The sequence below is a fragment of the Lithobates pipiens genome, unplaced genomic scaffold (assembly GCF_037356315.1).
Source record: "Lithobates pipiens isolate NorthernLeopardFrog02 unplaced genomic scaffold, aLitPip1_a1.2 Scaffold_13, whole genome shotgun sequence".
NCBI classification, from domain to species: Eukaryota; Metazoa; Chordata; class Amphibia; order Anura; family Ranidae; genus Lithobates; species Lithobates pipiens.
The window spans coordinates 447,109,470-447,181,558 of record NW_027507718.1 but is presented as its reverse complement, the minus strand read 5'-3'; the positions used below and the strand labels follow the sequence as shown (position 1 = coordinate 447,181,558).

Below are 72,089 nucleotides of genomic sequence, written 5' to 3'. Positions count from 1 at the left end.
ATGACATCTCTAGGTACAGCGTCAGGTAAAAACGCGGGCTTTGGTAGCCTGTGTATGCGGTCTATGACAAGTTCAATATTTTTTGCCTCAGGGAGCACAGCTTTAATAAGGCCTTTTGCATAAGCAGGCAATTCAGTGTTTTGGACAGATTCCGGGACTCCTCTGATTTTAAAGTTGTTTCGTCTGGCTCTGTCCTCTAAATCGGCCATTTTGTCCTTTATCCATGTAATATCCTGGGTTTGTGCCTCCTGAGTATCAATAATGTCATTTACTGTTCCTGTAATGTCTCCTACAGTAATTTCCATTTGTGTAATCCTGTCATCCATTGCTCCTATTTTGCTACCAAAACTGTGCATGAGAGAGAATATATCTGACTGCAGCGAGCTCCTTAGAGACATGAGCATGTCCTTTAAGGTGGTGTCCATGACAGCCTGCCCTATGGTAGGGAATGCTGCTATAGCGTCAGGTTGCTGGGTCTGCTGAGGGAAGGCCTGAGGCGTCTCAATAGTATAGTCCCTGCAGTGTGCTGTGCCTGTGTTGTCCAGGCGCATCTTAGCTTTGGCTGGACTTTGGGCTGTGGGTGTCCCTGGTGGCGAGAGGGAAGAGTCTCCCCTGCTTACCGGAGGATGTGTCGGAACATATGGGTCTCCCCCTCCGTTCGCGAGAATCGCGGCCTCTGCCTGTGTGCTCCGCAAGTCCGCGCCGGCGCCATTTTGGATCTTCCGCGCGGACGGCTGGTACATGAACGCCGCAAGTTTTCGGGGAAGCCGATCGTCTTTTCGTTTCAGCGACATCGCTGTGAGGCGGAGCGGGAGTTCTCCCGGGATGTCAGAGGCTGACCAAGCGGAACGGGTGCGCCGAACGTCGCTTTAGATGCCGTCGGTGTGGAGAGCTCTCTCCTCAAGCTGCCATCTTGGTCACGCGCCGGCCACGCCCCCCCACGCCCTATACTCTTTAAAGCACCCGCTGTACAACTACGGCGTTTCGCGCAGGAGTGCCATTCTGCCGCCGTCAATGGAGGATGGGCGGTCGGCAAGTGGTTAAGAAGGGATATGATCAACATGTACAAATTCAGTATCTCATAAAAGTGAGTACACCCCTCACATTTTTGTAAATATTTTATTATATCTTTTCATGTAACAACATTGAAGAAATTACACTTTGCCACAATGTAAAGTAGTGAGTGTACAGCTTGTATAACTGTGTAAATTTGTGTAAATTTGCTGTCCCCTCAAAATAACTCAACACAATGTCTAAACTGCTGGCAACAAAAGTGAGTACACCCCTAAATGAAAATGTCCAAATTGGGCCCAAATAGCCATTTACCCTCCCCGGTGTCATGTGACTTGTTAGTGTTACAAGGTCTCAGGTTTGAATGGGGAGCAGGTTTGTTAAATTTGGTGTTATCGCTCTCACTCTCTAATACTGGTCACTGGAAGTTCAACATGGCACCTCATGGCAATGAACACTCTGAGGATCTGAAAAAAATAATTGTTGCTCTACATAAAGATGGCCTAGTCCAGTGATGGCAAACCTTGGCACCCCAGATGTTTTGGAACTACATTTCCCATGATGCCCATGCAGTGCAGTGCAGTGTAGGAAATGTAGTTCCAAAACATCTGAGGTGCCAAGGTTCGCCATCACTGGCCTAGACTATAAGAAGATTGTTAAGACCACGAAACTGAGCTGCAGCATGGTGGCCAAGACCATACACCAGTTTAACAGGACAGGTTCCACTCAGAACAGGCCTCACCATGGTTGACCAAAGAAGTTGAGTGCACGTACTCATCGTCATATCCAGAGGTTGTCTTTGGGAAATAGACGTATTAATGCCGCCAGCATTGCTGCAGAGTTTGAAGGGGTGGGGGAGTCAGCCTGTCAGTGCTCAGAACATATGCATCAAATTGGTGTGCATGGCTGCTGTCCCAGAAGGAAGCCTCTTCTAAAGATGATGCACAAGAAAGCCTGCAAACAGTTTGCTGAAGACAAGCAAACTAAGGACATGGATTACTGAAACCATGTCCTGTGGTCTGATGAGGCCAAGCTAAACTTATTTGGTTCAGATGATGTCAAGTGCGTGTGGCGGCAACCAGGTAAGGAGTACAAAGACCAGTGTGTCTTGCCTACTGTCAAGCATGGTGGTGGCAGTGTCATGGTCTGGGGCGGCATGAGTGCTGCTGGGACTGGGGAGCTACAGTTCATTGAGGGAACCATGAATGTCAACATGTACTGTGACCTACTGAACCAGAGCATGATCCCCTCCCTTTGGAGACTGGGCAGTATGCCAAAATGATAACGACCCCAAACACACCACCAAAATGACCACTGCCTTGCTAAAAAAGTTGAGGGTAAAGGTGATGGATTAGGTAAAACAAAGAGAAATGGTTGCGCATCCGGAAGTAAAATTCATGAAATATCCATAAAATCAAAGGAACATGACATACATGAGATCCAGTGGTTGTGCGTCCATAAGGGCGCTGCCCCCTCTCTCCAGCCACCCCCTCTATGTAAAATGGATAGATTCATGCATTGCAAGTCCCCTTTTTTGGACGGCGAGCAGCTGAATTCCAGCGACAGGGGGGTGTTTTTGATGCACCTGATTAAAGCCATAGCCTCTAATAGGCTTCAAAAAAGGTGAACTGCAAGCGCAAAGCATTGCGCTTGCAGTTTACCCAGGTGGGTTGGCAAAGCAAATTAATATTTGCTTTGCTAACACTGAACCACTTCTCAGCCAATCAGGTGGCAAGGATCTAATACCCGTTACCTGATTGGCTGAAGGCACAGGCGTCCTGATTGGATGCCTCAGTGCTGTGAACAAGGCTTATCGCCGAAACTAGTCTGCTGCTGACTGTACTCACTGTGAAGGCTTGAAAATAAATACGCTCAATGTTGTGTAGTTTCCGGCTGCTTCTTTTACTCACGAAACAGAAGACCGGGAGGACAGAGAGCCACGGAGGACACAGGAGCTCACCGCCGTCACCTGCTGCATGTCCCACAGCTCGCCTCCGTCACCCGCCACCAGGATGGGGTAAGTGTGTGCCGGGACAGCGAGCGGGGGGGGGGGGTCACAGAGGCTGCATATGATAGGCACACACTCACACAGGCTACATATGATGGGCACACAGGCTACATATGATGGGCACAGAGGCTACATATGATGGGCACACAGGCTATATATGATGGGCACACAGGCTGCATATGATGGGCATAGGCTACATATGATGGGCACAGGCTGCATATGATGGGTACACAGGCTATATATGATGGGCACACAGGCTGCATATGATGGGCACAAGCTACATATAATGGGCACAGGCTACATATGATAGGCATACAGGCTACATATTTGGTCACAGAGGCTACATATGATGGGCACACAGGCTCCATATGATGGGCACGCAGGTTATATATGATGGGCACACAGGCTACATATGATGGGCACACAGGCTGCATATGATGGATCACAGAGGCTGCATATGATGTGCATGCAGACGACATATGATGGGCAAAGTGGCTGCATTTTATGAGCACAGTTAGGCTGCAATTGATGTTTTTTTTTTTTTGTATTTTTCATAATTTTTTTCAGTTTATTTGTGCCCCCCAAAAAATTTTGAGCACCAGCTGCCACTGATGAGATCCAAAGGTGCTCAGTGGACACGTTTTACATGAATGTGCTTATCATCACAGGTGAGTCCTGTGACTGAATGGTGATGAACTGACCAAGCGTGTCTCCAGACCTAAATCCCATTGAGCATCTGTGGGGCATCCTCAAATAGAAGGTGGAGGAGTGCAATTTCTCTAACATCCACCAGCTCCATGATGTCATCATGGAGGAGTGGAAGAGGACTCCAGTGGCAACCTGTGAAGCTCTGGTGAACCTCAAGAGGGTTAAGGTAGTGCTGGAAAATAATGGTGTCCACACAAAATATTGACACTTTGGGCCCAATTTGGACATTTTCACTTAGGGGTGTACTCACTTTTGTTGCCAGCGGTTTAGACATTAATGAATGTGTGTTGAGTTATTTTGAGGGGACTGAAAATTTACACTGTTATACAAGCTGTACACTCACTACTTTACATTGTAGCAAAGTGTAATTTTTTCCAGTGTTGTCATATGAAAACATATAATAAAATATTTACAAAAATGTGAGGGGTGTATTCACTTTTGTGAGATACTGTACATAAGGGGTCCATATCGTGAACTTGGTGCTGAGTTATTCACTTTAAGATCATCACAGAGGACAAGGGGGCACTCTTTATGTCTAGAGGAAAACAGATTTCGTCTCTAAATACGGAAAGGTTTCTTCACAGTAAGAGCTGTGAAAATGTGGAATAGACTCCCTGCAGAGGTGGTTCTGGTCAGCTCAGTGATTGCTTTTAAAAAGGCCTGGATTTCTTCCTAAAGCCACGTACACACGTAGCCGTCTGTCCGACGTACTTAGTCTGGCGGACTTCCCGCCAGACTGTCCGTCGGACTTTCTGAACGGGCTACTTGCCCACACACGGCACTTTTTCAGCGGACGAATACGGCGTACTAAGTCTGCCGTACTATCCGCCCTACTTTTGAAATGAACGGACTCGCCCACACACGCAGAGGAAAGTCCGCTCATTTCGAGCGCATCTCCAGGTAGGCAGGGCCCGCGAAGGATACGTCTCCAGGAGAAGAAGAAGAAGAATGGAAGGCGGAGGCGGCGGCGGCGTCAGAAGACCGGGCCACCGCCTGTAAAAGAGCTATAAGAAGGCGCGGTGGCCCGGCAGAAGAACCGAAGAGGGGGACAAGACCCCCGAAGTCGGAAGAAGAGGCCGCGGCAACGAAGAAGAATGCCGGGCTCCTCCACTAGTAAAAGAGCTACAAGATAGCGGAGTCCGGCGAGAAGACCCCCGAAGACGGAAGACCCCCGGAGCTGTGCAATAAATTATTTTATCTTGTGTGTTGTGTTTTTTTTTGTACTTTATTTTACAGGTGAATGGGTAGGGGAACATTGTACCCCATACTCATTCACATAGGGTGGGGGGCCGGTATCTGGGGGCCCCCTTATTAAAGGGGGCTCCCGGATTCCGATAAGCCCCCCGCCCGCAGACCCCGACAACCAACGGCCAGGGTTGTCGGGAAGAGGCCCTTGTCCTCATCAACATGGGGACAAGGTGCTTTGGGGTGGGGGGCCGCGCGGCCCCCCCCTTCCCCAAGGCACCCCCCATGTTGAGGGCACGCGGCCTGGTACGGCTCAGGAGGGGGGGCGCTCGCTCGCCCCTCCTTTCCTGGCCGGCCGGGTAGCGTGCTCGGACAAGGGTCTGTTGTGGACTTTGGGGGGACCCCCACGCCGATTTTTTTCGGCGTTGGGGTTCCCCTTTAAGTCCATACCAGGCGGCAGGGCCAGCGACGTCTCCCTCGTGGGCCCCGCCTACCTGGTGACCCGCTAGAAATGAGCGGATTTTTCTCCGGGCGGGAAAGTCCTTTCATTTCAAAAGTACGGCGGACTGGCATACACACGGCCGGATTGTCCGCCGAAATGCGAGTCCGGCGGGAAGATTGGAGTGTAAAACTACATTCTAAGTCCGCCGTACTTTCGGGTCAAAAAAGTATGCCGGAGGCTACACACGGGGGGATTGTTTGGCGGACTTGAGTTTGCCGGACTTTTTCACCCGCTTGTTTGATCGTGTGTACGTGGCATTAGGCTGGATTCACACTTATGCATTTTTAGTGCATTTTCAGTTTTGCAGAAACACACTACAGTCCGTTTAACATGATTTCCTGTGTATTTTTTCTGGTTTTTGGTTCCATAGACTTGAATGGATGAAAAGTACTGGATTGAACAACTCAAAATGCACCTGCAATATACAAACTACAACCTGCATAAGTGTGAACCAGGCCTAAATGTACATAATATAACTGGATACTAACATTTATAGGTAAAGTTGATCCAGGGAATATCTGATTGCCTCTCGGGGGATCAGGAAGGAATTTTTACCCTGCTGGAGCAAATTGGATCATGCTCTGCTGGGTTTTTTGCCTTCCCCTGAAACTACTAAGATTATGTGTATGGGATTGTATGATTTTTTTTTTGGTTGAACTAGATGGACTTGTATTTGTTTTTAACCAGACTATGTAACTTCTACTGACACTGGTACCAAGGGATAGGTATTGGGGCAATATGTTAATTAATTGTAATTGTGATTTTTATCAACTAATGTTTTTTTTTTTTTTTTTGATGTGCGCTGTTTTTTCTTTAGCATTTATGTTTATTATATATTTGATACACACACAGTAGCTAGGTCAGGGTTTTATAAGCACTTTAGCTAAGTGCTGAATTTTTGTGAGATTTATGCTACATCAGTAAAAGACCTGGAGGTCCAAAATCGCGTTTGTCACCTGCTGACACGTAACGCCCACCTCCCCTGCCTTAATGCAGTGCAGCTACCTGATTATTTCTTTTGTGCTTATCTGAGAGTGAAGAGTGTTCGGTAGCCAGCATTACCATATATGACAGCGCTGCATTATGGACAGGTCACTGGATATACTGACATACAGCTTACAGGCTGAGCATCCAAGAGAAATAACAGTAACAGGAGATGAGAATTTTATATTTCACAGTATATACAGTATATATATATATATATATATATATATATATATATATATATATAGTATATCCCCCAGCTCTAAAGAACTGGGGATATACTGTATATAGAGCCAAGCAATAGCTGTTCAGAAAAATAAACTTTAAAAGTACACAGTGGTCAGGAACACTTCACTGAGCATATTTTTTTTTTTTTTATAATTTCTCTGGATCACATGGAGATCCTGAAGATCTATTGAGAATCCATACTCAGATATCTGTCTGTCTGTAACCAAACAAGCTCTGTGAATACCTAGTTTTGATGAAACGTTTGAACATTTATACTACTACAAAGTAATGGAATGTTAGGACAGAAATAGACAGACACATGTGTGTACTTATTTTGTACTTTAATTTTAAAATGAAGCAAAAAAAAGCTTATTTTATGTATTAAGCGACTATTGATTTTTTTTTTTTTGATTTTTTTTTAACAGCAGGATTTTCCCTTTATTACTTCGGCTTTAAAATACAAAACCAAATCTTGGTTCTAAAAAATATTGAAAGCAAAGCCAGGACAAAGGATTGTGTAAAACCTCTTACAGTGGTGCTTTAGTGCCACCTAGTGGCTAAGCTACTTAGGAAAAAATGTTAAACCAGCATTCGAATTTTAATAGCCTGTGCTAAGGCTAAAAAAAAGGAGAGATGTACAGCCAGTTTATTTTGCTGCTAAGGTTCTTCTTTTACCGTTTCCTAAAATTTTACATGTGCTACTGTTATCAAATTTCTATTCATATATATCCCTTGTCCCTGGCTTTGAAAATATGTAGCAGAGTCTAACAACTGGCCAGCTTCTGAAAAATCTCACTCTCACTAGGTAATGCTGAATATAATTCTGCACTATGTTGTCAAAAGTATTGGGACACCTGCCTTTACACACACATGAACTTTAATGGCACCCCAGTCTTAATCCCCCCCCCTTCCAGCTATAACAGCTTCAACTCTTTTGGAAAGGCTGTTCACAAGCTTTAGGAGTGTCTATGGGAATGTTTGACCATTCTTCCAAAAGCGCATTTGTGAGGTCAGACACTGATGTGGGCGAGAAGGCCTGGCTCGCAGTCTCCACTCTAATTCCTCCCAAAGTTGTTCTATCGGGTTGAGGTCAGGACTTAGTCAAGCTCCTCCAACCCAAATTCGCTGATCCATGTCTTATGGACCTTGCTTTGTGCACTGGTCAAAATCATTTGGAGGAGGGGGGACTATGGTGTGGGGTTTTTCTTCAGAGATTGGGAAGTTATAAGGCAGGGGCTCAAAAGGTCCAGCACAGTAAGCCAGACCTTCACAGCACTTGCGCCAATCACATCATTGGATGCATGCTTTCTGAATATCTCAAGTTTAGGAGATATTCGCAGTACTTACAGGTAAGCCTTTTATAGGCTTACTTGTAGGTACAATTAAGAAATAAGACTTTACTTCCTCTTTAAGGTGTCAGCATACCAAGACATTTTGGACAATTTCATGCCCCAAACTTTGTGAGAACAGTTTGGGGATGTCTCCTTCCTGTTCCAACATGGCTGCGCACCAGTGCACAAAGCAAGGTCCATAAAGAGATGGATGAGTGAGTTTGAGGTGGAGGAACTTGAGTGGCCTGCACAGAGTCCTGACTTAGAGCAGAGACTGTGAGCTAGGCCTTCTTGTCCAACATCTGTGCCTGTTCTCACAAATGCACTTCTGGAAGAATGGTCAAACATTCCAATAAACACACTCCTAAACCTTGTGGACAGCCTTCCCAGAAAAGTTGAAGCTGTTATAGCTGTAAAGGGTGGGCCAACTCAATATTGAACCCTACAGACGAAGACTGGGAAACCATTAAAGCTCATGTATGTGTAAAGGCAGGTTTCCCAATACTTTTGACAATATAGTGTACCTATTCATTGGAGTTCATTTACAAAAGGAGCGTAGACTGTTCCCTTTGGCATATTTAATGTTTTCTTTACAAAAACAGCATTTACTTAGTTTAGTGAATAAATGTATGGTAGCACTGCATATTATTATATTTATTTATGTTACATCTTATTTTGTTTGGTTTTGTAATTGTAAAAAGCAAATAACAGTTGTGTATGTTTAACAGGGTTAAACACAGTACATTTATTTGGCAAAGGCTTGAACAAACAACCATAAAACAAAGGGAAGAAATATATGACTTCAGTTTGTGCACACACAAAGACATATACTGTAGCAAAATGTATCAATCAAGTAACAAGTACAATAGTGTAGAAGACTTATTTTGAGTGTTCATAACAATAGTACTATAATAGAGAGGCATTGTGTCCAGTTTATTTTTTATTGTTTTTGCATATACAGTATATTATTAAATTTTTCAGCGGCAGGTTAGGCGGCCGCTTGAGGGCGTCAGAGAGGAAGGGGCGCTAAAACCAGGGGCCCTTCAAGATGAACAGGGCAGGCATTTCGCACAGCTGTGAATGCTGTAAACTTCAGCCACTGCCTCTGCAGTAAACTTGTGGCACCGACCTCCCAGCCCTTCCGCCCCAGATGAAGAGCAGGCCCCTTTTCTTTCTGATCTCCAGAACCTGCTTCCCTCCTTGCAGCCCCGCAATTAAAATTAATTTCCTCCCACCTGGGTGGTAGCAGAAGCAGGAAGACAATCGCTGCTGAGCCAGAAGCTTGTCTGAGAAGGGAGAAGAGCCGAGTGAGACCAGGGGCAGGGGCCAGCAGACACAGGATGGGGAATGAAGCTGTGAGATCCTGCAACCTCAGAGGAAGATAAGGCAAAGTGCTTTACTAACCACCTGCGTTATTGTCTGATTATACAGCCCTCAGTGCTGACGTGTACGGCATTAGGACAGAGAAGGAAAGATGCACACATAAATACATAATGGGGACAGAGAAGAGCACATAGATGGGGACATAAGGAGACATGGGGCAGTCAGAGAAGAGTAAATGGGGACAGAGCAAAGGAGATGGGGTAAAACAGAAAACTGTGACAGTTAGAACAGGAAACATGGGGACAGTCACAGTCTGGGTTGCTAAAACCCTGATGGATAGTAACAGACTGTTTGCAAAACTTTTTTCCTGTTAAATGTCTATAGACAGGAGAAGAGCAACCGTAAATTGTGTGGCTTTTCTTGGGCTCTTTTCTGCACATGTGCAGTTCCAGAGCGTGGCTGATTATTAGATAGCTGAGCTCAGCCTGACTCAGGTACAGCAGAGTAGGTATTGGCAGCCACCTAAGGGCACCAGAAAGGATAGACCCCAGATGTCTCATAAAGAGTACCTGTCACTAATATGTTATCACATAAGGGGCTATTGGTTCCCTATGTGATTGATAGCAAAAAAGTACTGTAAAAAGAAAAAAAAGGAGGAGGTGTAGATGGAGAATAAGAGAGGTCCAAGAAGAGAACCTTGGGGGACCCCGACAGAGAAAGAAGAGAAGAGAGGAGGAAGAAGAGTTGTGACACTGAAGGTGCGGTTGGATAAATAGGATGAGGACCAGCGAAGAGTACAGTCACTGAGCCCAAATGCATGGAGTTTTTTGAGGAGGAGGTGGTGGTCCACTGTGCCAAAGGCAGCAGAGAGATCTAAGAGTAGGAGTACAGAATATTGTCCATTGGATTTAGCTGTTAGCAGATCGTTTGTGAGTTTTATGAGAGCAGGTTCTGTGGAGTGTTGAGGGCGCAATCCAGACTGAAGTGGATCAAGAAGGTTATTCTTGGCGAAGGTGGGCGAAGCTTGTTAAGATTAGTGGAGTCTAGTGAGGCCTGAAGAGAGGGAGAGATTGAAGATGTGAGTTAGGTAGTATAGAATAGAGCCAGAGGGTGAACGTAGCATTTGTGAGGGAACAGGGTCCAGGGGGCAGGTGGTAAGGTGGAGGTTAGAGAAGCCTGATATATATAGTGGTGGGATTGAATGAAGGAAGTAATGGTTGTGCCTGTGGACATGGGGTGTTAGGTGGAGAAGGCATCTATACAGTGGAGATCTCCTTATGAATTGTATCAATCTTATGTCTGAACTGATTGGCAATCTCCTGGGCAGTGAGTGAGTTCTTGGGTAGAGGCAGTGGAGGACAAAGTGTTGAGACGAGATGAGAGTTGAAGGTAGAGAAGAGTTGACAGGGACGAGATGATAAGTTGTTAATGAGAGTGACAAAATAGGTCTTCTTGGCAGCGAGGAAACGGGAATTGTATTTTTTGGAGAGCAGATTTGTATTGCTTGAAATCTTTCTGAGACTTTACACTACAGGCGCTGTTTTTTGAGACTTCTAGTGTCATCTTTTTGCCAAGGTTGTATTGATCGTGGCCTGGTTCTGTGTGTAGTGAGGGGGGTGAGCTTGTATAGGGAGGATGACAGTGAAGTGTTGTAGACAGAAGTGACTAAGTTGGGGCAGGACAGGGTATGTCTGTCTGATTAATTGTATTCTACGGTAACTAGATGTTCAAGATGCACAATAGTATCCATATCAGTAACACATTCAGCTAAAGAGGAATGTGATGCAAAACATCCTTATAATTGAGTATATATATATATATATATATATATATATATATATTGTAATTAACTGTATTATGCCAGGAATAATAGTTAATAAGGCAATCCTGGAGGCATTAGGTATCACAGTATCCATTACCCTAGTATAAGTTTGTAACGTACAGTGGGCCCAATTATATTTATTGATAACTTTATGGCATACAGATTTCCAAGTGGACTAACTCTGTAAATGTACCTTTCACCAAGTAAGTGTACCAACTGATCAGCTCATCGGATAAAGTAAAATGCTTCAAAAGCAAGGGGAGAAGGTTTGATCGCTGAATATTTTTTAAATCATTTTCCTTCAAACTGCATTAAGAAGCAGTCCAGGTTTTGAAACTCTTCATTATTATTGCAGTTTGAAGGTAGATTGTTTATTAAGAAAACATGGGAACTGTACCTGTGAACTCTTCATTAGAAGAACCACACTTTAAACAGCCGAGGTTACTGGTGGATGGCTTACGTCTGCTTTGAGGTTTGCTTTTTCTAATTGAAACGTTGGATGGAGCCTTCTGATAAGAGAGTCATGAGCGTGATGTGGCTTTCACTTGTGTATCAAAAGATAATAAACATAAGTCTACACTATTGAACAACCTAAACGAATGCAGCAGCTTGCAGAAAAAAATGACATATATAGACCTTTATACATTAACATGAAAAACTGCAAAGCTTAAAATAAATTACTTTTCTTCAAAAAGATGTGCTCTAGTTCACTCAGTGACCTCCACCAGGTATATGCCCTTCAGTCAGTGACCTCCACCAAGTCAATTCACTCAGCATATTTCAGGCCCTGAAAATGTATTCATTTCAAGTGTTGAAAATAGACTGTAAAAATTTTTTAAAGGAACACTTTTTAATCAGAGTATAGCATCAAGTCAATTAAACTCCTGGGATTTTGATCTGGTCAGTTAAGTAGCAGAGGGGGTTATTAATCAGTTTCTGCTTTGGTGTTAATTAAATTAACAAAAGGTTCACTAGATGGGCAACAATGAGACGACTTCCAAAAACTGGAATTTTTTTTTACAGGTGGAGGCCACTGATGCTGACATTTTTTTTCCCTACTCACCCTTTCTGACTGTTTTTCACTAGTTTTTCATTTGGCTAGGGTCGGTGTCACCACTGGTTGCATGAGGCGATACCTGGAACCTATAGCGGTTGCACAGGCAGTCCAACTCCTCCAGGATGGCACATCATTACGTGTCATTGCCAGAAGGTTTGCTGTGTCTCCCAGCACAGTCTTAAGAGCATGGAGGAGATTCCAGTAGACGGACAGTTACTCTAGGAGAGCTGGACAGGGTCTGTAGAAGGTTCTTAACCCATCAGCAAGACTGGCATTTGCTCCTTTGTGCAAGGAGGATCAGGATGAGCACTGCCAGAGCCTTACAAAATGACCTCCAGCAGGCCACTGGTGTGAATATCTCTGAACAATCACAAACAGACTTCATGAGGGTGGCCTGAGGGCCCAACATTCTCTAGTGGGCCCTGTGATCACTGCCTGACACCATGGGGCTCAATCGGCATTTGCCATTGAACACCAGAATTGGCTTTCCGGTGACGCCCTGTGCTTTTTACAGATGAAAGCAGGTTCACCCTGATCACGAAGCAATTTTGTTGGTTTTACTAGTACTATACTCTACCACTGAACTGAATTATTCTTTGTTATATTTTAATATGATACTCCTGTACAAATGTTAGTATTATTAATATACAATTGTTATATCTAAGATCCAATAAAAGCTTATTGTTTATAGATCTTTCTCCTAAGCCCTTGTACACACGGTTGGACATTCTGACAACCAAATCCGTCGGATTTTGTCCGAAACTGTTGCCTACACACAGTCGGACAAAGTTGTCAGAAAATCCGATCGTACTTAACGTGATGACGTTATTTTGTTAGGACGGAACTATGTTCAGGCTAGTAGCCAATAGCTTTGGTCTAGGAATTTGATCTGAGCATGCGTGGCACTTTGTCCGATCGGAATTCTCTACACATGATCGGACAAAGTCCGATCGGATCATGTTGTCGGAAAATTTTATAGCCCAGCTGGAAAATTTGGTCCGTCGGATACTCAGACGGAAATAATCCGGTGGAGCCCACACACTGTCGGATTATCCGACAACACGGTCCTATCGGACATCGTCCATCGGAATGTCTGACCGTGTGCACAAGGGCTTTCAGGAAAGGGGCCCAGGTATTTCGGACGTTTTAGAAAGACACTTAAGTTTCAGGTTTGCAGTGGATATCCAGATCTTGTCTCCTGGTTCCAGACTCAAGTTACCCATCCTCTGCCTGTCCAAAAAATTTTTTTAATTGCCTGGGCTTTAGAGATGGTGTCTTGAAGCACTTTGTTATTGGAGTTGAAAAAACTCAATCTGTCTTGAACAGCAGACACAGAAGATTCCATGGGTATTTCAGGCAAAAAGGAAGGGTGGCATTCGTAGTTGGCAAAAAAGGGTGTTAGTTTAGTAGCAGAATGGATAGAGTTATTGTATGCGAATTCCACTAGTGGAAGAAGAGGTGACCAATCATCATGTGAGAAAGAGAATCAATGCAAATATTGTTCTAGAGTTCTTGTTCTAGAATCTGGTTGGTTCTCTCTGTCTGTCCATTTGTTTGAGGATGGTAAGCAGAGAACAGATGGAGTTCGATGTTCAAAGCTTCACAAAGGGCCCTCCAAAATCTAGAAGTGAACTGTACCCCTCGATCAGAGGTGATATTGTCGGGGATACCATGAAGTCTCACAATCTCTCGGATGAACGTGGAGGCAGTCTCAACGGCAGAAGGGGTTCCTTATAAGGGTACAAAGTGTGCCATCTTGGTCAGACGACTGACCACGACAAATATGGTGGTATAGTTCTCAGAAGGAGCTCTACAATGAAGTCCATGGATATCATGCTCCATGGTTTCTTAGGCACAGGAAGGCATTCCAGTAGACCCCAAGTTTTGGTTCAGTCTTGCTGCGTTGACAAGTTACACAGGATTTGACATATTTACTACAGTCCCGTATTAAGTCTGGCCACCAAAAAGAACGGGAAATTATATCAGTGCTCTTGTGGATCCCAAAATGGCCTGCCGAGGGGTGATCGTAGCAGCGCTTCAGGACGGAAACCCTAAACTGTTACAGGACAAAGATCTGTTCGTTATGGTAATAGAGCCCATCCTTAACCACTTCCCGCCCGGCCTATAGCAGAATGACGGCCGTGGTTTCGTTATCCTGACTGGGCGTCATATGTCATCCTTCAGGATAATATGCCGCCGCACAGCGATCGGTGGAGGCTCTTTACCACGTGATCAGCCGTGTCCAATCACGGCTGATCACGATGTCAACAGGAAAATCCGGTGATCGGCTTTTCCTCACTCGCGTCTGACAGACGCGAGTAGAGGAGAGCCGATCGGCGGCTCTCCTGCCAGGGGGGGGGGTCTGTGCTGATTGTTTATCAGTGCAGCCCCACCCTCAGATGCCCACATTGGACCACCAGGGACTCCATTAGGACCACCAGGGAAGTGGGCAACATGTGGATGGCCAGGTATGTACCCCCTGGCCATCCACATGTGCAAATTCCCAATCTGTGCCAGTCAGTGCCCACAAATGGGCACTGACTGGCACCATCATGTACCAATCAGTGTCATCAGTGCCAGCCATCACCCAGTAATGCCACCCATCAGTGTCATCAGTGCCACCCATCAGCGTCCAGCAGTGCCACCTATCAGTGCCCACCTATTAGTGCCCATCAGTGCCCATATATGCCACCTATCCGTGACACCCATCAGTGCCATCCATAAGTGCCCATCAGTGTCGCTTATGAGTGCCCATCAGTGCTGCATACTAGTGACACCTATCAGATCCCATCAGTGCCACCTATCAGTGCCCATCATTGGTCGTCAGTGCCACCTCATCAGTATCACTTCATTGGTGCCACCTCATCGGTGCCCATCAGTGCTGCCTTATCAGTGCAGCCATATCACTGCCCGTCATTGAAGAAGAAAACACTTATTTACAAAAAATTTAACAGAAACAAATAAAAATACGTTTTTTTTCAAAATTTTCTGTCTTTTTTTATTTGTTGCGCAAAAAATTAAAATCGCAGATATGATAAAATACCACCAAAATAAAGCTCTATTTGTGGGAACAAAATGATAAAAATTTTGTTTGGGTACAGTGTAGCATGACCGCGCAATTGTCATTCAAAGTGCGACAGCGCTGAAAGCTGAAAATTGGTCTGGGCAGGAAGATGTCTAAGTGCCTGGTATTAAAGTGGTTAAGCTGGAGAGATAAGTCTTGAGAAGGGGGGTGATCCAACAAATCAGCTCTTATTTGGGTCATCAGGTCTGATTGGAGAAGGAGAAAGTTATTGACTGGTAAGATAGTGTCTGGTTCTGAGGGTCAAACAGGATCACGGAACAATGCCCATCTAGCCTGCCGAGGTCTAAGTCTTTTAGCTGTTCTAAAGTACTCAAGGTTCTTGTGATCAGTAAAGATGAGTATAGGGTGAAGAGCGCCTTCCAACAGGTAACGCCACTCCTCAAGTGCAGCTTTAATGACTAACAATTCCCGGTCCCCTACGTCGTAATTCCTCTCCGATGGATTCAATTTCTTGGAGAAGAAAGCTACAGGATGGAGTAAAGATTTAGGACCCCGTCGTTGTGATATGGCCCCTACTGCATTTTCAGAGGCGTCCACCTTCAGAACATAGGCCACGAACGAATCAAGATGCTTCAGGATGGGAGCCGAAGTGAACAAGGCTTTTAACTGCTCAAAAAATGCTTGTGCTTCTGGACTCCACCGGAAGGGAACATGCTGTTTAGTTAAAAGTGTAAGAGATAATGCCAGAAAAGTTCTTAAATATTCTATAGAAATGAGCAAATCCCACAAACCTTTGTACCACCTTTCAGTCCATAGGAGCTGGCCATTCTAAGCCCTTGTACACACGGTCGGAGATTCCGACGGAATGTGTCCGATCGGACCGGTTTGACGGATATTCCGACTGTGTGTGGTCTACATCGGACTGTTTCCGTCGGAGTATCCGACGGACCAAGTTTTCCAACTTGTTGGTAAAATTTTCCAACAAAATGCTCCGATCGGACATACTCCGATCATGTGTAGAGAATTCCGTTTGGACAAAGTGGCACGCATGCTCAGATCAAATTCCTACACCAAAGCTATTGGCTACTAGCGTGAACGTAGTCCCGTCGTAACGAAATAACGTAATCACGTCGGATTTTCCGACAACTTTGTCCGACCGTGTGTATGCAACAGTTTCAGACAAAATCCGACGGATTTGGTTGTCAGAATCTCCGACCCTGTGTACAAGGGCTAAGGCAGCGGAGACTTTCTGGGGATCCATGGAGATGACAAGCCCCAGAAACTGTATTGTCTGTCTTTCGAAGTTGCACAATTCAGCCTTGGCATAGAGGTGATGTTCCCGAAGTCTACTCAAAACCTTCATCACATGGGTGCAATGTATTTTAATCAGGTCAGAGGAAATAAGAATATCATCGAGATAGACTATGATAAACAGGTCCAAGAAGTCCAGAAAAACTTCATTTACCAGGTGCTGGAAGGTGGCTGGGGCATTGCAGAGACAGAAGGGTATGACCAAGTATTTGAAATGCCCAAAGCGTGTCCTAAAGGCTGTCTTCCATTCATCTCCCTCTCTGATCCGAACCAGATTGTAGGCACCTCTCAGATCGAGTTTAGAAAATACACGTGCTCCTCGCAGTCTCTGGAACAATTCAGGGATTAATGGAAGTGAGTACTGGTTTTTGACAGTTATTTTGTTAAGATCACGAAAGTCTACACAAGGTCTCAGGGTGTGAGCCATTTTCTCCCCAAAGAAGATACTGACCCCTGCTGGAGAGGAAGAGGGCCGAATAAAACCTTTTCCTGGGCTTTCATCAATATATTTGCACAAGGCCTCCAGTTCGGGTTCCAAAAGAGAGTAGATTCGGCCGAAGGGAATCTCTGCCCCTGGTAAGAGCTCAATGGGACAACCGTAAGCCGGTGGGGAGGAAGAGTATCTGCGTTCTTCTTATTAAACACGTCCAGGAATTCAACGGGTACTAAATTCATGGTTTCAGGATCAGAGTGGATGCTAAAGGAGGGAAGCAGAATTAACAGTCTTTTCTGGGTAGCAATGTCTATGACAATAATTGGAATAGAAGGAGACGTTTCCAGTAAACCAATCAATATGAGGGTTATGGCCCTTTAGCCAAGGTAATCCCAGGAAAATAGTGAAGAAGGGGGAAGCTATGACATCCGAACGAAGAAGTTCCTGATGTTCCAAGGAAGTCTGGCATAGAATGGATACAGTCTCTTGTGTAACTGGCCCTGACTTGAGACCAGAGCCATCCGAAAGATGCACAGTAAAACCCTGCCTCTTGGTGCATACAGGAAGTTAATGCAGAGTAACAAAGGCTGAGTCCACAAAACAACTGCAGGCTCCAGAGTCTGTAATTGAGGTTACAAGAATAGTCCTTCCTGGTAACTAAAGCTGGAGTGGAAGAGGGAGATGTAGCAGATTCCTCTAAGGAAGACGCATCATGTGAGGCAGAGCAGGAGTGGACTTGACAGGTCTTATAGGACACGTCTGAATGAAATTGCTTGCCACTCTGCAATAAAAGCAGTGTCTGTCATGTTGTCGCCAGAGGCGTTCAGAAGATGACAGAGGTGGCCTTGGAAGGCTTCTACGGGAGGTTCATGGTGCTCCTTACTCTTGTGAGGCACCCTTGCTATTCTGGTAGTAACTGCAGAAACAGAAGCAATAGTTCTTGGGGGTGCAAGTGGCTTGGCATTAGCCCTCTCAGATTGCCTTTCACGTTGCCGTTGTCGATTTGGATGACAAGATGGATCAGGTCTTCCAGAGATGTGGGTACCCCTCAATGGGCAAGTTTGTCTTTTAGTGTGTCAGAGTCCAAGACGAAATTGGTGGTGGAGAGCAGCTTTATTCCACTGGGTATCATACTCCTTGTTGGAGTTTACCAAGTGTGGATTCAAAAGTCTGCTGGGGAAAGGGATCAGCATAAAGTTGGGACATGGCTAAGAAGAAGGAGTCAGAGGTTGTCAGAGCTGGATCATGTTGTTCTCCAAGACAATGAGCCAAGGAAAGTGGTTCATTTAGTAGGAGTGTGATGATGAATCCCACTTTAATGTTTTCAGATGAGAAAGTTTAGGTTAACAAGGAAAAATAAAGTTCACAAGCATTATAGAAGGTACAGAACGGTTTGCGATCCCCTGAAAAATGCTCTGGCAAAGGCACTCTGGGTTCAAGAAGAAGAATGGTTTTACTGAGCAGGCAAAAGTCTGTTTGCACAAAAAAACTCACAAGAGCAAGGGGGTCTATCTCCAACTCTGTTCCCACTGAGAGTGGGGACAGAAGGACCCAAGGGATGTGCAATAAATTGCATATTTTTTCAACAAGACATCAGTGTCTTTAAAGTCCTTTTAGAAGGTTTTTGCTTTTGTGTGTATATAACGGTTTTGGATGTTGGCACTTCATTGGAATTTGATCACCGATACAATCTGTCAGTGACTTATTAATGTTAAGGTTTTTCAAGTCTATTTCTGATTCTATCCTCTGTTAGTCATGAGGGTGCTTCCTGTGACTTGTCATGAGGATAAACATTGCAGTTTTGGTTACTGAAGCCCCGGTTTCCCTCGTGAAGACTGAGAAGAGTAAATTCAATACCTTTGTCATCTCTCCATCCTTAGTAACCAGATTCCCTTCATCATTCTTTATGGGACCAATATGATCTGATCTCCCTTTCTTACTATTGATATACTTAAAGAATTTCTTGGGATTTCTTTTACTGTCCTCGACTATGTGCCTTTCATGTTTTCTTAACCGCCCTGATTGCACTCTTACATTTTTTTTGTTGAATTCTTTCTAAATCTGGAAAGCTGAGGACGATCACTCAGCATTGAATTTTTGCTCTTTGTTCCTATAATTTAATCCAATTTAGGATCTTCTAGCAAGGATCATAGTTTAGGGAAGTTGTTTTTTTTTTTTTTTTTTTTTAATTCAGCATCTTTGTATTCCCCTTATGTTTTCCTATTTGTGCGATTTACACTGAAACTAATTGACCTGAGATCGCTGTTTCCTAAATTGCCCTGTATTTCCACATCTGTAATCAGGTCTGTATTGTTGGTAATCAGTAGGTCTAGTAACGCTTTGTTTCTAGTTTGTGCATTTACCATCTGACCCATGAAACTGGGGTTGCAAAAAGGACTTATTGCAGTACTTACCTCACGTTTAGGTGGTTTAGTCAATCTAACACTAATGCCCCAATAGAGTATGTAGGAGAGTATAATGTGCATGCGAGGAGTGTGGAGTGTATAGCAGTGAGTAGTATATGCAGGATGGTAGAGAGAAAAGCCACCGCGCTCCAGGCTGATCCACCGAGAAACTGGCCACTCTTCCTCCAAAAAAAAAAAAATAGGGGTCCCAGGTGCAGGCTACTTGCACTAGCCAAATGGAAAGGAACATTTATTTTTTGCATTTTTTGTTTACAATTTAATTTAATATTTTTGGATTTTTTTTAAATCAATCCTGTTTGGGATCTGACATCTCCCGTTTGAGACAGAGAAAGAGGCTGAGGACACAGAATTGGCCACTCACTGCAGCCAATTCAGAAAAGGGGCCGGTAAATGACTGGTCCCTTCCTCCACTCTCCATCCTGACAGATCACCACAGCCAGCGGAAGAGGAGAGGGAAGCTGGAGAAGAATGGGGGGGGGGTGAAGGACACAAAGGGGAGCCATAGAACAAATTGGGGGGAGAAGAACAGGAGGGGGGGTACAGGGAACAGTCCAGGATGATCGGTGCAGCAGGAGGGACAGCTGTGATCACCAATCTCCCTGTATAGCTTTTTAGCCGACAGCCAGGGGAGGGAGAGAACGAGAAGAGGTCGGTGTTCACAGCGGTCTCTCCTGCTGCACTGATCATCCCCGACTGTGACTTAGGGGACCATCCAGGATCAGCACCAAAGCCGGGATATCGGGCAGCACTTGCGATTGCCCGGGAGCCACTCCCGAAATGCAGGGGGCTCCCGCACCTCACAGGAGACAATGGGATGTCTGTTTTCACACCTCTCTGGAGGGCCCTGCACGTCACTGAGCTGTTTCTTTTTGCATATTACATAAAAAAGGGGAGAGCTGTGTGACGCAATTAACCACTTAAGGACTGCCGTATTGCCATCGTACGTCATCGCAATGGCACAGGCAGGCACAAGCAGGTACATGTACGTGCCTGCCTTCCAGCGGGTGGGGGGTCCGATCGGACCCCCTCCCGCTGGATACGGTGGTCCGGTTCGCTGCAGGAGCGATCCGTGATGAGGGGATGGCCGTTGGTTTCTGGCCACCCCCTCTTGATCGCTCCTGGCCAATGAGAAGCTTACTCCCACTGTGTATTGTATACACAGGTAGGAGGAAGTGATGTCATTCTCCTCGGGCGGTCTTTCTGACCGGACTACGAGGAGAAGACAGAAAGTAAGTGTGCACCAACACTACACTGACATGTAGGTACACACAGGCACACAAACCCCCCCCCAGTGTCACTGATTGCAGTGATCATTTATTTACTGATCACTGCATTCAGTGTCAGTTGTAAAGTAAAAACTGTCAGGGCAGTTAGTGTTAGGTCCAGGGTAGCCCCCTATCACCCCCCAATAAAGGTTTAACCCCCTGATTGCCCCTATAGTTAACCCTTTCACCCCCTTTTGCCAGTGTCACTAAGCGATAATTTTTCTGATTGCTGCATTAGTGTCGCTAGGTAGCTAGTTATTTTTTTAGGTTCACCGCCAGGTTTTTATAGCGTTAGGTACCCCCATATACTACCCAATAATGGTTTTAACCCCCTGATTGTCCCTAGTTAACCCTTTCACCAGCGTTCACTGTATAAGTGTCACTGGTGACGCTGGTTAGCCAGTTAGTTATTTAGGTTCCCCGTCAGGTTTTTAATATAGCGCCAGGGACCCCCATATACTACCTAATAAAAATTTGAACCCCCTGATTGCTGCTAGTTAACCCTTTCACCAGTGATCACCGTATAAGTGTTACGGGTGACTCTGGTTAGTTTGCTTTTTATAGCATCAGGGCACCCACCATTTATTACCCAAAAAAGGTTTAACCCCCCTGATCCCCCGGTGGGTGATATCAATTAGGTTTTAGGGTCAGGGTCTGCGTCGCCCCAGGCAGCGCTTGGTTAGTGCCAGTACCGCTAACACCCACACGCAAAGCATAAACCTCCCGTAGTGGTATAGAATCTGAACAGATCAATATCTGATCAGATCTATACTAGCATCCCCAGCAGTTTAGGGTTCCAAAAAAACGCATTGTTAGCGGGATCAGCCCAGATACCTGCTGGCACCTGCGTTTTGCCCCTCCGCCCAGCCCACCCAAGTGCAGTATCGATCGATCACTGTCACTTAAAACACTAAACACATAACTGCAGCGATCGCAGAGTCAGGCCTGATCCCTGCGATCGCTAAACGTTTTTTTTGGTAGCATTTTATATTTAAATCCGCAAGGCAGTGCTTGGCTTTCGGGGTCCCGTACGTGGCTAGGCTCCCAAAAAGTCCCCCACATGTGGTATCCCCGTACTCGGGAGAAGCAGCAGAATTTATTTTGGGGTGTAATTTGACTTATGCCCATAGCATGTGTGAGCAATATATCATTTAGTGACAACTTTGTGCAAAAAAAAAAAGTGTAAAATTCCTGCAACTTGTGGCAAAATATAAAATATTTCATGGACTCAACATGCCTCTCAATAAATAGCTTGGGGTGTCTACTTTCCAAAATGGGGTCATTTGGGGGGGGGGGGGGGGTTTTGTGTTATTTTGGCATTTTATGGCCTTCGAAACTGTGATAGGTAGTGAGGAGTGAAATCAAAAATTTGCACCCTTAGAAATCCTGAAGGCAGCGATTGGTTTTCGGGGTGCCGTACGCAGCTAGACTCCCAAAAAGTCCTACATATGTGGTATCCTCGTACTCAGGAGAAGCAGCAGAATATATTTTGGGGTGCAATTCCACATATAACTATGGCATGTGTGAGCAATATATCATTTAGTGACAACTTTTTGTAAACTTTTTTTTTTTGTGTCATTATTCAATCAATTGGGACAAAAAAAAAAAAAAAAATATTCAATGGGCTCAACATGCCTCTCCACAACTTCCTTGGGGTGTCTACTTTCCAAAATGGGGTCATTTGGGGGGGGGGGGGGGTTTACTGCCCTGCCATTTTAGCACCTCAAGAAATGAGATAGGCAGTCGTAAATTAAAAGCTGTGTAAATTCCAGAAAATGTACTCTAGTTTGTAGACGCTATAACTTTTGCGCAAACCAATAAATATACGCTTATTGACATTTTTTTTACTAAAGACACGTGGCTGAATAAATTTTGCCCTAAATGTTTGACTAAAATTGAGTTTATTCGATTTTTCTTATAACAAAAAGTAGAAAATATCATTTTTTCTCAAAATTTTCGGTCTTTTTCCATTTATTTCGCAAAAAATAAAAAAAAATTGCAGAGGCAATCAAATACCATCAAAAGAAAGCTCTATTGGTGGGAAGAAAAGGACGCAAATTTCGTTTAGGTACAACATTGCATGACCGCGCAATTACCAGTTAAAGCAGTGCAGTGCGAAATTGTAAAAAGCCCTCTGGTCCTTAGGCTGCTTATTGGTCCGGGGCTGAAGCGGTTAAATACACATCACACTGCCCCCTACTGGCTGACAACTGCAGCTGGGACAGACAGCTATATTGTACAGGACATTGTACATGGGCCTTAACATTTGATTTCAGAATTTTACGTTCTAAGTCTTGGCATGGTTTACCTTTTCTTGAACTGAATAAAAAGTTAATATGATTGATTAGTCTGGATTATTGCACTCTCACAATGAGTAACACTAATAATTATGTCAAGTGGACACGTGACAAAAAAAAAAAAAAAAAAAAAAACGCACTGTGTTTTTCATTCACTTCAATGGAGGAGGTGCATTGTTGGTGTGGTTTTGAAAAGCAAACCAAAGATGCAGCAGCGCAGTAGAGTGAAGAGCCCCATAGGATTTAAAAAAGGGAAATATTTTTCTTGCATTTTTAGCAAGGAAAAAAAAAACAGAATACAAAAAAGGATAGTGTAGCGCTGCACCTTCATATAAAAAGCAGAAGTATAGGAATTTTTTTTTTTCCCCATTCATACTTACCTAGGTGGATGCAGCATTGGTCCAAATCACACGCCTGTGACCCATAGGAGAAGTACAGCCAAACGACCTTAAGCTGGACTTCTCCTTTAACCTAGGCTCTTGGTGCAAAAGGCATTCAAAAGGGTCACTCTAGAGGCAAATATCAGCACAACAAAAGTGCAATAAAAAGGAACAAATTATTAAGTGAGATTCAGTCACTCAATAGTAAAATGACAAATCATTAAAAAACTAAATGTTATAAATTAAACTGATAATATAAAGTAAAAACCTGTTTGGGGTGAAAAAAAAAAAAAAAAAAATATATAAAAAATTAAAAAGTAAACATTTTCCAGAGAAAATAAAGCAAAATGCACCTCAAAAAGGCCAAAAAAGGAATGGTTTATTCAAAAACAAAATTCAAATTGAATATCCAAATAATTCCATTGACAGCTTAAGTGGCATGAGCTAATAGAATACTTTAAGAATGCATGATACAGGAAAATGTCAATAAAAGCTTATTGTTTTAGGTTATTGGTAGTTTAGCTTTTTTCTTTATATCCAGAATGGTAACTAATTATACTTAAACAAAAAAACTAACTATTCAAAGGACAACATTGGCTAGTTCCTAGACAGACTCCCTTGTGCCTGGACTTCCTCCGCCTTACAGTTGTGTAGGAACAAGTTCTGTTTTTCCCTTTTCTGTGACCACCGTAATAAGGCTGCCAGACTTTGGCCTGTTATCCCCAGTGGTCCAGTTATAAAATGTTCTGCAGAGGAGAAAAAAAAAAGAAATAAATAATAAAAAATAAAAAAAAGAGTCAGTTATTGCATGGTGATTAGACAAGAACAAACAGCAAGTTACATCAATACAGTAATACCAACAATAAATATAATTTAAATTACAAGAGCAATAGCTGTGATAACAGAAGTTAAAATATGACACAGTCATCAATTAGAATGATAAGAACAACAAGTATTATTTCAAATTTTAGACAAGTTATTCAGGCGTTACTGAGCCAATTTCAATAAATATATATATATATATATATATATATATATATATATATATATATATATATATATATATATATATATATATATATATATATATATATATATATATACACACACACATATACACATACATACATATATATATATATACACACATATATATATATATATATATATATATATATATATATATATATATACACACACACACACAAACACACATATAATATACATACACACACACACACACACACACACACACACACACACACACACACACACACACACATATATACACACACATATATACACACACATATATACACACACACACTTTTTTTTTCCACACACACGATTGTGAAGTCTTGTTTTTTTTTTTAAATAAAAATACCAAACATGTTATACTTACCTGCCCTGTAGCAGTAGATTTGCACAGATCAGCCCAGAGCCTCCTCTTCTCGGTTCCCTCTTCTGTTCCCCTGGCCCCTCCCTCCTGTTCAGTGCCCCCACAGCAAGCAGCTTGCTATGGAGACATCCAAGCCAAGTCACAACTCCCTGTGTCCATTCAGACAAGGAGCTGCAGCCTGGCCCACACTCTCTCTCCCTCTCTCTCTCTCGATTGGCTGACTGACTTTAATTGACAGCAGTGGAACCAATGGTGCTGCTGTTGTGTCTCAGACAATCAGGAGGAAGAGTCTCAGAGGGCCGAGGGACTCCTCACATTGCTGGACAGAGATGGGGCTCAGGTAAGTATTAGGGGGGTGCTACAAACAGAATGCTTTTTATCCTAATGCATCAAGATAAAAAAATAAACCCTTCTGACTTTACAACTCTTTAAATTCTTTGAGGAATGTTTCCAACACCTTGCAACAGAGATTTTGGTCCATATTAACATGATAGCATCACGCAGTTGCTGCAGATTTGTCGGCTGCACATCCATGATGCAAATCCATTCCACCAGATCCCAAAGATGCTCTATTGGTTTGAGATCTGGTGAGTGTGGAGGCCATTGGAGCACAGTGATCTCATTGTCATGTTCAAGAAACCAGTGGTTAGATGGTTTGAGCTTTGTGACATTTCCTGCTTGAAGTAGCCATCAGAAGATGGGTACACTGTAGTCATAAAGAAATGGACATGGTCAGCAACAATATTAGAGTAAGCAGTGGCATTTAAAATGATGCTCAGTTGGTACTAAAGGGCCCAAAGTGTGCCAAGAAAATATCCCCCACACCATTACACCCACACAACCAGCCTGAACTGTTAAAAACAAGGTAGCATTGATCCATGCTTTCATGTTGTTTATGCCAAATTCTGACTGACTATCATCTGAATGTCACGGCAGAAATCTAGACACATAATTTCCAATCTTCTATTGTCCAATTTTGGTGATCCTGTGCAAATTGTGGCTTCAAGGTTCGATGTGCCATGCATTCAGAGATGGTGTTCTGCATACCTTGGTTGCAACCTCTTTTACAACAAACCTACAGAACCAATCAAAATAATAAATTGTGCCCACATTTTAGGGTGGTTTCACACTGCTAGGCTGTGGTTGTCACAGTGCAGTGTTCCCACAGTTTTCGTGCATGTTACCTGCAATTTCCTATAGAGACTTATTTGATTGTGCCTTTTTTTGGAGCATTTTCTGAAAGTGCTTTTAGTAAACGCACCAAAAATGAACATTCTAATAGAAATAGTGAATTGGATGTGACCTGGCACGCGCACACGCACACACACAGACCTCCATCCCTAAATTAGTTTATAGAAAAGTAAAAATATGGGACTTTAAATGAGGCAACCGTCATATCAGATATGGACAAAAACATAAAGTTGAAGTTACAGTACATGATTTATTGTTACATTGAAGAAAATTATTATATCAAATAGATTAGGTAGTCACATGACTTCCAGTAAATACGCTGCTACATAGCATGCAATACAATTAGGAATTAGACATAATATACATGATAAAATAAATGGATTAAAAAACATGTATTATAGAAACTGATAACTTTGGGCATTTAATGGCACTCTTCTCGTTTCCTGGCATTACAGCCATTCATTAGGAGTGTTATGAAGTATTATACTGGAAAAAGAAATGGACAGGGGTTAATAATACCCTTAGACTAAGGGAGGACAGAGAGATTATATCCCAACAAAGTGGAGATGAATTGGGATACCTACTACACAGCCTCAAGGCCAGGTCCAGTATCTGCCAAGGAAGACAGGGCTAACAGGCATGATGTCTCCCCCAGGGTTGAGACAGGGGGACTGTCCAAGGATGGAGAACAGTGCCTGAAGCCCAACACGGTGGTCACAGCATGATCTAATAGACTATGTGTGCACAAAAAGTGCATAGTGTTCCTAGAAAGAAAAAAAAAAAAAAAAGTGTCAAAAAGGATTAATTAATTGTGTAAAAATAAATAATGTGGCAAAATATCTATGTTCCCACAAGGGGATTACACGAGGGGGTGTATGTGAAATAAAACCAAGTAGAGGGTAGAAAAAGCATACCAAAAAAAGATGGCTGATCTCAAAGCGAGGAGGGTAACCTGCGTGTGGGATCAGTGTGTTCTTCCTAGTGACTGAGTCAAGCAAATGAACCATCGGCTGATCCAAGGCTACTATTTACTTAAACTATAGCCTTGGAGCAGCCGATGGTTCATTTGCTTGACCCAGTCACAAGGAAGCACACACTGATCCCACCCACAGGTTACCCCACTCGCTAGAATGTCAGCCATCCTCTTTTGGTATGCTTTTTCCATCCTCTACTTGGTTTTATTTCACTTAACCCCTTCATGTAGTCCCCTTGTGGGAACATTTCTTTTACCACATTATTTTTACACAATTAATTCTTTTTGACACATTTTTTTCTAGGACCACTATGCACTTTTTGTGCACACAGTCTATAGGATCATGCTGTGACCACAGTGTTGGGCTCCGGACACTTTTCTCCATCCTTGGAGGGTTCCCCAGTCTCAACCCCGGGGGAGACATCATGCCTGTTACCCCTGTCTTCCTTGGCAGATACCGGACCTGGCCTTGAGGCTGTGTAGTAGGCATCCCAATTCATTTCCACCTTGTTGTGATATAATCTCTCTGTCCTCCCTTAGTCTAAGGGTATTATTATTAACCCCTGTCCATTTCTTTTCCAGTAGAATACTTCATAACACTCCTGATGAATGGCTGTAATGCCAGGAAACACGTAGCATGCCACTAGATGCCCAAAGTTATCTGGTCCTATAATACATGTTTTTTAATCAATTTATTTTATCATGTACATTATGTCTAATTCCTAATTGTATTGCATGCTATGAAGCAGCATATTTACTGGAAGTCATGTGACTACCTATTTGATATAATAATTTTCTTCAATGCAATAATAAATTATGTACTGTAACTTCAACTTTGTTTTTGTCCATATCTGACATGGAGGTTGCTTCATTTAAAGTTCCATAGCTCTCCTTTTCTATATTCTAATATAAATCTTATGGAAAACCGTGGATAATCTGTACATAATCCATGGGGACACAACTACACCTGTGCTGAGGCCAAACTGCACCACAGCAGTGTGAAACTACCTAGTGTTTAAGATGTCCTAACTACTTTGAGTAAAACTGCAGAAATATGTAATAAATGGAAGCGGTACAGCAGAGCATGTGAAATGTTCATACATGCTAAGAGAGTACGTAAAAGGAATATATTACACACCTCATCTACATACTGGCACTTTACAGTGCAAGAGAAATCCTGTCATTGCATACAACATCCGACAGCAATTGTGCCAAGCATAACATTACAAGGTAAACAATATAATGAGAAGAACATAGTCTGGGGCGAGAGGCTGGCAGCTGATAAGAGGATACTGTGTACTCACTCTGCGATAAAGTCTAATGGTGTCCAAGAACTGAAGTCTGCATCAGGCATTGAGGCTCTGTTGGCTGGCGTATCCAAGGTAACGCTGGCAATGGAAAAAGATAACGATTATTAAAACACATATTGTACACCTAAGAGCAGCATTGTATGTTAACCCTTCTCGGCATCTCCAACACAGTGTCCAATATATTTGTACATTTATAAATGGGTTTTATTGGTTTGTTTTTATTTCAATTCTTTGAGCTTACATTACATAGTTAGTAAGGTTGAATAAAGACACCAGTCCATTCAGTTCAACCTGAGTGAGTGTCTACAATTGTCCCCATCCTCGTACATTGCACACTCACATTGGTCCCTACCCTCAAGGAGCCCACAAGCCAAGGTCCCCATTCATATTCTAGGGCCATTTTTTTGGACAGAAGCCAATTAACCTACCTGCATGTCTTTGGAGTGTGGGAGGAAACCGGAGTACCCAGAGGAAACCCATGCAGGCACAGGGAGAACATGCAAACTCCAAGCAGGTAGTGTCCTGGTTGGGATTCGAACCAGCGACCCTTCTTACTGCTAGGTGAGAGTGCTAACCACTGTGCCGCCCCGCTCATTATGCTTTAGGCAAGCCTGTCAAGTGTACACTATTGCAAAACCAACATTATTCCCTAAAAAAATAAAAGAAAGAAGAAAGAAGAAGAAAGAAGAAAGAAGAAGAAAGAAGAAAGAAGAAGAAGAGAAGAAGAAGAAGAAGAAGAAAGAAGAAGAAGAAGAAGAAGAAGAAGAAGAAAGAAGAAGAAGAAGAAGGAAGAAGAAGAAGAAGGAAGAAGGAAGAAGAAGAAGAAGGAAGAAGAAGAAGAAGAAAGAAGAAGAAGAAGAAAGAAGAAGAAGAAACTTGCAACTACTTTGGGGGTTCTCACACTCCTTTAAACAAACCCTGACTTCAGCTACCACCAACCACCTCCTCCAACGTCTTGCTATTTGAGAGACAACTGTTGGTTGCTGATAATCCTCTGATTTGAGTTAAGTTGGGGAGGGAAGGATGCCAATGCTCCAAAAGTTCCAGGCCCAGAAAAGCACCATGCCTGAATATGAGGACTTGGCTGAGAACTCCAGTGGCCTTATGGTGGATGTTTTTGTACATTTTCTTTTTTTAAAGGCCAAAACATTATATATTTTTTCTTCTAGATAAAAGACAACATAGAAAACATTTTAGCTGCATTTCTGATTTAAAGCGGTTGTATGGGTTTACATTTTTTTTTTCTCCAAAACTAATAAACATATTATAGTTACCTGCTCTGTGCCATGCAATCGCACAGCGCGTCCCTGAACCTCCTCTTCTGGGGTCCCCCACTGGCGCTCTGAGCTCCTCCTCTTCTGTGTCTGCCACCATAGCGAGCAGTTTGCTATGATGGTAGATGTGCAGGCTTGCAAGCCAGGCTGTGTGCATCCATAGACACACAGTGCTGCTAAGCCCTATCCCCCCCCACTCTCTTCTCACAGGATTTGACTGGCTCCTGCTGCTGTCTGTCCTGTGAATGCAGGGTGAGAGCTGCTAAAGATGGGCACAGCGCTGGATTGAGTGAATGTTTAGGAATATGGCTAGTGGGACTTTTTTTTTTTACCTTAAGCCTGGGTTCACACTATTGCACACACAGACATCACATGTGATTTGCACCTGCACTGCTGTGCAGATCACATGCGATGTTTGTGCAACAGGAGCTCAGCCATATTGGTGTATGGCTGAACTCGCATTGGATTTGCTTAAAAAAAATAAAAAAAGCAAAGGGACTTTTTTTTGCCCCCCACTGCGATTCCTATCCGAATCCACAGTTTGCACTGCGATCTGTGGACCGATCTGGGGGGGGTGTCTTTAACATTGTATTGACACCTACAGCTGTTCGCAGAGGGCAGTGTGAACTGCCTCCAGGAGAAATGCAATGCAGGAACCCATGCTAATGCAGGGAACGCAAGAAGGTAAAAAATGTCTGGCCTTTGGAACCGCTTTAACTGTAGGTTATAATGGAACATTCTAATAGATTTTAATATGCAAAACAATTCAATCATTAGCAATGGGGACCTCTGAGCCAACAGCATACCTCCCAACTATTGAGCTTCAGAATGAGGGACACTGGGCGTAAAAAGACCTGTGGCACACGATGCCACGGTAAATTGTGGGCATAGTCAAGGGCCTAGCATTGGGGCTTAACCACTTGCTTACTGGGCACTTAAACCCCCCTCCTGCCCAGACCAATTTTTAGCTTTCAGCGCTGATGCACTTTGAATGACAATTGCGCGGCCATACAACACTGTACCCAAATGAAATTTTTATCATTTTTTTTCCCCCACAAATAGAGCTTTTTGGTGGTATTTAATTACAGCTGGGAGTTTTATTTTTTGCTAAACAAAAAAAGATGTAAAATAAAAAAAAAACATGTTTAGTTTGTTATAAAATTTTGCAAACAGGTAATTTTTCTCCTTCATTGAAATGCACTAATGAGGCGGCACTGGTGGGCACAGATAAGGCGGCACTGATGGGCAAAGATGGGCACAGATGGGTGGCACGGATGGGCACTGATAGGTACCACTGATAGATGGGACTGATGGGCACCGATAGGTGGCACAGAGGTGCAGCACTGTTGAGGCAGATTGTGGGCACTGATGGGTGGCACTTTTGCCTATACTTAGGTGGCACTGGCAGGGGGCAGGTGGGCACTGATGAGCTGGCGCCAGCTCACCGTGATCGGGACTGAAGTCTCTCTCACGGCCGCCGGTGATCAGCTTTTTTTCTCCTCGTGCTGAGAAAAATAGCTGATTATCGGCTCTGTTGTCATCACATGATCAGCTGTCATTGGCTGACAGCTGATCCCGTGGTACTCCGATCTGTGATCAGGCGAGTCTCATAGACTTGCTGTTCACAGAGCGCGCCCCTCAGGGGGCACGTGGGCTGCTCGTGCACGGGACAACGTCAATAGACGTAGTCACGGCAAAGCAGGTCCGCGCTGTAGCCATCATTCGGCTATAGCGCGGATCTCTAGTGGTTAAACAAAACCCAAGCTTCCTTGAACCTATAAAATATACTTTGAGTGCTTTGTCTGAGCCTAACGAAGGACATCATTAAAACAGTCAGACTGCATAGCAGAGGTATGGTAATACATAATACAGAAGATGGTCAGAGACTGCAGACATGATACAGAAAATGCTCAGAGACTATGAACATGCTACAGGGGTTGTCGGAGACTGGGGGCATGCTTCAGCAGTCAATCATAAACTGGAGACATAACACCACAGATTACAGATAAGTGTCTGTAGGGGACCAATGGGCCACACAAAGTGGCAATGGCCTCGGGCACTAAGCACTGCATTGTACATTTGGAGGAAAGTGCAAATTTTTTCAAAAACCCCAACAGCTAGCTCTCTTCTCCAGCTCTGGCAACACTGCCGGGATTCTTGCTATGAGAAATGAAATACAATCTATTGCTGAGATTGGGGACATGAAAGGGCCAGTCTTCACTAGGGTGACCACATTTCCAAACTGCCTTTCAGGGACATGAATGTAGCCTTGGGTTGATGGGGAATTTGGCAGCGGGGGGCAATTTGTCAGTGTGCCATTTTTCACCTGTAGCCTGTCACCAGATGGTGAACAAGACAAGATTCTAGGTTATAGCAACACTCTGTGTGAGCCAGGTACAAGTTGTCTGCGCACAGTGTTCAGCATGTGATGTGTATGAAAGGTAATAGAAACTGTGGGCAAAAGGCCCCCCCCCCCCCACCAATCCTGACAGCAGTCTGCAGTTTCACGTGGGGAATGAGCAATGATTCTCCTTGCTGTAGAGGGACAGAGATGGCGATCGCTCTGCTGTCTCAGTACACCAGCTGCTTCCACGGTGTTCAGCGCTTCTGCAGACTGTCCTTCAGGAAGCAGGCAATGTCCCCTCTAGGGCTGGAGCTGTAGGCCGTGTATCATGTGGTAAACCACAATCCCCTTACACAGAGGCGAGATGGTGCCCATACAATGGGATCCAGGAAGCAAGAGAGGCTGGGGCCTGGTCCACAGTCCACTTTATAGTCTCTCCCATAATTCTCTTCTGCAATGCAGACTGGGCTTTGTAGTCCTGCCCATTCAAGTCAGTCTGGCCACTTCAAGTCCCATGGTCCTCTGCTGCCTCTCATTGGCCCTTTCTCCCAGCCAATAGGGGAGAGAGCAGAGTGGCCAGTGTGCGAGCACCGCTCGCATTACATTCCAGTCAGTGGGGGGGGGGGGGGGGGATACTTGCAGATCCTGACAGGTGCGCTCCCCCCCCCCCCCCCAAAAAAAAGTCCATTACCGATCTTATAAATACAAGCTGAGGAAAGCAAGTTAGTGTGCACAGGAAATCAGACAGTTTTCATCTGCATAAAACCCTGGCAGAGGAACTTCTCACCAATTAGCATAGGAGGGGATGTGGTCCTGCCTACAGGCCACCTGAATTGGTATGGCCCAGCTAGATGTGCCAGAGGGAGAGTTGGCATTGTCCTCCACCAAATGTGCAGTGCAAGGATCAGGTGCTAGAAGAGTCCTCTTTGCAGTGAGAACAACCTCCTCAGAGCGTCACACGTTAGTCTTTTTGGTGGGTGAATAACCCTTCGCTCTCGCAGTTCTTTAGGCTCTGGACTTAAAGGCACACTGGTCTCTTATTAATCAAAAGCCTCATCTTTCTGCGCATCAGATTCAGCTTCCTCTTCAATGAAGGATGGAAAGTCAGTGGGATCTGCTGTCAGCAGGGAAGATTGTGGGGTCTTCAACTCTTGAAAGGGTGGACTTTGAGGCACAAACTCAGGAGCTTCTGGCCTGAGTTCCTGGTATACGACTCTGGGAGGAGAAGGGGGGGGGGGGGGGGTTAGGTCCTGGTGTTTGGGGTGGCCACAGCCAATCCATTCCCATCTCTTTAACCTCTGTCTTGATCTTGAGCAAGGGGCACAGACCGAGATCTAGTCACTGGTCGGGATCTCTGACAGGTCATAGATGTGGACTGCCAATCTGGCTTTGGTGACACAAACTGCTTCTGACAGAAGCAACAGATGGTTGCGGTGACAAGTCTCCAGTGGGCCTGTTCTCCCTTCTGGCTGTATCTGCTGGCAACTGCTTGCAAACGACATAGGGCTGCAACTTCCAGCTGTCAGCCAACTTGTGCTTTCCAGGGACACCCAGATTTCTCAACAGTACCTCGTCACCTGGTTGTAAGTCCTGCACCTTTAACCTGAGGTCAAAATGTTTTGTTTCTCTGTCCTGAGGCATCTGAGGCAACTTGGGCCTTGTCATAGGCAGTCTTTAGCCTTCTCCCCAGGCGGTCCACATACCCTCTGTGTGAGGTTGCTGAGGTATGGTCTAAGGACGTGCCAAAGGCCAAATCTACTGGCAGCCGGGCCTCCTATCCGAACAGACGACAAGGGGAGTATCCTGTGGCATTATCTGCAGTACTGTTATAAGCATGCGCAATAGCTGCTATATGCTTGCTCCAGTGCTTCTTTTGTTCTGAAGCCAAAGTCTCAAGCATATCCAGGAGGGTTTCTTTGAATCTCGAGGGTCTCCTTGAGGATGGTTCTAGACTTTTTGATGCCCAAAAGGTCTAAAAGTTTCTTGATGAGGTTACTCTTGTAGTCTCTCCCTTGAGAGTGGATGAGTTGAGGTAGACCATAATTGCACAAAGAAGTTCTCTACCAAGATCTTGGCCACTGTGGATGCTTGTTGATTCCTCGTGGAAAACGCCTGGGCATACCAAGTGAAAATGGTCAGTCACCATCGGGATATTTCCCTGCCTGCTCAGATCAGGCTCCAAGCACAGAATGTCAATGTATGCTAGCTCCATGGGTGTGACCCTGACTCTGAAGATGGCCCATTGGGGAAACTCAGTGAGGCAAAGTCTCTTTGGATACATCTCATGCAGGAGCATGTTCCCCAATGCCAGGAGCATGGCAGACAAGATGGGTGAACTAGAGATACTGTTGTACAAGGAGGATTTGGATTTTGTGGGAATTTCAGAGACCTGGTTCAACAGCTCACATGATTAGCTGACAACCATCCATAGGTCTACCCTGTATTGCAGGGATAGAGAGGGTAAAACAAGGGCAAGGGGTATGCCTATAGAGCAAGAATAATGTACAAGTGAATGTGAGAGGACATCACTAAAGGTAGCTAGGGAGGAGGTGCAAAGGGATGAAGCTAAGGGGAAAATTTACTGGGAGAATGTTATAGGCCCCCTAACCTGAGGGAGGAGGGGGGGGGGGGGGGAGACGGATCTCCTATCACAAGTTAGATTAGCAGCAAGGATGGGAAGCGTTATAATGGGGGATTTTAATTATCCAGACATAGACTGGGCGGAGGGAACCACACATTCGTCTAAGGCTCGGCAGTTCCTAAATGTCTTGCAGAACAATTTCATGGTTCAGATGGCAGATGAACCAACTAGAAATAAAGCTTTACTGGATCTACTGATTACCAACAATACAGACCTGATCACGGATGTGGAAATACAAGGCAATTTAGGAAACAGTGATCACAGGTCAACTGGCTTCAGTATAAAATCACACACAAATAGGAAACATAAGGGGAATACAAAGACACTGAATTTCAAAAAAAGCCAGCTTCCCTAAACTACGAACCTTGTTAGAAGGCATAAACACGGAGGAGAGATGGGTTTGCTTTAAGAGCATATTAAATAAGGGAATTAGCCAATGCATCCCATTGGGTAATACATTTAAAACTGCGAACAAAAGTCCTGGATGGCTTAACTCCAATGTATAAATGCATATAAAAGCAAAGAAGAAGGCCTTCAAAAAAATTACAAGGTTGAGGGATCATCATCAGCATTAACTCTTTTTTAAAGAATGCAACAAGAAATGCAAGGGTGCAATTAGGTCAGATAAGGAATGAGGAAGGACATCTGGTTACAAAGGATGGGGAAATGGTGAAGGTATTGAATGTATTCTTCTCCTCGGTCTGCACAAGGGAATCGGGGGGCTTCAGTAACCAAAACTGCAGTGTTCCTTATGGCACATCACAGGAAGCACCTCCATGGTTAGGTTAACAGAGGACAAAATAAAAATTTAGACTTGGGAAATTTAACATTAATAAATCACTGGGACCACATGGCTTGCATCCGAGGGTACTTAGGGAAGTCAGTCAAAATAGTCAAAACAAAATAACTAAGGAATATCTTCACAACAACTCTGACTGTTCTTGAATGGCCCAACCAGAGCCCTGACTTAAACCCAAATCAAATGAGCATCTCTGGAGAGACCTAAAAATGGCTGTCCACCAACATTTACCATCTAACCTGACAGAACTGGAGAGGCTCTGCAAGGAGGAATGGCAGAGGATCCACAAATCCAGGTGTGAAAAACTTGTTGCATCTTTCCCAAAAAGACTCATTAGATCAAAAGGGTGCTTCTGCTAAATACTGAGCAAAGAGTCTGAATACTTGGGACCATGTGATATTCCGGTTTTTCTTTAATAAATCTGCAAAAATGTCAACAATTCTGTGTTTTTCTGTCAATATGGGGTGCTGTGTGTACATTAATGAGGAAAAAAATGAACTTAAATGATTTTAGCAAATGGCTGCAATATAACAGTGAAAAATGTAAGGGGGGTCTGAATACTTTCCGTTCCCACTGTATGTTTGACATCTCTGTTGCACAACAGAGAAACAGATGTGTACTGTCTTCGCTCTTCGTCATACACACCTATGCAAATTCACTATAATTTTCCTTATTTTAACCCAAACTTTCCATAATCGCTTTGCACAGGTCTGATCCTCATGTGGTCTTTTGAACCTCTGGCAATCAGTTTTCACACATCTAAAGCTTGTGCTATCCTCCAAAAGGCTTGCAACCACTTTGTACACATCTGATCTCAAAGCTGTCCTCTGAACCTTCTGCAATCACTTTACACATATATTTTTTTTTTATAAAAAGCGAGTTTATTCGTAAATGGCACAGTAAAAAAAAAAAAGGTTACAGTTTTGGTACATTCGGCAGCAAAGAGTAATAACAAGCAGAAGCAGCTCCTCCACATAGAAAAACACAGGTCAGATCTATTAAGACTATGTCATTATACATGTATAAGCACTGCAACTGTGCTGCATAGTAAACAAAGGAGCAGAAAAAAACATTATCTCGTAAAAACACGTCAATAGCACTTTACTGGTTCCCGGTTAATACAAGAGGAAAGGCACCATGTCACAAGTTTGCTCAATACGTAAACAGTAGTCTAGACCCCTTACGCCCTAGCCTGCCTTTACGTTCCCTCTTCCTGGCTATCAAAGGATCAGCCCACCCGACCACCTACAGTGGATCAGGTAAAAGTGATCTGCCCCACATAGGTCACCCAGGAAAGTCGTAACATGTCAGTATAACTAGTCCACACAAGTGTCTGGGTTATTGAGCCAACGGTCCCAGATCTTATTGAATTTATTTGGGCAGCCCCTGTGTGCATAAATAACTTTCTTCATCGGCAAAGTTAGATTAACCTCAGCCACCCAAGCCCTGAGCGTCGGGGTTTCTGGCCGCATCCACAGCCGTGCAATTAGCTTCCTAGCACTGAATAACGTTTCTTGAATGAAAACAGCACTCGAGGGTTCCGCCGGGACGTCCAGCTCCAGGCCTAGTAAACAAGTTTTGGGGTCCACCTGAAGGGGGGAGCCCATATGGTCGTGGAGAAATTGAACCACTTGCAGCCAGAAGGCCTGGACATCCGGACAAGACCACATCAAATGGTAAAAGGAGCATGGGAGACTCCCACAATGTGGACACCCCAGGTCCAGGGAGGGTTTGTATCTGCGAATTCTGGCAGGAGTAAGATAGGATTTATGTAGGATGTACAGTTGAGTCAGTCTGTCGGTTATCCTAGGGGAAACTTGCTTAACCTTATCTAAGATCTCCTCCCATTACTCACTCTCAAGCGGGCCCACATCCTCCTCCCACCTGTATCTTGCTACCTCTGCAAGTCTGACTACAGCACGTCTTCTAAGGGAGTCATATAGAGTAGATATTAGTTTCGTGGGCTCCTCACCAACTATAACACCCACTACTGACAGTTCTTGGGGATCAGGGAATCCCCCCTCAAATTGAGCCTGAAGGGCATGGGATAACTGCGCAAAATGAAAGATCATATGCGGGGGGGGGGGGTCTCAAACTCTCTCTGCAGCGCCTGGAAACTGCGTACCCCCAACGGGGTGATGACCTGATACAGGTACACCACCCCTCTGTAGGCCCAGAGACCCGCACCCGGCAGCCCCGAAGTTCCCTTAGCTGAGAATTGTACCACAGGGGTGTATGGGAGTGCACCCAGTCCGCCCCCAACATCTTTTGTGCGATTCCCCATACCCGCCTATGCTGAATCAGCAAAGAGGCATGACTCTTCACTCTCCTATTAGGCTCCCTCCCCCTAAACAGAACCTGAAGGGGAGAATGGGCATGGCTATTAGGCATTCCGCATAGCAGTGCTTGGTACCTGGAAGCGTCTGCTTTGTGTAGGTGAAAGAAGTGGGAGAGCTGGGCAGCAATGTAATAGGCGTGGAAGTCGGGGGCGTGCAGCTCCCCCCACATTGGTAGGATTCTTAAGTGTATTCCAAGCCAACTTATGTCTGCCGGAGTCCCAGATAAAGGAATTAAGGATAGTATCTATGGCTTTAAAATATTTAAGGGGGATAAGAGTAGACGCTTACCAGAATTTGTATAAGAACTTGGGCAGGAGAATCATTTTGATTAAGTTTATCCTTCCCATTACACCGAGGGGGAGTCTGGGCCAGGATTGAGTTTTATTTTTGAAATACGAGATCAGAGGTTCAATATTATGAACTATGTAATCGGAGGGATCCCTAGTAATCTGGACTCCCAGGTACTGGATGGAAGACACTCTGCACAATGGGAGGGAGGCCGCGTCACGTTCCAGCGGAGATAGGTCAATGGGGAGAATTATCGACTTTGCCCAGTTAATAGTAAGGCTCGAGTGTTTACCAAAGTCTTCAATGGTACTAAGAGCAGCTCTCAAGGAGGGCCCCTCATCCGCAAGATACAGGAGCATATCATCTGCGTACATGCTCACCGTCTCCGTTGTGGACCCCACTCTAAGGCCCCTAATGAGTGTGTTGGACCTGGGGGATATAGCCAACGGTTCCACCGCCAGGGCGTATAAGAGCGGGGACAGTGGGCACCCCTGCCTGGTCCCCCGTCCCAAGGGAAGAGGACCACACAGGCAACCGTTTACCGCCACACGCGCCTCTGGAGAGAAATATAGAATCTGGACCCACTTTAAAAAATTAGGCCCAAACCCAAATCGTCTAAGGCATTCCCACAAATATCCCCACTCCACTGAATCAAATGCCTTAGCCGCGTCCAACGCCACCACGGCCCTAGTACCCCCATTGTCGTGGGAAGCTTGCAAGTTCATGTGGAGTCTGCGGATGTTCATCGCCGTGTTTTTACCGGGCATGAAACCTGTCTGATCTGGGTGGATAAGGGACAAGATATGGGGGCATAACCGGGACGCTAATACTTTGGCTAAGATTTTTATGTCCACCTGTAACAGTGAAATCGGGCGATACGAATCGGGGCGGATCTTTACCTGCTTTTGGAATGACTATAATTGTCGCTTGTCGCAAAGTGTCTGGGAGGGAATCGGACTCAAAAAGGTAAGTGTACAGATTTAGTAGCTCAGGGGCCAATATCTCAGAATATGCAGCATAGAAATCTAACGGTAGACCATCATGCCCTGGGGCCTTGGACGCTGCCAAGGACGAGAGCGCCAGTTCAACTTCCTCAAGTGTAATCGGAGCCTCCAAGTCTGATCTGGGCCACCGAGAGTTGAGGAAATAGAACATCTTGTAGAAATGCCCGGGTCTCCTGTGGCGTGACCTCCACACGAGAGGTGTAGAGGTCAGCATAGTAAGATCGGAACAGTTCGGCGACGCTCCCCGGGTCAGAGACAAGAGCTCCACTCTCATCCACTAGAGACACCACTACCGGCGGCCTCGCATCCTGGTGAGCGAGGTACGCCAACAGTTTACCCGCTCTCTCACCCTGCTCAAATATCCGCCGTCGCGTAAAAAAATGTTTTCGCTTGGCCTGTTCAAATTGCAGTTGGTCTAAAACACGTGTTTGGAGCTTGAGAGCCGAGACGTTCGCCGCACTCGAGTGCATTACGAACTCCCGGGTGACAACCTCCAACTGCTCCTCCGCCTGACTGATTAGCATTTTAGAGGAACATTTCAATCTGTTGATTCGCCTTATAGTGGATCGTGCATGAATCTTGAATGCCTCCCAGACATTACCACCCGTTGCTGTCCCCCTGTTAATGGCAAAAAAGTGACTCCACTCCTCAGACAGGTCATCCAGTTCCCCCAGCACCTTCAGCCAAAAAGGATTGAGGCGCCAGACCCGAGGTCCAGCATGCTGTGTCAGCATAAAGGTAGCCCAGCAGGGAGCGTGATCTAAAAAGGATCTCGCATAGAACCCCGCATCCTCCAACTGAGGAAGGAGGACATTCGATGCCAAAATATAATCTATGCGAGACATAGTAGAGTGTGTAGCTGAGAAGCATGAATATGCCTGGGTCGTGGGGTACCTATGTCGCCAGACATCAGTCAGCGAAAACTCCCTAAGGGTGCGACACAGTCTGGATCCTATCTGGGCCGTAGGAGCGGAACCACCCTGCAGCCTATCCATGTTTGGGTTGAGGGCAATGTTAAAGTCCCCAAGCCATATGGCAGGGGTATCTGGGTACTGAACCATATAGGAAAGTCCTTCAGACACAATACTAGCAGAGTAAGGAGGTGGTATGTACATAACATATCATATTTAAATATCGGGGTCGATTTTTAAAGGCAAATAGGCTGTTCACTTTGAAATACGTTTGCAGCCAAATACATTTCACACGTTCCACACTTCCTGGAGGCAATTGGCAGATCATTCTTATAAAAATACAACTTTGGTAACATTCACCGCTATACTCCTGCATCCCTTGATAATGTTAATTTGAATAAAAACGCCTGTCGGAAGCTACAGCAGTGGCATTATTGCATCCATCTGGGTGCCTGCATGCGACTTACTGCACTATATGGGATTTTATCCATGCCTGTTTGTAAGTAGTTTTACCCTTCATTAAAAAAGCTTTGAACTTTGAGTTACTACACTGAGTGTCTCCTTGTCTTTCCCTTTGACTGATCTCACCGATGATCTTCTTGGTATGAGACAACCTACCCTGGAATCCCAAGCTCATGCTATCCATACAACTCATGAGGTATTGGGATAAGGTCACCCATCCTGGAGGCAAATTGGCTGGGAAGCAGCTTGTGAGTGGGGTGTATTAATGAACTTTTCTGTACACGAGCACAGCGGGGACCTTACTGTATCTGGGTGCCTGCATGAGATTTACTGCACTATATGCAATTTTATCCCTGCCAATTTATTGAACTTATTCATAATTTATTTATATGAACGCTCCAATTTAAAGTAATGGATTCAATTTTGCACATATGGATTATGTATATCGATTTTTCACTTGGATTGGATGTTCCGTTATGAATTTATGCATTTTATTGATAGCGCAACACTTTCAGTTTAAATAGTTTGGTTATTGTTTATGTGGAAATATTGTGAGTGCAGCCATCACCAAGTTATTTCTGTATCATTTTATTTTCACGAGGACACTATTTGGTGTTCCTTAAATTTTGGTTTTAGAGAACCTTAAAAAAAAAAAAAAAAAAAAAAAGTATTCATAATCCTTGAAATTTTTCACATTTTATCGTCAAGTTACAACCAAAAACGTAAAATTTATTTTATTGGGCTTTCTTGAGATGGACCACCACAAAGTGGCACATAATTGTGAAGTGGAAGGAAAATGATAAATGGTTTTCAAATTAATGTGAAATGTGGCGTGCATTTGTATTTAGCCTCCTTTACTTCAATACACCTAGCTAAAATCTAGTGGAACCAATTGCTTTCAGAAGTCACCCAATTAGTAAATAGAGTCCAGCTGTTCTGTGAAGCCCTTGGAGGTTTGTTAGAGAACCTTAGTGAACAAACAGCATCATGAAGGCAAGGAACACACCAGACAGGTCAGGGATAAAGTTGTAGAGAAGTTTAAAGCAGGGTTAGGCTATAGGAAAAAATTGTATATAATATTAGAGATATAGAATCTAATTATATATACATTTTTTATTAGATAGATAGATATCCCAAGCTTTGAACAGCTCAGGGAGCACTGTTCATTCCATCATCCAAAAATGGAAAAAGAGTATGGCACAACTGCAAACCTAAACTGACAGGCCGGGCGAGGAGAGCATTACTCAGAGAAACAGCCAAGAGGCCCATGGTAACTCTGGAGGAGCTGCAGAGGTCCACAACTCAGGTGGGAGAATCTGTCCACAGGACAACTATTAGTTGTGCTCTCCACAAATCTGGCCTTTATGGAAGAGTGGCAAGAAGAAAGCCATTGTTGAAATAAAGACAGAATTAGTCCCATTTGCAGTTTGTGAGAAGCCACGAGGGGGACACAGAAAACATGCAGAAGGTGCTCTGTTCAGATGAGACCAAAATTTAACTTTTTGGCCTAAAAGCAAAAAAAAAAAAAAAAACACTATATGTGGCGGAAAACTAACACTGCACATCACCCTGAATACACAATCCCCACTGTGAAACATGGTGGTGGCAGCATCATGTTGGGATGCTTTTCTTCAGCGGGGACAGGGAAGCTGGTCAGTATTGATGGGAAGATGGATTGAGCCAAAAATACAGGGCAATCCTAGAAGAAATCCTGACACTCCAAAAAATTTGACTGGGGCAAAGGTTCACCTTCCATCAGGACAACGACCCTAAACATACAGCCAAAGCTACAATGGAATGATTTAAATCAAAGCATATTCGTGTGTTAGAATGGCCAAAAGTCCAGACCTAAATCCAATTGAGAATCTGTGGCAAGATTTGAAAATCGTCTGTGAACAGACACTCTCCATCCAATCTGACAGAGCTTGAGCTATTTGCAAAGAAAAATGGGCAAAAATATCACTCTAGATGTGCAAAGCTGGTAGAGACATACACCAAAAAAACTTGCAGCTGTAATTGCAGCAAAAAGGTGGTTCTACAAAGTATTAACTCAGGTGGGCTAAATACAAACGCACGCCAAACTTTTCAAATATTTATTGGTAAAACATAAAACAAAAAATGTTATTTCCATTTCACAATTACGTGCCACTTTGTGTTGGTCTATTACATAAAATACATTTAGGTTTGTTGGTTGTAACATGACAAAAAGGTGGAAAATATAAAGGGACATGAATACTCAGAACTCTCTCCCCCCCCCCCCCCCCCACCTCTCTAATATAATATAGTGAATGTGCATCAAGTGCACGCAAAGTTTCTCCTCATTCTCTACGCTTTGCAAAGTGAGCAGCAAATTTCCCTTTAGTAAATCAACTCAGCTGTCCCCTAAATATCCCACAATTCAACTTCTCACACTACTTAACTCTTTCTTTAGTTATATATAAAGAAAAAAGGAGGGAAAAAAAAAACCTGTTCAGTTAGAAGTTACCACCCCACCCCCACCAGGCTGTCCTTTCTGCTTCTTGCACCACCCAAACCACTGTATGTGCAGATAAGCAAGCCTGGCTATTTACCTTGGGGTGCACTTTGGAATCTTGCATGCCAGAGGTCCTTTTCCGACACTGCAAGTGGATTTTCCAATACTCTTCGCAAGTCCTCCAAATTGCATTTGTACTTCTCTGCTTTTTATATTATTCACACTGCCCCACTTCACTCCTAAACTCCATCCACAACATCTAAGCACCTACTTTGGGTCTCTTATGCTGTCCAGGATTACTTAGGAGGCACTCAAACTCATTCTTTACAGAAATGTTTTACAAAGTATTAAAGTTAAATGGCTGCAGTTTTTCCTAAAAAGGACATACTGTATGAGCATAACATTGTTAGCTGGCCATAGGGTTCCCACCTGTCTGGGATTCACTCAGATAGTCCGAATTTTGAATAGTGTCTGGTTTTCAGTCCACCTGAAAACCGAACATAATATTCAGACTGGACTTTGGCTCACTCAGATAGCGGGAGAGATGATTAGGCATTCTCCTTCCTCCAGCCTGCAGGGGGCAATAGAGAGCCTGCATTGAGACTACATTCACTTCAGTCTCAGCATGTTTCTGCTAAGGAATGAGCTCATTCACCTGCATCAACATGTATCCATGTCCTCTCAAAGACCAAACATATACCAGACCTGCCCCGGAGGCCATGTAGCCATCACCTACTACCCTTTACCTGCACCAGCACAGGAGTACTTATCTTTTCAGGACATGTTTAGTTGTCTCTTTACTAGATTTACCCGAGCTCATTGATAGCTCAAGTTTGTAAATCTGGCTCGGGTTCACACCCCCCCCCCCCCCCCTTCACCTACCTTTCCTCTCCACCCTTCCTTTTCCTCCCCCCGGGGTCTAAATTTTGCTTATAACTGTCCATTTATAAAACAGTGTACTGTTCAAATCATATGATGATTTGTACTCGGAGTCAGTCTGTGGATAGTATAAGAAAGGAACAAAGCGCAACAGAGAACATTGACCTGAGGTGTGCCGGGGTCATGTGGTCAGTATGCCTAAAAGGGGGCATACTCAGATGTGAAATTAAATGAAAAGAATGAAATGTAAAAGTAAAAGAAAGAGGGAATGGGTGGGTGGGATAACGAGAGCCTATGACCACAAGGGAGGAGGCAAAGGAGGGCAGGCTTTATGCAGCCTGAATCCTCCTACACATACAGGCTAACCTGCGGTCAGCCTTACACTTGTACTCAGAATCAATCTGTGAATAGTATAGGAAAGGAACAAAGAGCAACAGAGAACATTGACCTGAGGTGTGCCGGGGTCGCATGGTCAGTATGCCTAAAAGGGGGCAAAAATAAACACAGTAGAATGAAAGCTTAACAAACAGATTATTGCACACTGAATTAACGTTTAATCCACCAAATTGACAAATGCTTTTGACATCTCAAAAAGTGGCTCTGGGACATACCCAGAGAAACAAGATGAGCTCCACCTACCCAAATTCTAAATAAGGGCCAGGACCCCTTGGCGCAAAGCTGTGGAAGCTGCTCCTATCCTGAATGAATGGCCAGAGTATGCTTAGGGTCCAGACCCCGATTGGCCAAAAGGGGACTGCAATGAAGTATGCATTAAGCTGCGGAGAGGGGAGCACAAAAGGAAAAAGGCCACATCCCTGGGTTTATCAGACGTAACACTGATGAGCTAGTCTAACACCAAAGCCGGGTACCACGCCTTGCCAGTCTCCAAGAATCTGATGTCAGTGCCACATCCCGCTTGCTGCATCTTGTGAGCATGCAGATGTAACCAGAAGAGGCTGGGGTGCCTAACCAGTTGATCTGGCCAAGAGTATGCGAGACCCTGGGCCAGAAAGCGCAACTCCCCTGGCCTCAAAAATCATAAAGGCCAGATATGACGCTGCCTTGAGCAGCAAGCTGGGTACCGAGAACATGTCAGACATCATGGAAAATATGACCCGTGATGGGAAGTCTACTGAACACAGCAGGAGGGCTACTCCTCAGGATCCCTTTGAGGATGGCTATAATAGGGTGCACAGAAAATAAAGAAAAGCCTGTCGGGGTCTTCCAAAACAACAAAGCCCAGTCCCAGCCAGATACGCCCTGATAGTGCCGTGGGCCAATTTGAGTTGGGAGTGGCAAAAAACAAAAAAACTAATAGGTACTGAAAGTTGTAACAGTCAGGACTATGAAACCTTGAACGGAAAGCCTGGAAAACATCCCAAACAGTGACATAAGCCTTCCTGGCATTCCAAAAATAAAGATCTAAATCGAACAAGGCAGCTGCATCAGCCCAATGGGAACCCAGTTGCTGGAGCTGAGGAGAAGGCGTGGCGCAGGCATCTGCATCCGAGACCTGGGCCTACCGATACCGGCATAGGCACCGAGGGGGTTCCGGAATACACTAAACCACTGAGCCAGTAGAAGCTGCATGAGCAGCATTAGGCTGACTTTCCAACAGTTTCCCTTCATTACGCAACTCCTGGCAGGACATAGCTAGGGAATTGAGGGTAGTGTAGATTTAGGACAGGGAAGAAACCACAGTCCGCAGGGTAACTTGCTCCGCACTTGCAACTGACACACCAGGGAAGAGCAACCTAAAAACTGGGCTTCCAGTTGCACGAGAAACGTAAATTTGTATGACAACGTAAAATTACATGAGAAACGTAAATAGCATGACAACGCAAGATTGCACGAGAAACGTAAAATTGCACGAGAAACGTAAGGTGCTCAAGAACAGATGAGGAGACTTACCACTGGACAAGCCAATTAAAAATGATCACTTCAATCTGATAAACCCATAGACGTGATGGGTAACCTGCAGTGGGAGAACGTAGACAGCCCTACTGCGTGAAAATGACCAGAGAAGATAAACAGCCAGCCAAACAACCCATAACATAACATAACACCCCTTGGTCTCTGACAACTATGAGGCCGCGTACACACGCGCGGACTGTTCGCCCAACCTTGTTCGGCAAACAGTTTGTCAAACAGTCCGCTCAAAATTTGCATGAGCGGACTTGCCCACACACGAGCGGACTGTTTGACGAACAAGGTTGGGCAAACAGTTCGCTCAACTTTTGAAATGAACGGACTCGCCCACGTAAGGAGGAGGCAAATCCGCCCATTTCGAGCGCGTGTACAGGTAGGCGGGGCCCGCGAAGGAGACGTCGCGGGCTCCGCCGCCTGGAATGGGCTTAAAGGGGAACCCCAACGCCGAAAAAAATCGGCGTGGGGGTTCCCCCCAAGTCCAGACCAGACCCTTGTCCGAGCACGCTACCCGGCCGGCCAGGAAAGGGGGGCGAGCGAGCGCGCCCCCCCTCCTGAGCCGTACCAGGCCGCGTGCCCTCAACATGGGGGGTGCCTTGGGGAAGGGGGGGGCCGCGCGGCCCCCCCACCCCAAAGCACCTTGTCCCCATGTTGATGAGGACAAGGGCCTCTTCCCGACAACCCTGGCCGTTGGTTGTCGGGGTCTGCGGGCGGGGGGCTTATCGGAATCCGGGAGCCCCCTTTAAGAAGGGGGCCCCCGGATACCGGCCCCCCACCCTATGTGAATGAGTATGGGGTACAATGTACCCCTACCCATTCACCTGTGAAATAAAGTACAAATAAAAACACAACACAGGGGGAAAAAATATTTTATTGCACAGCCGGGGGTCTTCCGTCTTCGGGGGTCTTCTCGCCGGACTCCTCCGCTATGTGTGTGTAGCTCTTTTGCCAGCGGAGGAGTCCGGCTTTCTTCCTCCCCGCCGCCGGCCTCTTCTCCCGACTTCGGGGGTCTTGTCCCCCTCTTCGGTTCTTCTGCCGGGCCACCGCGCCTGGTCCGGTGGCCCGGTCTTCTGTCGCCGTCTTCCGTTCTTCTGTCGCCGCCTTCGGTTCTTCTGCCGGGCCACCGCGCCTTCTTGTAGCTCTTTTACAGGCGGTGGCCCGGTCTTCTGTCGCCGTCGCCGCCTTCCGTTCGTGTTCTTCTTCTTGTTCTTCTCCAGGCGATGTTGACACGTCGCTCCCTCCGGCCGGAATGCCAGAGCCGCCCTGCGCTGTGACTTATATAGTGACAATGGGGCGGGGTCACATGGTATATGTCACATGGGTTGATGTCACATGGTGACCCCGCCCCCTTACGATGTCATAGTCCCCATGTGACATCAACCCATGTGACCAACCCATGTGACATATACCATGTGACCCCGCCCCATTGTCACTATATAAGTGACCGCACAGCGCGTCCCCGGCATTCCGGCCGGAGAGCTCGTCGAGTCAACATCTCCAGGAGAAGAACAAGAAGAAGAACACGAACGGAAGGCGGCGACGGCGACAGAAGACCGGGCCACCGCCTGTAAAAGAGCTACAAGAAGGCGCGGTGGCCCGGCAGAAGAACCGAAGGCGGCGACAGAAGAACGGAAGACGGCGACAGAAGACCGGGCCACCGGACCAGGCGCGGTGGCCCGGCAGAAGAACCGAAGAGGGGGACAAGACCCCCGAAGTCGGGAGAAGAGGCCGGCGGCGGGGAGGAAGAAAGCCGGACTCCTCCGCTGGCAAAAGAGCTACACACACATAGCGGAGGAGTCCGGCGAGAAGACCCCCGAAGACGGAAGACCCCCGGCTGTGCAATAAAATATTTTTTCCCCCTGTGTTGTGTTTTTATTTGTACTTTATTTCACAGGTGAATGGGTAGGGGTACATTGTACCCCATACTCATTCACATAGGGTGGGGGGCCGGTATCCGGGGGCCCCCTTCTTAAAGGGGGCTCCCGGATTCCGATAAGCCCCCCGCCCGCAGACCCCGACAACCAACGGCCAGGGTTGTCGGGAAGAGGCCCTTGTCCTCATCAACATGGGGACAAGGTGCTTTGGGGTGGGGGGGCCGCGCGGCCCCCCCCTTCCCCAAGGCACCCCCCATGTTGAGGGCACGCGGCCTGGTACGGCTCAGGAGGGGGGGCGCGCTCGCTCGCCCCCCTTTCCTGGCCGGCCGGGTAGCGTGCTCGGACAAGGGTCTGGTGTGGACTTGGGGGGAACCCCCACGCCGATTTTTTTCGGCGTTGGGGTTCCCCTTTAAGCCCATTCCAGGCGGCGGAGCCCGCGACGTTTCCTTCGCGGGCCCCGCCTACCTGTACACGCGCTCGAAATGGGCGGACTTTCCGAGCGGGAACAGTCCGCTCATTTCGAAAGTACAGCGGACAAGCCCACACACGGGCGGACTGTTCGCTCAAACACAGTTTCAGCGGACAGTTTTTCGGAATTTCCGAAAGACATTGTCCGTCCAACTGTCCGCTGAAACTGTCCGCTGAAAGCCCACACACGAGCGGACTGTCCGCCCAAACACTGTTCAGCGGACAAGGTTGGGCGAACAGTCCGCCCGTGTGTACGCGGCCTGAGGATGTGGGTGCAAAAAGATAAGACCGATAGAGCATGAACGTGAACCTAATGACACGGGAAAACAAGAGTGAGAAACAAGGAGAAAGACGTGAGTAACAAGGAGAAAGACGTGAGTAACAAGGAGAAAGACGTGAGTAACAAGGAGAAAGACGTGAGTAACAAGGAGAAAGACGTGAGTAACAAGGAGAAAGACGTGAGTAACAAGGAGAAAGACGTGAGTAACAATGAGAAAGACGTGAGTAACAATGAGAAAGACGTGAGTAACAATGAGAAAGACGTGAGTAACAAGGAGAAAGACGTGAGTAACAAGGAGAAAGACGTGAGTAACGTAAATTGCATGAGAAAACATGAGTTTGTATGAAATACGCAAGAACAGATGGGGAGACTTGCCATTGAACAAGCCAATTAAAAACGAACACCTCAATCTGTAAAACCCATAGACATGACCAAAGGCATGAACGTGAACCAAATGACAACACCACCCTAATATATGCAGTAAGCGAGCCCAAGCAACCGGCAGCGCCGAGACAGGGAATTAAAAACCAACACTCAGGGCTGAGGTACCCACGTGGAATGTGGTGGGTAGTAGTAGATGTAATGGTGAACGTGCGTATATGATGTATGGTGTACGGGCGAGAAGATTGTGGGACGACAATTAAAAATGAAACCCCAGCCCGTATGGATCTGTAGTTTGACAGATCCTAGATGTGAGCCCTTGCTAACAGAAATGCAATGAACGAAAGGTTATGACATGAAAATGGCTTACATCATGAAAAGCCACGACACATGAAAAGCTACAACACATTTACATGAAATGCCATGATACATGAAATGCTACACAGGAAAAGCTACAAAACGAGAAATGATAGGGTAACTGAAATAAAGGTTACTAGAACCACAGAGCCCCCCAAAGGACACATGACAAGATGATGGGATGACAGCTATGAGAAAGTGTTATGTCATCTCCACAGCCTGTTGTGACCCCTGAAGACCCACACTATTGTGCGTGCATAGTACATGGGGTCAGGGCACTAGCAGCGTGGCCCCATGCAGGTGAATGGCCGCATACAGCAGGCATACTTCTGTACAGTCAACACTTATGTAGATTGTTGTTTCTAAACCCCAACCCCCCCCCAATTCACACCTATGTATAATGCATGATTACAGGGCATACAGTTCCATTCGCTCCTGACAGAAACAAACTGATCATCAAAAGCCGGCAACCACATGCGGAGAAGTGGATTTGTACGACAGTTAGGATATCATTGTAATGCAGACGAAAGTTGACAAAATGCACCTCTGCGTCTACCAGCTGATGTTACAATCTGATCGAAAACAGTTGTGTTCAGGCAGTAACATGAAGAAACATCCAGGATGGCCCGCCTTCTTTTTTATAATTTTTTTTGTGCTGGGACATGTAGTTCTACTTACAGCGGAAAGCCTGAGGGTCGCCTATGTAGACAGACTAGCTTAGAAAGTTGATCTTGCTGTCCTTTGCACCTTGGTAAAGCGCTGTGCACCTACGGGGTTAAAACCGAGTGCCTGTGGTACCAAGAACATTAACCCTTCCAGCACGACGATTATAAAATCTGTTTCTGTACCCCTGATCGGTGGAGAAGGGAGCCACAGACTGGGAAACCGGCAGGGTTCTGATCCCAACCGGACCATGAATGGGGAGCGTAGCGCCATCTGGATCGGGAGAAGAGGCGACAAGACCGCCAACCCCCAGCGGGGAGCTCTCCAGCCAGAAGATGCCCGAGACAGTCCAGATGGGGGTGGCTGCCCATCCATGACCCCCCCGACCAAACCTGTATCCTGCACGTGAAAGCAGAGAGACTCGGAGCCGCAGCCCCCCCCCCCTCCCCCCCTCTGCAGCCGCACTTCTAATACAGCCAAGACGAAAACCCAGAAGTGACATCAGACAGTTCGCACCGAAAATGACGATATCAGGAACAGAAACGAGAGCCTACGACCACAAGGGAGGAGGCAAAGGAGGGCAGGCTTTATGCAATAATTATAATAATAAATAATAATTATTTTTTTCAAGAAAATGTAAGTGTATGATAACAAAACATCATGCGTTTTGGTGCAGCAAAATTTTTTTAAATGGTTATACAGATTTTACATCCATTTGTACTACATTTTGTTACATGTAGCAGGGAGCTAGCCATCTTACCTGCAGTATCAGAAGATACTATGAAACAATATTGCAGTGAAAGTTTCCCTCTAGTGCCAGCCAAGATGCGGTCATCACATCCTGCCAGCAATGACTACCACCAGGGAGCAAAGCATACAGGGAATTTGAGTCCAGGGAATCAAGTTTCACATTCAGATTGAACTGTATGGAACTACAAGAGCCAGCATGCTCTGGAGAAAAAGGGAACCAAAGACTCGATCTTGTTTGCCTGAGGAAATTTAGTTACCACGAGGCAGGGGAAGGGACTGGACTTAGGGGAGAGGTGCTGCCTCCTGGGTCAGTCCACTGCATTGTTTTGGGCATCCACAACCAGCCAAGGACATTCAGCCTAAGAGAGGGGGATCCTAGGTGCATATCCAGATGCACCTGCACCGATGGTGTGAATCATTCCAGTGGGAAGTGACCAGTCAGGCCACTAGAAGAACCTGCCTGTTCCAGGACTTTGTTTTGGGCCTTGACCACAGGATTTGGTGAAAGGGCTTTTGCCCATTTGCAGGAAACAAGGACTGCACACAGAGTTGAATGGACACTGTACATAGACATCATGGCTGTTAGTCACCTTGCTGACACTTGTGCCACACGACATCAGGCCACCCAGATAGAAACACTGTATACAGACACCATTGCCCTTATTCACCTTCCTGAGGAAGATCCTGCATTCTTTGTTTGGTAATCCGTGCCAGTTTTATTGATTTGCTCTGCCATTCAGGAGTTTAGGTGCACCAACGAAAGTGACCAGCTCAAGACACAAGGCCTCATCCTTCTGTAAAGGACTGGAGTTACTGGTGCCATACGGGCACACACACGCATGTTTAGGGCTCTGTATGCGAAGTGGGTGCACGGACTGTTTACCTTGAGGGTTAATTCATACGTTGATCTGGGTACATTGTTTATAATTGGGCCTCTGGTATTAGGGGACAGAACAGAGGTCTGACATGAGAGGGTCATTCCTCTGCTCTCCTGCCTGGACTCATAGGGCCAATTTATGTAGAAGTAACCAATCTGATATAGTATTGCCATTACTCAAGTGTTGTCTCTGCTCTTGGGGTTATTCTCAGGTTTGAAATCCCCTAAGCCCCTGTACACACGGTTGGAGATTTCGACAACCAAATCCGTCGGATTTTGCCCGTCGGATCTTGTCCGAAACTGTTGCATACACACGGTCAGACTAAGTTGTCGAAAAATCCCATCTTTCAGAACGTGATGACGTAATTTCGTTACGATGGGACTACATTCAGGCTAGTAGCCAATAGCTTTGATGTAGGAATTTGACCTGAGCATGCGTGGCACTTCAAAATTCTCTACACAAGATCGGAGTATGTCCGATCGAACCAGTTGGTCCGGAAATATTTCCAACATGTTGGAAAATTGGGTCCGACGGATATTTCGACGGAATCAGCCCGATGCATACCACACACAGTCGGATTATCCGAAGACACGGTCCGATAGGACACATTCCGACGGATTCTCAGACCGTGTGTACAAGGGCTTACAGTAGCCTGAATATAGTATTGAGCTATATTGCTCTTAGTCTCAGTTATTAAACTTCAGTTGAACGGAGGCTTGAGAGGCAGAGTACGAAACTAAACATACTCAAGTGGCTCCTCCGGGGGTATCGCTACATATGTATACTACAAAAAGAATTGCCACTCACTGCTAAAGTGTAGGGGTTAGGCTTGAAGAAAACATGGCAGATCCTCTATAACAGTCACTGGCTATAAAGTGAAAAGCATTATCTCATTGGCACCTGAAAGTTACTGGGATACATGTTGTACATGTACCCCACTAACAAGTGTAAGGATTTGAGAAAGGGCCAAACTGTAATAGCTAGATGACTGGATCAGAGCATCTCCAAACCTGCAGCTCTTGTGGTCAGAACCTACCAAAAGTGGTACAAGGAAAGAAAAACTGTCAAAAAAAAAAATCATTCACAGGGTTATGGGCCCACCAAGGCTCGGTAATGCACATGGGGAAGAAAGGCTAGCTTGTGCAGCTCAATCCAATAGAGGAGCTACTGTAGCTCAAATAGCAGAAATAAATAAATAAAGCTGCTTCCTATAGATAGGTGTCAAAACACAGTGCATTTTTGTTTGTTGGATATGGGATAAAGTAGCTGACCTGTGTCCACAGCCAAAATGCCTACAATGGGAATGTGAGCATCAGAACAACGGAAGAAGGTGGCCTGGTCTGATGAATCACATTTTCTTTTACATCAAGTGGATGGCCGGGTGCTTGCGAGTCGTCTAACTGAAGAAGGAAACAGGTGGCACCAGGATGCACTATGGGAAAAAGGCAAAAGGATAGAGGCAGATATCACAGAATACCTCAACAGGGGTCTAGTGAAGGCCTTGCCTCAATGGGTATATGTCGAGGGTTGACATCAAAAATTGAAATATTATAATCAATAGTCTCGCTGGCCCCCCAATGTATTAGGACTCCCAAGTTTAACCCCCCCCCCCCCCCTTTTACTGCTACCTTGGCCCCCCAAACTTATAACATCATTCTTTGTGCTCTCGTGCAATGTGATAATCTGTACGGTTCTCAGGGACCAGCACATGCATCATGTCACTGATACAGGGGCCAGCACCTTCTACAAATTGCATCAGGTTCATCCCTTCTATTGTCGATGAAATCCACATTCCAATCTAGGCCTATTACCATTTCCTGAGAACAGACATACAAATCTAAATGAGATGTGATTGAAAGAAAATTCTCTACTGAATGAAATACATGATATGCAGGGCAGGTTAATAGCCTGTATTTGTATACGAGCACACGCAGAAATATAACAACTTGTTTCACAGTAAAGTCAGGTTTCCCTACTCCATACAAAATTAGAAATGGTTTATTTTCCCATGATCAATAAGACAGACGGCTTGGCAAATGTATGAACAGTAACAGCATCCTCCCGCTGCCTCACAGTCAGTCTAAAAACACATTCATATTCAGTGTGGAACAAAAATCTGTAACAAATAAATAGAAGACTTACGGGAGTATGGCTATGGCAGCAGAATTCGATGGCAGTCCACTCTTCTCACCGCCAAGGCTCTGACACAGCTGGTGAACGGCTGCCTTTGCCATGCCATAAGCAATCATACCTAGGTCCAAGAAAGAGAAAAGCAAGCAATGAGGTTAAAGTGAAAATCCTGCCAATACTTTTAAGTTTTGGATAGGTGCGCCATATTAATGTATGTAGGGATATAGAGAGGAAAAAAAAAAAAAAGGATTTATAATAACTTTCCTAATAATAGAACAAGTAAAAAGGAGGTCGGTATCTAAAAGTTTAAAGGCTTATGTTCCAGTGGCACTGCTGCCATTACAGGTACATATGACATATACTCAGCGCTTTACTTAAAACAAAAGGATCCCTCCATCCACATAAACAAGATGGAATGGATGGGAGAATCCCCTCCCCCCCAGCAGGAAAAGGTTTCTAGATTGTAAGCTCCAACGAGCGGGGCCCTTGGATGCCTCTTGTATTGTAACTGTACTGTCTGCCCTCATGTTTTAAATCTCTGCGCTATATAAATCCTTTATTATTATTATATTATTATCCAGTTAGATGCAGGCACTGTCCAGGTAATTAGAAAGTGGGCAGGGCCGGCTATCAAAATAGATTAGCTGTAGCAGAGGATTAATCAATTTGCACTGTGTAGCATTGATGGGGAAATATATTACATAAAACAGAAAATAATAAATATAATAATAATAACAATATCTATGTGTATGACCAGCATAAGGCTGATTTACTAAAGGCTTTGTGCATTTGCAGAATAAGTAAACAGGGATTTTCGTTTCTTTCAAAAGGCGAATGAAGGTTCGCAGTACAAGGACCACGGCTATGGAATGCTCTACCCGCGGACATCCACTCGAAGGAAAACTATCTGGCCTTCTAGAAGAACTCTTCTCTTCTGAAAACCCAGACAGACACTGGCAGCAAAAGCGCCCTGAGGCGGTTTAGTTGGCATATGTAGCGCTATACAAGTTATTCATTCATATAATTGGATTAGTGAAGTGAATCTTCATACATTGTATTATGTGAACACCCTTGAATCCTTCAGTAAATCATCCTCAATGAGTACACACGTTTGTCTGCAGGCTTTGTTAATTAAGCCAGATCATCCCAAGTAAGAGGTTTCCCAATCCTTGTTTTGCAGTACTCCTCTATTCTATATAATGAAAGGCACATGTCTGCCAAATAAAAGGCATTCCTACAAAACAAGCGGCTATATGTGGTTATTATGATGCAACAACATACTATAGAGTTTCTGGTAATTTGTAAGATCAGAGGTCATCAGATGTAATATAATAAGCCCCATATAAACATACAGCACTGCGTGTAATTTTTCTTTTTTGTGGGTTTCTGAATGAGACTAAGTATATCTCTCCATGATCAAAGGACAAATATTGCAAAACATCTCTCAAAACAGCAAAGGGATAAATGTCATAAGGCAAAGGTCTTCTGTACAATCTGATCCTTTTACACTGTGAGGAAATCTATAGCAGCAGTGATCAAACATGTAGGTCTATGGTCATAGCACATGAAAGATGACAGCTAGATTGTTTAAGGGGGGGGGGGGGGGGGGGCGGCGCCATTATTTTTTAGCATTCGGTACTCCCTGTTCTACATCAGGACTCATTCCCAGCACCTGTGGCTGCAATCCTGCGTTCATCTTAGCTGTCAGTGATGCCTCACATGGGGAGGAGGGGGGGAGATGATTGCTGCCAAAAAGAATAAATTCATATGAACCAGACTGTAGTATCATATACAGTTATGGATTCACTGAGCAGTGTTCTCAGCCAACGGGCACAACAAATGTTTTCTAGCTTGATCATTAGTTATGGCGAGACCAGCATCTTCAGGGTCTTAAAGTCTGCACACGCCATATTGGTCCCCATGCAAACTGGTCATTTAGCACTGCTCCATAGGGCACTGGGCTGCAGGTGTTGCGCACAGCTTTCCCGTGCAGCCCCGCTGTCAGCACCCCATCAAAGAAGTCTGTGCTCCAGGTGTTCGCCCCTAGACACATACTACCCTAAAATGTTCATACCACTAGGTGCCCAATCCTGCTGCAGCAGCGGTCAGCCTCTCAGAGCTTGGAATACATCCTGTTCCCTCTGCTAAACGCTGCTTTTGCAGACCTATGCTTCAGAAAAGTTGTGTTAATCCAGTTATCTTAAAGTGGTTGTAAAGGTCATTTTTTTTTTAAATTAACAAACATGTTATACTTACCTCCACTGTGCAGCTCGTTTTGCACAGAGTGGCCCCAAACCTGGTCTTCTGGGGTCCTCGGCGGCTGTCTCAGCTCCCCCCTGCAAGGACTTCTTACATTCATGCAAGCTCCCTCGCATGGTGAGGAGTGCTTGCAGGTCCGCGATACAGCCGGTGGCCATAGCCGCTCACTGTATCACTCGGCCCCGCCCCCCGAGCCGCATCATTGAATGTGATTGACAGAAGTGCGAGCCAATGACTGCGCTGCTTTCAATCCATCCACTGTAACCAATCAATGGCCAGGATGAGCGGCTAAGAGGATGTCGGGGGTGAGCGCGGGACTTTTGTGGGGTCAGGTAAGTAAAACGGGGGGGCTGGGGAGGCCGGCATTGTCAGATGTTTTTTCACCTTAATGCATAGAATGCAGTAAGGTGAATTTTTGTTTTACCTTTACAACCCCTTTAAAACACTGAGTCAATGACACGGAAGTATTCAGTCTAGGAGCTCAGACTTTTCTTGCTGCATGCTTATTCTAGTGGAGTGGCTCAAAGGGTACTGCAAGTGGTATTAAACTGAAAAGCAATACAGCTTACCAATTCTTAGATGTGGTGGCTGCATTAGTTTTCTTTTTCCTTTTTTTTTAACCAATGATTCAGCTAGTGTTATTTTTCAACATTCTTAGAGACCAAGCAGTCCACCAAAAATGGCAGTTAGAGAGCTGAGACCCATTGGAAGGGGTGCTTAAAATAATCAGCCTTTATTTATGCAAAACCTTTATCCCGAAAAAGTAAATAAAAAATTAAAATGAAAAAAAAAAAAAAAAAAAAAAAAAACCCTGTTGTAACTGATAAGTGTTAGCTGGAGTTTAGCTTTAAATTGGTTAGTCAAGTCCATCTAAATCTGCTAGTCCATCTACAACTACCCTCTCCCCGGATTGACAATTCTGCTGTTCAAGAGTGGCGCTGTTGCTCCTCCATCCAGAGTGGAGACACCCCAAGGTTGCATTCACACTTGTAAGACTCCAAAGTTGCGCTGACTTTGTAGTGAAACTTTGGTTGGGTGCAACGTGGATACCACTTTGGCTCTGATCAGTCTTAACGGACAACTGGTGCATTGTATAAAATTAAGGTATGACTTTCATTCAACTATGGCCCTCAAGTTGCATGAATGTCAGATTAAAGTAGTGTATGAACTATTTTGAAGTGGCTGCAACTTTAAGTTGCACATATATGAATGGTTATCATTGGAAAACAAGAGGTATGACTTGTCATGTGACTTTGATGTCCAACGTTGCATGACAGGTCGCAGAAATTGTGAATGGCGAAAAAAAAAAAAGGCTTGGCAAGTTTTAATTAATTTGTTTTATTATAGGGTTTAATACCATTTATCAGTACCATTCAGGCACCCAAGTCTGCATTGTGACAGATGGGGAGTCATTTTCATTTGGCTGCAACAGGAAGGTGTAGCGGTGGTCGGGAAGGAGATAAAATACATATGTTGTGTTGCTGACACATCTTTCTGTAACTGCTAGTGACCTGGCTACAACATTAACTTTATTTTTAGTCAACTAAAAAAAAAAAAAAATAAAAAAAAATGTAAAACATTTGCTGTGGAAAGTTATACCTGGGGTAGCAGATAGCCCAGCATTTGCACCAGACAAGGTAAGAAGGCCTCCATCATTAAGATGCTTTGTGGCAAGATGGCTGGAAATGATCGAGGTCCAAACACTCTGTTTCCACATCAAGTCGCAGTTCTTATAAAATGCTATCAAAATTAAAAAGGCAAAATTTAAAATCGAACAAAAAACACAGATCTAAAATATAAATGGTATTCTGATAATGCAATATTTTGATTATTTTTGAAGGCTATAGACTGCTGAAGCCTTTACCTTTTACAAACTTTTTTTTTTTTTTTTGTGCAAAGTCGATGAAATTCTGTCTATATAGGGGAAAATACTTTTTACATTTAGGATAAAGATCCAATGGAATACTTTTGAGGTACATAGGCGATGTGCTGGCTATTTCTTGTAGCAAGTTTATCTAGCAACCAGTCTGTCTTTGTTAATTTGCAAGGCTAGCCATATATGGCTTGAATTTCAGTCGATTCGTGCTGAACTGAAAAATCAAAGGGAAAATCGAGTGGAAGATTGTCAGCCAAACAGCAACTGCATCCAATCAGATCATTATTCGGGATATTCAATCAGCTGCATGTGCTGTGCAGTCCGAACAGAATAGTTGGAAGGGACATTCCTCCATCCACGCCATTTTTGTTGTAGTTTCTCTAGTTTAACCCCTCGGAGCTGAACAAAAGAAATTTACTAAATGCACAGCTTTCCTAATGTTGGCCATACACTAAGAAATTTGAATTCAAAAAATGTATTTGTCTAAATGTTCATTCCATTTAGTGGTGTCAAATCAACGATTGCCTTGGACATTAGTGACGAGACAAATTTTAATCAAATTTTTTTCTAGAATGAGCTAAAATTTATTACAGTGCTCATTCAGGAAATTCCATAAAAAAAAAAAAAAAAAAAAAAAAAAAAAACACAAATGGTTAAAAGCAAAACTAAAAATGGTACTTTTAAATGCCATTCATTGAGTCTCTGTTTACATTATCAGAGGCAATGACCAGATTTTTAATAAGTTTGTTGTTTGGGGGGGGGGGGGGAACCCCCCCACACATTTAAAATACATTTTAAAACACAAAATGTCAGTTTGATCTTTCAGATCAGTAAAAGGCAGCCAAGATAAACAGTGGCAATCGTTATCTTGTCATGATCAGAAATCATTAACCAGTGGAAATACTGACCTACCAGAAAAAAAAAAAACTCAGGTACAGTATATAGACAAAAGAAAAGAAAACCCCCACACACTAAATGCACCATCGGACAAAACAAGAATCAGTGGAATATTTGTTAATAATTTAATTTTAAATTTAAAGCCGTTTTCCATTTTATTCATTTTTAACAACCCTTGAAAATAACTTTCTTGTCTCAGGGAACCCCTGATAAATTTCTACAGCTACAGCTCAAAAACATTAGTACACTAGTGTGATGGTCAAAAGGAAGAATGCACCTTACATTTAAAAGCTGGCCATAAACGGTTAAAATCTCTGGAAATTCAGCAGAAGACTGCCGAGATTCGAACCACGTATGGGTAGGCTGAATATACCAAAACTGATCAATCAACCTGGGTACAACCAGCCTGTCAGATTTTTTTTATGTGACTATTGCAAGCGGCTGGTATAGCTGCTAGCAATAATCACTGCCAAGACAATGGCTCATTAGGAGGGGTTCCCCTGTCAATACGGTCTGTTGATGGCAAAATCGAGCGAGTTTATGACTATGACCGGCCATAGGGTCAGTAGGAAGCATCCCCTCTTTAAAAGATCATTGGTGTCAGTGGCTACTCAGCCAAGAGGCATCTCATTGCTAAAGGAACCCCCTGGCAACCCCTGGTTGACAAAGGCTGCTTTAGTCATCTTGCACACTGCTGCCTTTTTAGACATATGGGCATTTTTTTTGTACTGACCTAAATATAGCCCTTTCCCCCCCCCCCCAATGTGTCTGTACACACAGACCCATAAAGATATTTAGAGTAGTATAATTAAAAATAAATAAATAAAATTAAATCTAACTTGCCAGTCATGATTTTTTTGCGCTCAAATATGTGCGTAAATTGCTTTGCAAGGTTAAAATCCCATTCTAAGAGCATGCAAAAAAAATAAAAAATTTTGTTCAGGAATTCAGACGTTATGCCTTGTATTAAAAATGCAGATAAAATAATTTGGCCTAAAAATAAAAAGCATTGTAATTTAAACTGCTTTTAGAAATCAAACGATTATACTCTCCCCCACGAAAACAAGACATCAGTGTTTTTATGATTTTCTCCAGTTATTTACCCTGAAACCTGAACATCAGAGAAATCCAGTTTCTTGACCACCAAATAACAAAACAATAAGTCTTTATAGAACCTCTGCAACTTCAAACATGATTAAAAGCAACTTGAGCAGTTTACATGTGGAGTATATTAGAGGTAATCTTGTAGATCGCTACCAGACACACAGATGGCTAAAAAAGGCTGACTCACTCTGAATCTGTCTTTTCTAAGCCATCCACTATGGAGATTGGAAATTACCCCCTGATGCGACGTACATTTTTATTTATTTTTTTACTCTAAGGCGTTGCACCCACGATCTGCAAATTCTCAGGACACTCCTCCAATATGGGCAGACAGTTACTGAATGGCAGGAAGAGTCAATGGACTATGAGAATGCTAATCAGCACCCTCACAGTTCATTGAATGCTACAAGCCATTGACTGCAAAGGCTGATGGTATTTGCAGTTCATTCATTCACAGAATTAACAACGTGTATGTGTGAGCGGAGCCCACATTTTTTTAATTCTGACAGTGGCTGATGGGAGAAGATCCCCTGTCCACTATAACTGGGGGTGGAGTGGAGGCAGGAGCTGGGACGTTACATGTTTCACCCTAAATGCGGGTGGAACATGTAACATGTGCCAAAGGTGAACTGATCCTTTAATTCAGACATCAGTTTATAAAGTATAGTAATGAATGCAACCTACCTCAACATCCTTCACTTACTGTTGTCTTTGATGGTTTGTCTAATCTTGGGTTATCTACATGGACCAAACTGCTGGTGAGACCAGCATCCCTTTGAAACTTGCAGGCTTGCATAGTCCATAGCTCACGGCACCTTAGCAGACATTTTGTACAATACAAACTATTCATACATGTGACTCATGGAGGTGTTTTTTTGGGGGGTTTTTCTTAATTACAAAGTTGAACTTCTATTTCAAATTTAAAAACGTCAAATATTTTGTGGTCTATGTAATACATTCATCCGGTTGAATACATTTTTTTTTTGCAAAGTGGAGACTCACATTTGGCTTTTGCAGAACCTCCAGCCCAGCCTCCAGCTACGCACAGAATGGCATCCACCTTTTTTCCATCAAGGAGCTGGTCTACTGCAAATGTGACCTGACGAGTAGTAAAGGAAAAAAAACACAAAATAAAAATGCTGGCTACATTTAGATACTGAGAACAATTACTATCAGCTTATCAACTAAATTTCCATATAAAATATAGCTTGCTGGTCACATTATGCGATTTTGGGAGGTAACAGATTAAAGATTTAGAATCCAAATAGAGACCATTTTCCTAGAATGTCTAGAAGTCAGTGATTCTCAACCAGAGTTCCTCCAGAGGTTGCTAGGGGTTCCTTCAGCATTGGGCCATTTCTGCCTCTCAGATAAGTTCCCACTGACACCATTGATCTTTTTAGGTATCTGTAAGGAGTTATTTCTTCCCAATGACCACAAATGTAAGGAGCATTCTTCCCACTGACCATCACACTAATGATATATGAGTTGTAGATTTCTAATTTTTAGCAGGGGTTCCCCAAGACCAGAGAACTATTTCAAGGGTTCCTCTGTGTTGAAAAGGTTGAGAAAGGCTGGTCTAAGTGCTATAACCCAAAACTACCCCATGCTAAGCTCAGAGATAAGTTCATACACATAAAGACCTGTTATTAAAAAACAAAAAAATCAGAACACTTTTAAAAGAAATTCTAATTTGCTTTTAATAGCAGTCAAGACTCAATGGGGGAAGATTTACTAAAACCAGTGAACACAGAATCAGGTGCAGCTGCGCACGGTAACCATTTGGCTTCTAACTAAGTATAACTAAAGACAAAACTTTTTGTGCACGAAGCAAGGTCCATAAAGACATGGATGAGGGAGCTTGGGGTGAAGGAACTTGACTGGCCTGCACAGAGTCCTGATCTCAACCCGATAGAACACCTTTGGGATGAATTAGAGCAGAGAGTGCAAGCCAGGCCTTCTTGTCCAACATCAGTGTCTGACCTCACATATGCGCTTCTGGAAGAATGATCAAAACATACCCATAGACACACTCTTAAACCTTGTGGACAGCCTTCCCAGATGAGTTGAAGCTGTTATAGCTACAAAGGGTGAGCCAACTCAATACTGAACCCTACGAACTAAGACTGGGATGACATTAAAGTTCATGTGTGTATAAAGGCAGGTGTCCCAATACACTATATTACCAAAAGTATCAAGGACTGTGAGGCAACTATATATTATATATATATATATAATACAGATGAGCTGTCCAGGGTACAGTGAATGACTGCACACAGTCTGAATAGTCTTCTATAGGCAGACAGTGATAAATCGGGCTTCAACACACAGCCAGCGACTGGTCGGGGCTTCAACACACAGCCAGCGACTGGTCGGGGCTTCAACACACAGCCAGCGACTGGTCGGGGCTTCAACACACAGCCAGCGACTGGTCGGGGCTTCAACACACAGCCAGCGACTGGTCGGGGCTTCAACACACAGCCAGCGACTGGTCGGGGCTTCAACACACAGCCAGCGACTGGTCGGGGCTTCAACACACAGCCAGCGACTGGTCGGGGCTTCAACACACAGCCAGCGACTGGTCGGGGCTTCAACACACAGCCAGCGACTGGTCGGGGCTTCAACACACAGCCAGCGACTGGTCGGGGCTTCAACACACAGCCAGCGACTGGTCGGGGCTTCAACACACAGCCAGCGACTGGTCGGGGCTTCAACACACAGCCAGCGACTGGTCGGGGCTTCAACACACAGCCAGCGACTGGTCGGGGCTTCAACACACAGCCAGCGACTGGTCGGGGCTTCAACACACAGCCAGCGACTGGTCGGGGCTTCAACACACAGCCAGCGACTGGTCGGGGCTTCAACACACAGCCAGCGACTGGTCGGGGCTTCAACACACAGCCAGCGACTGGTCGGGGCTTCAACACACAGCCAGCGACTGGTCGGGGCTTCAACACACAGCCAGCGACTGGTCGGGGCTTCAACACACAGCCAGCGACTGGTCGGGGCTTCAACACACAGCCAGCGACTGGTCGGGGCTTCAACACACAGCCAGCGACTGGTCGGGGCTTCAACACACAGCCAGCGACTGGTCGGGGCTTCAACACACAGCCAGCGACTGGACGGGGCTTCAACACACAGACAGACAGGGACTCACCTCTTCAGACTGCTGTGTGAATGAATCTGACAATTTGACTAGAACATTGGCACTGGCAGCAGCATTCTCCGTCACATCGATGGATGCCACCCACTGAGCAATAACACAAAAAACAAATTATTATTGAAATCTCCATATTGCATGCAATACAACTAAACAGGACAAAGTTACAGTTCGGCTGAGCCCAATCAGTGCCATTGCTCTGATCACTGTGCCATCAGCAATCACAGAGTAAACTTCATGTGAATGCAGTTACCCAGTTTTTGGATGTGAAGTAGTCCACACACTTGGAGCCCAGGGCCCCCCTGCCCCCGTACACCAGCACTCTCCGGACCTCAGCAGCCATGCTGTACAGTGTACACAGTGTGGAGGGTAAAGTGCTCTACTAATCTACTCTGCCTGTCTGTCTGCTGTCAGAGCAAAGGGCTCAATCCCGCCCCTGTTGATTACATCCCCGCCCATTCCCATTCGCCCTCCGATCTTCCAGCTACCTCGGACTGACGTCTCATCGTACCATTGGCTGTCACAAGCCGCCGCAAGTGTTCCATCGAGAAGTGTCCCCACCAATCGAATAGCGTCCGGGATATGCTGCGCCTGTGCAGAATGGAGCCGCACTTCAGCCAATTTGCCAACCAGCTGGAGTGACTTGGCAGGGCGCACGCGCACATCGAGGGACGGGGCCTCGAGCTGTAAACGGGTGACGTCACAGGGGGCGGGGGTATATAAGCAGAGAGCTGTTCTGTTTAAAACTGTCCGGTTTCTTGTCAAATAGTGTCCCCTGAGGGATAGTGTCCGCTGTGTACTGCGCAGTACACATAACAAGTAGATTCCAAAAATATCTGAGGAGTCCATGTTCAAGCTGCACCATCCAAGCGGACATAGAGTTAGAATAAAAAAGAGCTGAGCAAAGCGAGGCCATGCCCGAAGCGTGGCGAGCGAAGTGAGCCTGCAAGGGGCCGTCCACTTGGATGGTGGGGCTTGCACCTGGACTCACGGCTTCATCTTCGGAGATTTTCCTAATCTCCTTGTGCTCTGTACTGCACAAGCACTGTGCCTGCGCAGTACACAACGGACACTATTCGATAGCCGGACATTTTTGGACAGAACACCGGCCATCGGATAGTGTCCACCCTGTACTGCGCAGTACTGGAGGAGAAGGAGACTCCGAAAGTCTCTGAAGAAGAACGTCCAGGTGCAAGCCCTACCATCCAAGTGGACATGCGGTAGCACATAGTAACAGAGCCCCTCGCGGGCACAGTCTCGCTTCGCTTGGCTATTTTTTATTCTGACTCTATGTCCGCTTGAATGGTGGGGCTTGAACCTGGACTCACAGCACAGGCGCCGTTCATCTTCGGAGACTTTCGGCGTCTTCTTGTCCTCCGTACTGCGCAAGCGCAGTACAGGGTGGACACTATCCAACGGGGGACAGTATTTGACACTACACCGGCGATAGGAGCGGTTCAGTGTGTCTACGCTCCATTAAATATAGCAGTGTGAGCCCAGATCCATGTCTGCAACAACACAATAGGTGGCTGGGGGGATTCGGAGGAGGGAACGGACATCTTTAACCACTTCAGCCCCGGACCAATTGTCAGCCTAAGGACCAGAGGTCTTTTTACAATTTCGCACTGCACTGCTTTATCTGGTAATTGCGCGGTCATGCAATGTTGTACCCAAACGAAATTTGCGTTCTTTCCTTCCACAATTAGAGCTTTCTTTTGATGGTATTTGATTGTCTCTGCAATTTTTATTTTTTACGATATAAAAGGAAAAAGACTGAAAATTTATAAAAAAAAAGATATTTTCTACTTTTTGTTATAAGAAAAATCAAATGAACTAATGAAATTTTAGTCATACATTTAGGCCAAAATTTATTCAGCCACATGTCTTTAGTAAAAAAAATGTCAATAAGCGTATATTTATTGGTTTGCACAAAAGTTATAGCGTCTACAAACTAGAGTACATTTTCTGGAATTTACACAGCTTTTAATTTATGACTGCCTATCTCATTTCTTGAGGTGCTAAAATGGCAGGGAAGTACAACCCCCCCCCCCCCCAAATGACCCCATTTTGGAAAGTAGACACCCCAAGAAAATTGCTGAGGGGCATGTTGAGCCCATTGAATATTTTTTTTTTGTCCCAAGTGATTGAATAATGACACAAAAAAAAAAAGGTTTACAAAAAGTTGTCACTAAATGATATATTGCTCACACATGCCATAGTTATATGTGGAATTGCACCCCAAAATATATTCTGCTGCTTCTCCTGAGTACAGGGATACCACATATGTGGGACTTTTTGGGAGTCTAGCCGCATACGGGACCCCGAAAACCAAGCACCGCCTTCAGGATTTAAGTATAAAACGGTACCAAAAAAAACTGTTAGCGATCGCAGGGATCAGGCCTGACTCTGCGATCGCTGTAGTTATGTGTTTAGTGTTTTGTAAGTGACAGTGATTGATCGATACTGCACTTGGGTGGGCTGGGCGGAGGGGCAAAACGCAGGTGCTAGCAGGTATCTGGGCTGATCCCGCTAACAATGCGTTTTTTTGGAACCCTAAACTGCTGGGGACGCTAGTATAGATCTGATCAGATCAGATATTGATCTGTTCAGATACTATACCACTACGGGAGATGTATGCTTTGCGCGTGGGTGTTAGCGGTACTGGCACTAACCTAGCGCTGCCTGGGGCGATGCAGATCCTGACCCTAAAACCTAATTGATATCACCCGCCGGGTGATCAGGGAGTTAAACCTTTATTGGGTAATAAATGGTGGGTGCCCTGATGCTATAAATATCAAACTAACTAACCAGAGTCACCCGTAACACTTATACGGTGATCACTGGTGAAAGGGTTAACTAGGGGCAATCAGGGGGTTAAAATCTTTATTAGGTAGTATATGGGGGTACCTAACGCTATAAAAACCTGGCGGTGAACATAAAAAAGAAATAGCTACCTAGCGGCACCAGTGACACAAATGCAGCGATCAGAAAAACAATTGCTTAGTGACACTGGCAAAAGGGGTGAAAGGGTTACCTGGGGGCAATCAGGGGGTTAAAACCTTTATTAGGTAGTATATGGGGGTCCCGGACGCTATATAAAAACCTGACGGGGAACCTAAATAACTAAATAACTAACTGGCTATCCAGCATCACCAGTGACACTTATACGTTGATCGCTGTTGAAAGGGTTAACTCTAGGGGCACTCAGGGGGTTAAAACCTTTATTGGGTAGTATATGGGGGTACCTAATGCTATAAAAACTTGGCGGTGAACCTAAAAAAAAAAACTATCTACCTAGCGGCACCAGTGACACTAATGCAGCGATCAGAAAAACGATCGCTTAGTGACACTGGCAAAAGGGGGTGAAAGGGTTAACTAGGGGCAATCAGGGGGTTAAACCTTTATTAGGGGGGCTACCCTGGACTTAACACTAACTGCCCTGACACTTTTTACTGTCACAACTGACACTAAATGCAGTGATCAGTAAATAAATGATCGCTGCAATCAGTGACACTGTGACGGGGGGGGGGCAATCGGGGGGTGATTTGTGTGCCTATGTGTACCTACGTGTCAGTGTAGTGATTGGTGTTTACACTACACAGGCGGGGGAAGCTTCTCATTCACCAGGAGCGATCGAGAGGGGATGACCAGAAACCAACAGCCATCCCCTCATCCCGGATCGCTCCTGAAGCGAAACGGACCGCCGCAGCCAGCGGGAGGGGTTCCGATCCGACCCCCCACCCGCTGGAAGGCAAGCATGTTCCGGTACATGCTTGTGCCTGTCGGTGCCATTGTGCCGACGTATATTTACATGCGGCGGTCCTTAAGTGGTTAACCACTTCGTGCCAGTAGGACGTCCAGGGACGGCTTCGGGTTTCAGTGGTTATATCTGAATGATGCCCGAGGCCACAGACATCATTCACATATAGGCATTTTCCCTGCATCATAAGAACAATCATAGCGGCTGTTCCGCCGCTTGATCATTCTTACAGGCGGCAGGAGGGGACCTCCCGCCGCCCTCCGGTGCTTCTACCGACTCACCGATTACACCGGTGAGTCGGTCACAGGATCCGCCGGCCCACCCGGATGATACCATAGAGATTTCCGGTGAACCAGATGGTCCCTGGAGTCTCTATGATCGTTCGGAGGCCGGGCATGATGTTATGACGTCACGCCCGGCCTCTGCATTCAAAATAATGGCGCGGATTTGGCTGGGAGGCCGTGATCGGTTTTGTTTGTTTTTTTATGTTAGGCTTCCCAGCCTAGAGGTGAAATATGGGGTCTTATTGACCCCATATCTCACTGTAAATAGGTCCGATCGTGCCATTTTCCTATTACAAGGGATGTTTACATTCCTTGTAATAGGAATAAAAGTAATCCATTTTTTTTTTAAGTGTCAAACTAAAAAAATAAAAGTAAAATTAACAAACATAAAAAAAAAATTAAAGTGCCCCTGTCCCCGTGAGCTCGTACGCAGAAGTGAACGCATACGTAAGTCCCGCCCTCATATGAAAACGGTGTGCAAACCACACATGTGAGATATCGCAGCGAACGTTAGAGCGAGAGCAATAATTCTAGCACCACACCTCCTTTGTAACGCAAAACATGTAACCAGTAAAAATGTTCAAAGTGTCGCCTATGGGGATTTTTAAATACCAAAGTTTGGCGCCATTCCACGAGCGCGTGTAATTTTGAAGCGTGACATGTTGGGTATCTATTTACTCGGCGTATCTTCATCTATCACATTATGCAAAAAAATTGGGCTAACTTTACTGGGTTTTTTTTTAAGCATGAGACTGTTTTTTTTCTGGAAAAAACGCGTTCGAAAAATTGCTGCACAAATACCGTGCGAGATAAAAAGTTGCAACACTCAACATTGTATTCTCTAGGTCCTTTACTAAAAAAACATATATAATGTTTGGGGGTTCTATGTAATTTTCTAGCAAAAAAATTATGAATTTTACATGTAGGAGAGAAATGTCAGAATTGGCCTGGATGCGAAGTGGTTAATAAGGGATAGAAGGACACCCCACATCATCCTATTATTAGGCGATAATTACAATGTATTTAAATTCTCTACAGAAAAAGGTAGAGATAGGACTACAGTGGCGGGGTTGGTTCCAGTTAGAGGCGTGCCTGCTCCGCCTACCTGATATTAAAACAGGATTGGTGTGTTAAGGGGAATGGGCGGGTCTGAGGATCGCAGCCTGCTAAACTAACAAACACATGGGATTGAAGGGATGTGGATTCAACTGGAGAGAGGCGGGCAGCGCACATACAATTAAGAGGCGGGGCCTACTCTGGCAACCGTTGGGCTCGCACCTGATTGGCTGACCGCAGAGCAAGAGGTAAAAAAGGGTGTTGAGAAAACTTCAGTCTGCAGATGGGCAGTGGGAGGAGCGCCACGGATGAATGCACTGCCCCTAGTGGAGAGAAGCCATAGCACACTGAAGATGTTCTTTTAGCACAGGAGGTGATCGGCAAAGTAAAGACACAAGACATTGATATTATATGTGTAGCACTAACCCCCAAAGGAGCTGCTGGTTTTACTCGGGCTTACCATTACCTCACCTGCTCTCCTCTTCATTTTAGAGGAGTCCCGTGGAAAGTAGCCCAAATGATGATAGATCAGACACGTGGTCCTTTTTGAAGATTTATTTAGGGGTAACTCCAAAGAAAGACACAAGACACAATCCTTCAATAGAGGGTTAGAGGATAAGGGGGAGTTCAGATCCAGAGGACAAATGGCTCCATAGACTGGATCCAGCAGTCACCAGATAGGCCCCTCTCACTTGACCTAGCAGCCGATGAGATGCCAAACAAAGTCTCTGCCGCAGAATTGTTAATTGAACTTAGTGGTTTTGAGAGTAGATGCACAACAAAGTCTCTGCCACATACTTGTTAACTGAACTTACAGATTTTTGAGAGTTTTTAGGAAGAACTACCATTCAGTACCAGATTCTTTCAGCCGACCCGGCGATACTGTAAGGATATTGCTCTGGGTTGCATCCTCAAACTGAGTTTCCAGGCTCCTCCAGAGACAACAGCCTTGCGCTCAGTCCTCCACTGGAAAAGTCCTCCCCTGGATCTCCCAGCTTTTCTTGGCTTCTCCCCGCAGACGAGACAGCACAGGACCACCCCTGGATCAGCAGGCCCCAAGGCATTCCTGGGCCTACACTCTCAGTTGCAAAGCCTCGGGCCAGCCGGCCCCGAGGCACAAGGCCATGCGACACAGACCCCAGGCCAGGAGGGCCCTGGGGTTGGGATCACGGATCCCGGAAAATGAACCAAAAAAAATGGCGTAGGTACCTTAAAGAGGAGGGCCAGCTTAAAAAATTTTTTTTAAAAAAGTCAGCAGCTGCAAACACTGTAGCTGCTGACTTTTAATAAGCAGACTTACCTGTCCAGGGCGCCCGCGATGTCGGCCGCCCGAGGCTGACCCATCCCTTGGCTCTCGGCTGACCCGTCCCTTGGCGCCGCCATTCCAACTAAGGGAAACAGGCAGTGGAGCCTTGCGGCTTCACTGCCCATTTCCTACTGCGCATGCACGAGCCGCGCAGTGCTTTGTGAATGGGGCACGCTGTGTTCTGGGACACACAGTTCCCAGAACACACAGCGCCCCATTCCCCAGAAGATGCCGCACGGAGGAGAGAAGACCGAACATCACCGCGGAGTAGGAAGAGGCAGATTAGGACGATATGCCTAGCAACAGGCATTTCTGGTAAGTTTAAAAAAAATAAAAAAATAAAATTTTTCAGATTTTTTGCAAAATTTTAATGTACTTTTGTTTTTCAGGGTGGCCCTCCACTTTAAATACCCTCTCCCAGAATGTACAGCAGGGAAACCACACCCACTGAACCATTTACGAACAAGAGGTGGCATTCAATGCATCCAGCCTGCTGCTGTTCCACACCCACCGACGGTGACAGCAACACCTACGGTCAGGTGGGAATCAGTGCAACCCAGCTGGACTGGTACAGAAACCAGAACTTTTAGAGAAATTAGTCTGAGCCGAAGTACAGTTTCAGACAATTACATTTGAAAAAAACAATAGCGTCTGCTCATTGGGAGCAGGGCGCTACATATGTTTATTTGTATTTTGAAGAATTATGGAAATTTTTTTAATTCTGGGAGGATTATGAATGTATTATTGTATGTATATGTATATTCACTTACTGAAAGAATTGGGTTTTAACATTAAGGATGAGCTCCGGCGCGTTCACAACTAACACGTGCAGAGCCCGCCAGGATGTCGGCGCTGCACTAATCACAGGCATTGAGACATTTCCCGATCTCTGCAGCCATGCATCGGGACAATGTCTCACTGCCTGTGATTAGCACAGCACAGTGCCGACTTCCTGGCAGGCTCTGCACGTGCTAGTTGCAAATATGCCTGAGCTCATCCTTAATTGACATACAGTATCTCACAAAAGTGAGTACACCCCTCACAATTTTGTAAAACATGTATTATATCTTTTCATGTGACAACACTGAAGAAATTTCACTTTGCTACAATGTAAAGTAGTGAGTTTACAGCTTGTATAACAATGTAAATTTGCCGTCCCCTCAAAATAACTCAACACACAGCCATTAATGTCTAAACTGCTGGCAACAAAAGTGAGTACACCCCTAAGTGAAAATGTCCAAATTGGGCCCAAAGTGTCAATATTTGTGTGGCCACCATTATTTTCCAGCACTGCCTTAATCATCTTGGGCATGGGGTTCACCAGAGCTTCATAAATTACCATCGGAGACCTCCTCCATGACAACATCACGGAGCTGGTGGATGTTAGAGAACTTGCACTCCTCCACCATCCATTTGAGGATGCCCCACAGATGCTCAATAGGGTTTTGGTCTGGAGACATGCTTGGCCAGTCCATCACCTTTATCCTCATCTTCTTTAGAAAGGCAGTGGTCGTCTTGGAGGTGTGTTTGGGGTCCTTATGTTGGAATACTGCTCTGCGGCCCAGTCTCCAAAGGGAGGGGATCATGCTCTGCTTCAGTATGTCACAGTACATTTTGGCATTCATGGATCCCCTCAATGAACTGTAGCTCCCCAGCCCCAGACCATGACACTCCCACCACCATAGTTGACTGTAGGCAGACACACTTGTCTTTGTACTCCTCACCTGGTTGCTGCCACAGACGCTTGACACCATCTGAACAAATAAGTTTACCTTGGTCTCATCAGACCACAGGACATGGTTCCAGTAATCCATGTCCTTAGTCTGCTTGTCTTCAGCAAACTGTTTGTGGTCTTTCTTGTGCATCGTCTTTAGAAGAGGCTTTCTTCTGGGATGACAGCCATGCATACCAGTTTGATGCAGTGTGTGGCATATGGTCTGAGCACTGACAGGCTGACCCCCCCCCCCCCCCCCCCCACCTCTTCAACCCCTGCAGCAATGCTGGCAGCACACATAGGTCTATTTCCCAAAGACAACCTCTGGATATGATGCTGAGCATGTGGACTCAACTTCTTTGGTCGACCATGGCGAGGCCTATTCTGAGTGGAACTTGTCCTGTTAAACCGTTTTATGGTCTTGGTCACTGTGCTGCAACCCAGTTTCAGGGTCTTGGCAATCCTCTTATCACCTAGGCCATCTTTATCTAGAGTAACAATTCTTTTTGTTCAGATCCTCACAGTTCTTTGCCATGAGGTGGCATGTTGAACTTCCAGTGACCAGTATGAGAGAGTGAAAGCGATAAGACCAAATTTAACACACCTGCTCCCCATTCACACCTGAGACCTTGTAACACTAATTAGTCACATGACATCGGGAGGGAAAATGGCAAATTGGGCCCAATTTGGACATTTTCACTCAGGGGTGTACTCACTTCTGTTGCCAGCGGTTTAGACATTAATGGCTGTTTGTTGAGTTATTTTGAGGGGACAGAAAATTTACACTGTTATACAATCTGTAAACTCACTACTTTACATTGTAGCAAAATGTAATTTCTTCAGTGTTGTCACATGAAAAGATATAATAAAATATTTGTGAGGGGTGTACTCACTTTTGTGAGATACTGTATATTGAATTGGTAAATTATCACTGGATTTAATTATGCTTTTATCTGTATGTATTTCTATCAGTATTAGCAGTGTAGCGTCACTTCACTTACGCATTTCTATACACTATAGATGATTACAGCGCCTAATTTACATCTATAAATTATGTATTCACTGATAACGTGGGAATTTCACCCATTTATTATCACATTATCGTAATTGTGCACTGCATCCACCAGTTGAATGTGTCCGCTGAGCCATCAAAGGGGGATACTGCAAACTAGTGGACAAAAATGGCAAGGAACCATTTTAAATATACAATGTTTAGGTTAACTCTACCGTGCTGAGAAAGGAGGCGGGTCCCTTCTCCCTCCCCTTCCATTTTTCCCTTCCCCTTTCCTTTCCCCTTTCTCCTCCCCTTCCCCCTTCACTTCCCCCTCCCCTTTCCTTCACTTTTCCCTTCCCCCTTCTCTTTTGTTAAATCCACCGTGGCAG

The 72,089-nt window shown here is 45.0% G+C and overlaps 1 protein-coding gene and 1 long non-coding RNA gene across 4 annotated transcripts; both read right to left on the bottom strand.

The window, feature by feature from the left end:
• Nucleotides 1-23,653: 23,653 nt before the first annotated feature.
• QDPR (quinoid dihydropteridine reductase) lies at nt 23,654-63,143 on the bottom strand. 3 transcript variants are annotated; one of them, XM_077477735.1, is made up of 7 exons: nt 63,098-63,143; nt 62,584-62,676; nt 60,429-60,525; nt 57,149-57,289; nt 53,303-53,411; nt 28,164-28,247; nt 23,654-24,042 (listed from the first exon to the last, which is right to left on the bottom strand). In XM_077477735.1, exons 1-7 carry the CDS (start codon nt 63,098-63,100, stop codon nt 23,937-23,939), a joined length of 633 nt encoding a protein of 210 aa, XP_077333861.1. In that variant the 5' UTR covers nt 63,101-63,143; the 3' UTR covers nt 23,654-23,936. The 3 variants fall into 3 exon arrangements, with proteins under 3 accessions (XP_077333861.1, XP_077333859.1, XP_077333860.1); XM_077477733.1 differs by having other exon boundaries at nt 63,075-63,107; XM_077477734.1 differs by lacking the exon at nt 63,098-63,143 and adding an exon at nt 62,840-63,022.
• On the bottom strand, nt 26,117-26,644 carry LOC143976179 (uncharacterized). Its single transcript, XR_013272550.1, has 2 exons — nt 26,471-26,644; nt 26,117-26,372 (listed from the first exon to the last, which is right to left on the bottom strand). It is a non-coding gene; the product is annotated as an uncharacterized LOC143976179 (long non-coding RNA).
• Nucleotides 63,144-72,089: the final 8,946 nt, after the last annotated feature.

Excerpts from the sequence above, each read along its gene's own strand:
- QDPR (XM_077477734.1), bottom strand. The coding sequence starts at position 62,929 with ATGGCTGCTGAGGTCCGGAGAGTGCTGGTGTACGGGGGCAGGGGGGCC. Across the intron at positions 60,526-62,583 it reads TCACACAGCAGTCTGAAGAG|GTCACATTTGCAGTAGACCA; the intron begins GTGAGTCCCTGT and ends ACTACTCGTCAG. Across the intron at positions 24,043-28,163 it reads CCATTAGACTTTATCGCAGA|AACATTTTATAACTGGACCA; the intron begins GTGAGTACACAG and ends TCTCCTCTGCAG.